The sequence below is a fragment of the Gymnoscopelus braueri genome (genome assembly GCF_963280865.1).
Source record: "Gymnoscopelus braueri genome assembly, chromosome: 23".
Taxonomy (NCBI): Eukaryota; Metazoa; Chordata; class Actinopteri; order Myctophiformes; family Myctophidae; genus Gymnoscopelus; species Gymnoscopelus braueri.
Genome location: NC_137625.1, coordinates 37,866,325 through 37,938,413, shown reverse-complemented (window position 1 = coordinate 37,938,413; position 72,089 = coordinate 37,866,325). Strand labels below are relative to the sequence as shown.

Here is a 72,089-nt window from a genome sequence, read left to right as displayed (position 1 = left end):
TATACTTAAGTAAAAGTAGCAATACTGCAATGTAGAAATACTCTGTTTCAAGTAAAGGTCTGGAATTCAAAATCTACTTGAGTAAAAGTACAAAAGTATTGGTATCAAAATGTACTTAAAGTGAAGAGAACTTTTCAAATGTATAAAAATCATTTGAAAATAGCAGATCTACAAGCTCACAATGCGCCGCATCGCGACGCATTGTGAGCTTGTAGATCTGCTATTTTCAAATGGCCGAAACGTATATAGGGCTGAAGTGGTTAATGTATGTTTTGTAATAATAATCAAAATCTACAAAGTAACTAGTAGCTACGTTTCAAATAAATGTAGAGTAAAAGTACAATATTTGGAGTCTCTCTCTCTCTCTCTCTCTCTCTCTCTCTCTCTCTCTCTCTCTCTCTCTCTCTCTCTCTCTCTCTCTCTCTCTCTCTCTCTCTCTCAGTAATCCAAATATTTCAAAAAATAGAATAGTGTGAGCCATGTTATGTAGCCTAACCACATGAACCCCAGGCTCCCACGCTTGTAGGCCGGCTATTTTCAGCGAAGAGATTTGATGTAGAGGGAAAAGTATAGCCTATAGACTCCTGGGGGAAACCCCAGTCAACGAAGTAGTAATATATCATTTAAGTGTTTAATACAATACTAGCAATATCTTTTATCACTGTGTCAGTGTCCAAGCAAGAAGCTGAGCTATGTTGTGCTAGCTAAGGTGTGTAGCATTTAAATGTTGGCCGTGCTCATAGAAAAAGTCAGGATTTATACTCCTCTCTCTTTTTATGTTACTACTGTTGCTTTAGGGAAAAGAAGGTGAAACAGTGTTCTGTGGAGAGAGAGAGAGAGAGAGAGAGAGAGAGAGAGAGAGAGAGAGAGAGAGAGAGAGAGAGAGAGAGAGAGAGAGAGAGAGAGAGAGAGAGAGAGAGAGAGAAGGTGGGGGGTTGGGGGGAGGGTGACATGGCAGTCAACATGGGTTAATTCATTGTAGCCTTTCCACTCCCTCTCTGCCAGCCGGCGGAGGAGCCACATCAGCAGTTTGCTATGAGTCCCTGGAAATGAGTTGCTTGCCTTACAGTAATAGGGGAGCCGTCACACACACACAGCTGAGAGAGACAACGGTCCAAACCTGTCCTCATTAAAGCGCAATGGACTCTGCTGTGTGCGAGTATATAGGCCCTGCAGCAGGTGCTTTGTGCAACCTGTTTACCACTGTCTCTCACAATTAAGCCTTTTTTTTCTAAACAAACCAACCAAAAAAAGACGTTTAAAAAAGGTTTACAAATAAAACACGGACTCATTGAACAGTGGTGTAGAGTAACTGAGTACATTTACTCAAGTACTGTACTTAAGTACAATTTTGAGGTATTTTTGAATTTTCTGGAGTATTTCCAATTTTGCGGTACTTTTACTTCTACTCCACTACATCTCAGAGGCAAATACTGTACTTTTACTCCACTACAATTATTTGAAACCTTAGTTACTAGTTACTTTGTAGATTTTGATTATTATTACAAAACATACATTAACCCTATTTGAACTTTGGCTATTTGAAAATAGCCGATCTACAAGCTCACAATGCGTCGCGATGCGACGCATTGTGAGCAAAAGATTTGTGAGCAAAAGATTTGTATACATTTGAAAACTTGAAATGGGACATTCTGCATAATTAGTACTTTTACTTTTGGTACTTTAAGTACATTTTGATGCCAATACTTTTGTACTTTTACTCAAGTAAATTTTGAATTCCGGACTTTTACTTGTAACAGAGTATTTCTATATTGCAGTATTGATACTTTTACTTGAGTAAAAAATTCAAGTACTTTTTCCACCACTGTCATTGACATTCTCCTTCTCTCTCTCTCCTGAAACATCCCTTCAGTCTCTGATTTGCAGGAAAGGTGACCTTTATAGCGCCGTGCTCCACTGTTCAGGGAACGTCTTAACGCTGCTGTTAATGTTGACACTGCCAGACCGACGCTGCCTGGCGTTTTGGGGGGGAAGGACTCGAATGTTGAAAGCACTTGCACCTCGCTTTGGAGGCGGAAGATGAGACATTAGATAGTCAGACAGATAGCAGAGAAACTACCCCCCCACCCCCACCCGCACGGCATTGTGGGTAGCCGTGAAGCGATGTCCTCCCGGAGGAAGAGCCGTCTCAGAGTTTCCTGCTATATGCTGCTCTTAATTAAACTTGTGCGCAAGCCTTCCAGTAGTGATTAAAAGGAGTCTGCAAACAAAATAAAGGGGAGGGGGGGGGGGTGGATTCAACGTAGCCTGAAGTGCACGAGGACAAAAGCAAGAGATTTATACTCCTTCGGGAATGAGCAAGGGATCGGCCACTACTCTCCAGTGATGTGTGGGTTGCCCTTTACTTGCCCCCTCGACACCCCCAAAGACGTAAAACACACACACACACACACACACACACACACACACACACACACACACACACACACACACACACACACACACACACACACACACACACACACACTCTCTTGCACATATATGATGACATATGACTCACTCTTTCTATTAACACTGTCTATCATTCATATGGCTGAAACTAAACCAGGATGTGCAGCAGAGCCATGATGCTTCAGTGCCTCTAAAACTGCCGCCTCCAACTTCAGGCCATACATGATCACCTGCTATCTTACAGTGGGGTTTACGTACATTATCACCTAGTAGTGGGGTCGAAGCAATTCCGCTAAAATTGCCATCTGATGATGATGACGTTTTTCAAACAAAACAACAACAAAAACATTATTGAATAGAAATGCATAAATGTATAGACTGTATAATGCACAAACAAAAAGACTTAAATCTCAAGGAGTCTCGAGGGAGCAGCCCAGCTAACAATTTTCTATGTAAAAAAAGAAAACAACAACGTGAGTTTAGTCCAACGGAAAATCCCTAAAGCTTCCCCACTGGTTTTAATCGGCCCTGCAGGAGCCCGTAATGAGCTGTCCTGGGATTAGCCTAGAGTTTGGTCAGGACTGCTGGGGAAAGTTGCCTCTGTTCGCCTGCACACAGCAGGCCTTTACTCCGTGACCCCTTCGTGCACTCGTCGTGCACGCGAGACAGTCGCGCCACCAGCTGCGAGGAGAGGGAAAAAGCTGGAGGTGTGTACCTGCCCTGCAAGCAACAATAGAGGGCCAAATTTGGCCACCCCCCTCACTGGATTCTTTAGCCATGGCACAGCAGGAAGAGGTCTATGAGGGAGAGAGAGAGAGAGAGAGAGGGGGATGGAGAGAGACAGAGAGAAGTATCACTGCTTCCCACTGGGGACAAAGCACAGCTTTACCAGCCCTCTCAAATGTCCAATTACTGAGCAGGCCTGATGTATGACACAATACAGTTTTAGCAGCGCGGCAGGCCAAAGGCTGACCCATGGTAACTAATGTATGCGCAAGGGGAATTGGTGTAGATCAGTGGACAGAAAATAAAATGCAATGCCATCTTCAGGCAGGCTTTTTCCCCCGACTTGCTCTAATATTGGAACTGCCTACATTTTCTTACGTAAGACGGAAGCGTGGATATTGTGGCACCTTTAATGCCATCTGTTGGATTTTGAAGTAAAAAATAAAGTACTTTGAGTTTCTCCGTTTATTTCTTCCCGAACCAACATTGCCTGGAGACTTCACAGCAACCAAAAAATACCAATTTTTTTTTTTGTTGCGATTGAGTATAAAGGCAACAAAACTCCTCATTAAAAAAACGTTTTCAAACATTTCTTCACTTATTAGCAGGTATTCTGACGGGAGGAGGGGGGATCTGCTTTATATGGGCACACCGATCTGCCCCCCCCTGCCAGGATAAACTCCTAACCCCCCTCACCACTGCCAGACTGACAAAAAAAACACACACACACACACACACACACACACACACAACATGCACATATGGACGTATATGCACACAACACAAACACACAGAGTAAGAGATCACGCGCCAGCAGCTGGAGTGGGACTGAAGCCGGGCCCTGGAGGATCTCAGAACATATTAGCCAACATACTGGCTCGGGGCCCTTCCTGTCCCCAAGCCCACCGTCTCAGCATCTGTAGGCCAGGAAAAGCCCCATCTGAAGCCCCACTGATACAACAGGAAACATCCACAGGGTCCAAAATCAGATGCTGTGACCTTGTTTTCCGGCAGCGGTCTTTTGCCCGACTGATAAAAAAAAAATAGGGAGTATATTTTATGTGCAACTTGAGGCCTTATCTTGTTTTCGTTTAGAGTCCTTAAGAATCACTGCTGTTTGCAGTTTTGGACATAATTGGAGTCTTCCTTGAGTGGCCACTGAGTAGCGGCCACTGTTTGTGCAGCTTGGTACTAAAGTACTTTGAAAAGGCAATGTTGCAATTATGTAAAAATTGAGAGGGGGGGGGGGGTGGTATGTCTGTTGACAAGTAAACTTGCTGTCACTCGGCATTTCACACACCGTAATGATTATTTTAATCATTCCTAAACGCATCAGTCACGTCCTTTTAAGCGTGGCAAAGAAACATGTCGTAGGGAACCAGTGTGCATAACCATGGCCGTCCTTATCAAAACGCAGCCACTTAGAAAATGTTTGCAAAATTACATATTAATGGCAAGGCCCGGTGGATTGGCTCTCGTTGTTGCAGGGCCCGCCTCTGCCTCCGCCCTCCTCCAATCACAGAGATTCTGGTGGCAACTGCCACAGGTATGAGTAACACCAATCGCGGCGCTGCATTGCTCAGGGCCAAAGCTCTTCTTTGCAAACAGATCTGAGCAAATAGCTGGTGACAAGGTGCTGAATTACTGTGGAGCTGCAGAACACATCTGCCTTCACATCCTCTCACAACACTTTTTGTTTTTTGTTTTATCATGGCATGAAACCTGCTGTCTCTTTAGCACACATGCACACACGCACGCACGCGCTCCACACACACACACACTCGCACGTGCACACATACACACACACTCGCACGTACGCACACACACGCAAACTATTCTTAAACAGCTCCTCTTCGATTATGTCTTCCATTGTGCACACATGCACATCCTTCCAGTAAACATTATTTATCTAAGTACCGCCCCCCCTCCTCTTGACACACACACACACACACACACACACACACACACACACACACACACACACACACACACACACACACACACACACACACACATGTCCATCTGTTTCTCTTTGTCCTTACTTTCTCCATGGCCCATACGATCCGCTACTACATAAATGAATAATAAAAACAATTGACTGGAAAGATCATTGCCGGCAGTAGTCAACAAGTACTTATTTATTTCTAACTGTCGTTGACTGGTTGCCATGCAATACAGCAGTCACGGTAGAAGCCATACCAGTGCACAGACACACACATATTGTCTCTGTCGGGTGGAAACCTTGTATGTCCAAAAACTATTACTTTTTACTTTCACGTAAAGCAAAATAGCCGATCTACAAGCTCACTTAACGTGTTGCGATGTGATGTGTTGTGAGCTTGTAGATCAGCTATGTATTTTGTGTGACACTGTAGTATGACGAACTAGCAGTGGTGGAAAAAGTACTCAGGTATTTTACTTAAGTAAAAGTAGCAATACCACAATATAAAAGTACTCTGTTACAAGTAAAAGGCCTGTGTTCAGAATGTTACTTGAGTAAAAGTACAAAAGTATTGGTATCAAAATATACTTAAAGTACCAAAAGTAAAAGTACTAAAATGTTTGAAAATAGCTGATCTACAAGCTCACAACGCGACGCGTTGTGAGCTTGTAGATCGTCTATTTTCAAATAGCCTAGGTATAAAATAGGGCTAAAGTGATTAATGTATGTTTTATAATATAATAATTTATATCTGTAAAGTAACTAGTAACTAAGGTTTTCAAGTAATTGTAGTGGAGTAAAAGTACAATAATTGCCTCTGAGATGTAGTGGAGTAGAAGTAAAAGTATTAAAAATTGGAAATACTCCAATAAAGTAAAAATACCTCCAAATTGTACTTAAAGTACAGCACTTGAGTAAATGTACTTAGTTACTTTACACCACTGCGAACGAGGGCGTTAATTTGTGGAAAAACATGAAAAGCTGAAACATAGAGATACAAGGTTTCTGTCCGACAGCGACGATATGAATAAGCGATACTAGCAGTAGTCCTACTGCAGATGTTCCGAGGAACTGGAGGAATGGACTTTAATGGTGAAGGAAGACGTTCGCACATAGAAAGTAAAAGAGCCCAAATAAGTATCCCTGGTTACAGAAAGCGACTTTGAAAAAGACCTGACTGCTGGAGTCAGGTAGGGCCATCCATTGTAAAGGACCAAGCAGCCTGCAGGATAAAGAACTGTGAGGTTCTGTGGTGATATTCGTTGAAAGGCCTCTGCATGCCAGACAACAAATGGAGCAGAACAGTGTTGAGCTTGGTGGTGGGGAGAAAAAAAAGAAAGAATAAGAAAAGAGATTTTCTTTTTTTAACCCATTAAGACCTGGAACGCATCTGTGCCATTTTTTGATTTGAGCTAAATAGCATTATTTTACACTTTGGCTATTCAAAAATAGCAGATCTACAAGCTCATAGCGCGGCAAAAATTGAGAAAATGTGTGCAAATCTTTGAATATATATAATGTTTAACTGAAATCTTTGCTTCTGGGGGTCCCTGGAACAAACTATTTTGAGATGGGGGTCGGCGGCCAAATACATATAATTCTGGGGGTCTTTGACATGAAAAAGTTTGAACACCACTGTTGTAGAAACATACGTTTTTCAGAATACTGTTGGGATTTAGGAGACATGTAGAATCGGCTTCAGGTCTTAATGGGTTAAAGCATTGAAATAGTGTTCTTTCCACCTGTCAGTTTAAAAAAAAAGAAAGATGGGTTCCATGATGCAACACGGAGCAAGTGAAGCAAAATGAAATGGAATCAGTGGATCTGTTTGTCTGGAATAACATCGTTTGATCTCGGTACACCTGATCTCTTTTGATCAAGAGCATAAACAAGTGCAGAAGGTCGACCCGGAAACATATAATGCTGTACATAACATAACAGAGTCACACTGACAGTGATAATAAACCAAGCAGGCCTCCATTTTGTGTTGAGTTATGTAGTCTGTCTGTGTGTGTGTGTGTGTGTGTGCGTGTGTGTGTGTGTGTGTGTGTGTGTGTGTGTGTGTGTGTGTGTGTGTGTGTGTGTGTGTGTGCGTGTGTGTGTGTGTGTGTGTGTGTGTGTGTGTGTGTGTGTGTGCGTGTGCGTGTGTGTGTGTGTGTGTGTGTGCGGCATGTGTATAAGTCTAAACATTCATCAATTTCATTTCAGTCAAATCCAGACAGTATCATCACAGAGCTAACCCCACCCCCCTCCCCATCTCTGTTAAACAACTACTGTACCCCTCCACTTTGTTTAGCTTTTCAAGACAGAGTCTAAAATACAGTGTATTTATGTATGTTTGTGTGTGTGTGTGATAATGTTCTCGCATTTGCTGCAGACAAACTAATGCAATGACTTGTGCTATACATGTTTAAGTAATGAAAGACTGATTCTGCTTTATATGTTAATGTATTCCTGTTCGTCCACACAGTGTAAAAACCCTGAGCCATTTCACAGTGCTGTGGTCACATAAACTCCAGAGTGCTTCAAACTGTGACCATGGAATGACCTTTTGTGCTCACTCAAACCAGCCGAACAGAACAAAAAAGAAACACAATGGCTGTTAATGACTACATCTTAATCAGTGCATTTGTTTCCAGTGCATAAAGTACTCACAGCTAAGTGCAACATTAAGTTCAGAGCAACAGCAAAGTTATCTTAGCATCACAGATACATGCTGATGATACAGGCTTTGTGCTCAGCCAAAACAGATTTTCTTGTATTTATTTTTTAAACAAAGATAATGCAAAGTCCAACAGTCCAACTTCAACCTATAGGTCTATGCTTTGGAGTGACAAAGTGCACTAACAATAACACAACAGAGTTAGAATAGGCGTGCTTCAGAAACTTGCATCATCCAGTTAATACTTGAGCAGCAGAGGTCACATTTTGCTCATAAAATAAAAGAGAATGTTTTTTTACACACAGTGATTAAACACCCCGGTGTGCAGTCAGTGCTGACTGGGGCATTCTCTCTCTCTCTCTCTCTCTCTCTCTCTCTCTCTCTCTCTCTCTCTCTCTCTCTCTCTCTCTCTCTCTCTTTTCTCCAGCACCCCTCCCCCTCCTCCACCAAAAACGGCATCAAAGCAATCAAAATGGTAATGTTAGGCATGAATGGGGCCCATCCCCCCAGCACAGAAACTCTGCAGACTTTTTCTCCATGTTGGGAAAGAAAACCACCCCTTTTCTCTCTCTCAAAATGGAAGCTTCCACTACCAAACTGAAAAAAGCGCTTTTGCACGAAAACACAACAACAAACAAACCGTTACAGCTGGGGGGGGGGGGGCATCTAAAACGAAACGAACTGTATTAAAAGGCTACTAAAAAACCCGTCGATATCGGCGTCTCTCTTGTGCATTTAGAGCAAGTTTCTATAATTGCGAGCTGCAACAAATCAAGGCGCTGTTCCAAGTGCTGAAAACTGCATTCCACAGGAAACACGGGATCGATTCAACTCAAGCGAATCACAAGAGCGATTGATAAAAAATAATCTAACAACTAAATGACAACATATCTACTTTGTGACACCACTCCCCCCCGGGGTTTTATGTGATTTTTTGGGGGGAGACAAGTTTGTTATTGTTAAAATATTGTATTTAAGTTCACAAATGCAGCGTTGTGACTTTAAAAGCCTCGCATGGCAGCTGTCCAGAGTACTGTGGTGCTGAAAGACAGCTCCTCTCTCTCTGCTCTATGGGCGTCTCAGCTCTTTAAAACTACCCGATGCCTTCCAAATGACAGTTTAAAAACCCACACATGCCGAGTTTAAAACACTTATTAAGTTAATATCGGTCGCCGTTATTGCTATAAGATTGTACCAAAAGGAGAAAAAAAAGAAAAGTGAAAGCATAATCGTGGGCGAATCAAATGCAATCCTCGCCGTCATGTGACCAGCGAGAAGAAATAATACCACAAGACTAAACTATAAAGTAACAAAAAACGGGATGTTTAAGGTTACAAACGACGTTTAACACTCGATTTCGCTGGCCATCGCGTTCTGTACTCGATCCAAACTTTAATGCCTCGTGTCTTCCAAAAAAAAAGTCAGGGACCGGATACTTCAAGCTTCTCCTTTATTATTAGCCCTACTCTCCAGAAACATGTCGACCTACTCAAAATGGACGCTAAAAAAATGTCCAACATTTTCACGTTGCACAACTTTAGTTCTCGAGACAATAATCACAGTCGAGCCCGGTGTGTTGTGTGTATGCTCTCACGTGAAAAGGCATTGTGTGGTGTTTAAATAGCCTACTTTTGAATCAATCGCATTGTTATAGAGACAGTCAAACGGTCTGTGTGGACAGTCTACAATAAGAAATATCAAATTAACACTTATAGCCTGTAAGAGACGAACAAGATGCAGGCAGGGGGGGATTGATCTTTACTTGTGTTTTGCTTATTCTCGATTGTCTTTCGTGTTGTTTCCTATATAAGCTCGCCGTCCTGCAATCGAACCAAACATTGTGCAGTGTGTGAATGGTAAATAAAGAGCACTAAGATCATATAACATGTCGTCAGACATATAAAACTTCAGGGGCGACCATGTCGGGGGGATCTTGTCGGTACAGTAAAAGTCACGACGAGGACAAAAAAGCTGGACAACACGCCGCTTTAAGAGTGACGTTTTAAGCCAAGAAGAGATTTATATACAGATAAAGTTTTGTCGTAGAGAGTCCCCCCCCCCTCCTATTAATGAACTGTCCCTATAATCGTGAGCATGTTTCCATGTTAATAGACAGTGTATTACCTGTGGGTCTTGCTTCATCGGTGCAACTAGTTTCTTAAAAACGAAGAAAAGGGACGAAATGGGGGGAATCGCTCAAAAGAAAAAGTGTCTCAAGTTTAGTATGTAAGGGAGGAACAAAGCAGCAAAAGCAACGAGTCAGTTTTCTTCTTAGCTCATAAATATTCAGGTCGCGTCCTGCTCGCCACACAGCAGCAGCACTGACTGCATTATCACTCCACAATTTCTAAAAGAGCCACCGACAATAGCCAAAAGTACTCCAAAAAGTGTCCCCGATCGCACTCCACAAAGTGGACGTTATGCAGTCACATTAAGCGAGACGTTGGCACGTCGCATACTTATTTATAAACATCATCGGCGTTTCGACCCCCGCCGTCAGATTTGTGTTTTCATAATTTCTCACTCCACTTGCCTCATACCAACAGCAATGATACAGGCTACGAAGAAATAAATAACACGATGTTTCGCTTTACCTGATGACATTGGATTTCTACTTTCAACGCCTCGTGCAGGCCCTGTAGTTCCATGTTCCGACTCCAAAAGCACTTTTCTCCCACTTTCGATGCGATCGAGGCGAAGTTTGAGTGAATTAAAGGTTTTTTTAAGAAGCGACAATAACAATTGTGAAAGAAAGAACTACTCGGGGCTGCAAAGCAAGTTCCTCGCTTCTTTTACTAGGGGTAGGACTCATCACCCACTTTACGCCAGTGGGGGGGGAAAAGTGCTCCAAACACGGCGGAAAGACCTCAGCGATCGGACATATCCGCTCCAAAAATATCCAAATATCGATAGATCCCGACCGGACCGCCGAACTCCGGGGCTTTCAGTAATTTTTAGTTGAATAAAAGGGGGGGACTATATTTTGTCCGAGTGCCGCGGCTTGATTTCACTTTGCCTGGAGGAAAAAGTTGCGCTTCGGCTGTCAATGCTTATTCTAAAGTTCCCGGATGGAGAGAGGAGTGAAAGAACACAGAAACTCTCCTCCATCCTCCCGTCGTCTGTCTCCCCCCCCTTCAGTCACCACCATACGGCTCAGTCATGCGCACTCCTGACAGAAAAGAAAACACATCCAGAGTGGCCCACCACCACAACATTGCATGAATAACTATTTTTATACCTCGAACGGTTATTAAAGCAGGGGTCTTCAACGTTTATCAGGGCCAAGAAGGACCCCACGGCTGAGAGAGAGAAACATAAAGCAGGGACCCCCATTATATATTGTATAAAATGTAAATATTTCCCCCCATAGATTTCATAGGCAGCTTCACAGACTTGTTTGACAGCACTGTCATCAGTATGTTGGATTCGTGTTAATGTGTGTTTTACAGACATATATAACCACTTAAACCGTCAATACTTAGTGAACCTGACCTTTCACTCTGTAGTTGGTCTGCTCCTTTTCCCCTCTACTGGCTCTACACCAAACCTCTTTGCCGAAAATAGCAGATCTACAAGCCCACAAGGCGTTGTGAGCTTGTAGATCTGCTATTTTTGGCTAAAGTTCTCCTCAGAATAAAGGGAAGGCTTGGTTGAAGTGGCTAATGTAAAAATCACACAAACATTTGGCGGACCCCCTGTAGTAACTCTGAGGACCCCCTAGGGCTCCCGGACCCACTGTTGAAGACCTCTGGTTAAAGTATCAAGACTCATTACACCGTTGGGGGCTTGGAATATGGGCCCATGTATGAAACAGAGAGAATACATTTAGGTTATTATGAAAATAAGTGTTTTATCGTTGCAATTATTCTGTGTTTATGGCTGAGGTTCCTTAATGATTAGGCCTATACTTAATTGATGTTTGATATCCAGGAAAGTTTAAATAAAGAGATACTAGGGCTACATGTGTACAAACTAAACCAGACAATACGTTCTGTATGGAACTAACGTGAATGATCCACTTTAAAATAAGTAGTAGCCTAATAGCCTAATAGTGTATAATAGAGAGATAATACACATTTGTTGGTCTATTACATGATCTGTGCTGGAGTTTGGGGTTGCAGTTTTTACTTTATACTATGCCAGGGGTCTTCAACAGGGGGTCTGGGACCCCTAGGGGGTCCTCAGAGTTACTCCAGGAGGTCCGCAAAATCTTTGTGATAGGATGTTTCATTGTTTACATTAACCACTTGAACCCTAGCATCACTATTCTGAGGATAAGTGAGGAACATTAGCTGAAAATAGCAGATCTACACAAGCTCACAAGCCTTGCAGCCATGGTGTTGTGAGCTTGTAGATCTGCTATTTTCGGCAAAGAGGTTTGGTGTATGGGGGGGGGAGCAAATCAACGGAGACTCTAAGGGCAAATGTGTCGATTTGCTCGCAAAAAACATAGCAGCCCATTTTCTTTTTTCTTTTCATCATTTCTATTCTGACACCCCCCCCCTCCCCTCCCCTCCTTCTCTCCTGCTCATGGATTCGTCTCCCTCCCCCTCCTCCTCCCAACGCCCTCCCTCCTTCAAGGCAACACAAGTCAGGCGGCGATTGGAGATCTCTGATGTGTTTGCGCAGAAGAGGCTGCGGGGGAGAGCCAATCGGGAGTTGTGAACGCTGCTTATGCCCACAGACCCCATGACGAGGGGACCAATCAGAAGAGGCCGAGGGGAGAGAACCAATCGGGAGTTGTGAACGCTGCTTATGCCTTACAGAACCCCATGATGACGGACCAATCAGCGCGTCGGACCGAGGGCTGGGCAACACTCGCAACATGATATGTGAGTTGAGAGTTGATGTGAAACAGACATGGCATAATATGTGTGTGTATGTACATACATATTTGTATTTATTTATTTCGACTCGGTGTAGAACCTTACTAAAGAGTTGAATAACTTATCTAACACGGCCCCTATATAAAAACAAAAGGCATTATAATATGGCATTGCATCGAGCATAACTTTAAAGGAACATCTACAGCTGAAAACATTATAAGCTCAATTCAAAGCCCATTGTGTTCGCACCATGGTGTCGCTTGCCGACAACGACGTGAACTTGTCTTCTTCTAGCTGACAACAACAGCACGCATTCCAAAGAATTGCAGCAGGGTGAAACCATGTTCATTTCGATGTGGGCAACTCGGCGTCGCTTGCCGAGCGAGACAAGAGCCGACCTGCAAAGCTTCAGTCACAGCGGAGTATAGCCTACTAGCCTAATGGTTCTCAACCTGTGGTCCGGGGACCACCAGTGGTCCTTGAGGGGGTTCCAGGTGGACCCTTACGGGTCCATTTGGTTTCATTTTATGCTCTCAGTCTCAAGAGTTAAATTATTGTTAAACATCTGCATTACTTAATTAAATAATTGTTATTTTGATCAACGTTTGCCTGTTATCTCTCCTATATGGTAGCTACCAACATCAATACAGCATGGAATTGTGGACAAAATATTCGTTTTGGGTCTGAGAGTCTAAATCCCATCAAACGGTGGTTCATGGCTCAAACGCCGAATAAATAATGGACCTTGCTGTGAAAAGGGTTGAAAACCCACTGTGTTAAAGCAGGCTTTAAAGCAGGCATTGGACCAGGCAAACAGTGGAGTTAGAGCAGATCATGATAAAGCAGTACCACGGACAGCGACACTCAGCTCAACTATTTGCCTCAGCCAGGGCTGTTTATAACGAGTCCACCGACTTAAATAGCAACTAAAAAGGAAGTTATTTATTCATGTATATGTAGGCGAGGTTCACTCGCCTTGAGCCATATTCTCCATTGGGCATATTAATGCAACATTGAAATCCCCAGGGATCCTTTGGCTCGACCACCATTTCAAGACGCTAAAACAAAAACAAAAAAAGACGATTCAGGAGCAAGAGTATTTATTTTTCTAATGCTTGGGTTTCATGTCTCGTAAAAACAGGCCTACGTCAAAAACTTTAAAGTTACGTAACTGCACCGCCAGCACAAAGAGAAATAAAAACAAGGAATGGGGTTTTGTTAGACCTAAATCCTAAAGCGGATTTGTGTTATGTTGTCCCAGCAGCAGCATCATAGATAGGGAGGACCCATCCCCCACACCCGGCACAGCAGAGCACAGCACAGCACAGCAGAGAACAGCACAGGTCGAAGCCTGTGTTGCTGCTTGCTACATCAGCTGCTACTTTTCATTTCACGGCTGAGCGGTGAAACTCGTGAACCCCTACTCTCCTACCGAAAACGACCAGCCGTCGCTTTCGATTGCAAGATGCTTTGGAGCTAAGCCTCGCCATAGGGTTAAGGCATCATACTCCCCCCCTCCCCCCCCAAGAAAAGAGCAGATATATACTAGTGCAAATAGTTGTGATTTTACTTTGCATCGTTTCCCTCATCATCATCATCATCATCACCATCACCACCACCCCCCCCCCACACACACACACACACACACACACACACACACACACACACACACACACACACACACACACACACACAGGTCTAAGATGAGGCTAAGAGGTGGCGTTTGTGAACAAAGAGGAATAATGTAATAACATCAGCTTTGCTTTTGGCTTGTCGTTATCGGCCACTCTATAATACTAGATACTACTAGTACAGCATGGGGTTAATTAATTGAACTCTGAGAGTATGCAAATGCAGTGGTGGAAAGTAACTGTGTACATTTACTCAAGTACTGTACGTAAGTACAAATTTGAGGTATTTGTACTTTACTGGAGTACTTCCAATTTCCAATACTTTTTACTTCTACTCCATTACATCTCAGATCCAAATATTGTACTTTTACTCCATTACATTTATTTGAAAGCTTTAGTTACAGTTACTTTGTAGATTTTGATTATTATTACAAAACATACATTACCCACTTACATTGCCCTATATACATTTCAGCCGTTTGAAAATAGCCGATCTACAAGCTCACAATGCCTATTGTGAGCTTGTAGATCTGCTATTTCAAAAGATTTTTTATTATTATTTTCATAATTTGTTACTATCCAAGACCTAGCTATCATTGGGCTAACTTTGAGCCAGTTTTCTTAATCACTGGCAGTGGTGGTAAAAGTACATTTTTTTTTTTTACTTAAATAAAAGTATCAATACTGCAATGTAGACATACAGAATTTACTTGAGTAAAAGTACAAAAGTATTGGCACCAAAATATACTTAAAGTACCAAAAGTAAAAGTACCCATTATGCAGAATGTCCCATTTCACAGGTTTCAAATGTATATAATCAACAACAAAAAATCTTTAGAAAATAGCAGATCTACAAGCTTGTGTTCTACAAGCTTGTTATGAGCTTGTAGATCGGCTATGTTCAAATGGCCGAAATGTATATAGGGCTAAAGTGGGTGATGTGAGTTATCACAGAATTGTCGTGGAGTAAAAGTACAATATTTGCCTCTGAGATTTAGTGGAGTAGAAGTAAAAGTACTGAGCATTGGAAATACTCCAGTAAAGTAAAAAAAAAAGAAAACTCAAAACTGTACTTAAGTACAGTACTTGAGTAAATGTACTTAGTTACTTTACACCACTGATGACTGGTTCCCATCCTTTACTGTATCAGGGCCCACTTGAAAATCTCAAAAGCAGTCACACTCACAGCTCGGCTCAGATGCTAGGATGCTTTTCAGAGCATGTTTATATTAATGATCAATGTGGCTAACATAGTTTACTTTAAGTTCCTATCTATATCGGTATTGCAATGAAAACAACATGTTAAATGTTTTTAATAAAAAAAAATACCACAACGTTTTTAATATTGTATATATATAAAACCGTATAGTGTTATGCCAAATATTTGGGGGCCCACATGCAATATCCCCACGGCCCATGAGTGAGCCCCCGGCCCGCAGGCTGGGAATCTCTGTTCTTAGTCATTTAAAAGCATGGACTGCTCCAGTACATTAGGTCAACGATGTGGATGTATGCTTAATAAGATAAGAAAATATGATTATTCAGAGGTTACTCCTCTGTCCCTCACATTCCAATTATTCTAATGGTATGCATTTTAGCACCATTGAAAATGTGTTTTTGAGCTTTGAATATGGTAGCCAATATTTACTTTTGTAAATTGAATCGTTTGACTGATTTGTGATCCTACGATTATGCATTCATTTTTGGTCTGCCACAAAGATGCTTTGAAAACCCTTCAACTCTGTCGAGCAGTCCTTGAAAGGGCTGTGTGATGAAGAATACATTATATTTATTATCGCTAAAAACACAGTCAAAAGACTGTGTTATTTGTGATAATAAATATATTTATCTCAACCAGTAGTGGGTCATGAGATGTTCTGACAGGCTTGTGGACAAGAAATACTTTTAGTATATTGACTTTATGGTCAACCAGCTTATAAATAATCAGTATCTTTGAATGATTGAGACTTTTGTAAGATATACAATCTGTCCAGGAAGAAAAAAGAAGATATATCACACATTGTTTTCTGCTGTGTTGCTTTTCAATGTGTAGCCTACACTGCACAATTTTATAGAAGCATCTAAAGAGCACACAATAAGTTTATGAACCTGCCAAAGTATCGCGAGACTGTCCGTCTGACAACCAAATATGGGGGGGAGGGAAAAAAATAGACCTCAGTAACAAATAATAACGGCATGCTTATTATTACAACACAATTGTCATTATTATCATCATCGTTATTATTATTTAATATGTCTGCAGGGGAGTTACTCAGAATATTGGAATATTGCAGTAGACCCCCCAATACCTAACCGCTTAAACCCTATATACTTAATTCAAAAATTCAAATCCGTGAACGATAACTATCTGCCATGTCTATGCCGAATATAGGGATGCTAGGGTTCAAGTGGTAAACAGTATAAATCTGTTTGTTTGAGGGTCTCTGTGAATCCAGAGCCCCTTGAATCCTCCACCGTCTCATCGCTATCGGCATCAAATGTCAAGTTGTTGTACCCTTCTTGAATCATTATGATGTTTGTTGTGTACACTTTAAAAGGCCAGTTGGTAATAGAGTTAAGCAAAGTCCTTGAACGCAGAGATCAAAAACACTCAACAATGTGTAAATGCTAACTTTGTGTAATACACTGTATTGGTCCATTTGGGGCCATTTTCACACTCTCAGACTTATATAGTAAATTAACACATGAGGATTTCACTGTGCAGCATGTGCTATATGTATTTGTAAATTAATATCATTGCTGTTTGGTGGAAACCTCATATGTCCAAAACTGTTACTTTTCAGAGCAAAAATACAAGCTCGTAGATCGGCTATTTTTGCTACTTTTGTGTGAGAGTGTAGTATGATGAGTAGGAGGGCATTACAAAAAATATACATATTTTTACATAAAATAAATACATTTGGAGATATGAGGTTTCTGCCTGACAGCAACGATATGGAGGTTCTACTCCACTTCGGTTCATCTGAAAACAAAGTGGTAAATACTCCTATACCTGCTCATACAAAAATGTCTGAAGTCAATAACTTAAAGCACTTTGAAACAGAATGATCCTACATTTAAAACGATATTCTGACCTGAGACCTGGACGTTTTTTTTTTTTTTTAAATCATTATCACTTTTCCGGGCATTGCCTTCAGTATTTAATATATGAATCTGAATGGATTGGGTTTGAACTGTATTTGCATATCCTGTTTCAAAGCGCCTCTTCCAATTGTTTAAGAATAGAACCCAAGTGCAGTTTTTAGGAAGATATGCTGGAAGACAAAAACAGATTTGATGTCAGCTGGACATTAGTAGTCTAGTTTTAGCTTTAGTCTACCCAAGGCCAGGCCTGGAATGGCCATCTGTCTGCTCTGGCAATTGCCAGAAATGTTTGGCCATTTATAGAGGCCAGTGTGGACCATCACACACCATCGTTTTTTTTTTAACTGACAAAATATTTGCAAAACAAAGTGAATGCCACAGGCAGTTCCACTGGCCAATGTAATGTGATTTCCTTGTCATAGCGAGACCCTTATTTGCAGGTAGTACGCAGTGGTGTGAAGTAACTAAGTACATTTACTCAAGTAATGTACTTTGGAGTATTTCCCCTTTTCAATGCTTTTATTGCTACTCCACTACATCTCAGAGACACATACTGTACTTTCACTCCACTACAGTTATTTGAAAACTTTAGTTACTAGTTACTTTGTAAAACATACGTTAACCACGATCTTTCAAGCTCACAACGCGTCGCGATGAGTTGTGAGCTTGTAGATCTGCTATTTTCAAACATTTTAGTACTTTTACTTTTGATACCTTAAGTATATTTTGATGCCAAATTGCCAATACTATTGTACTTTTACTCAAGTAACATTTTGAACACAGGCCTTTTACTTGTAACAGAGTATTTTTTACATTGTGGTATTGCTACTTTCACTTAAGTAAAGTATGTGAGTACTTCTTCCACCACTGTTGCTAGGGAAGGTGTGAACTTTGATTGGTTGATTGATTGAGTACTTTATTAGTACAAAACAAGGCCCAGTCGACCGTTAAATGGACTAGTCTACATTGCAGCATGTTGTGGTACAGAATGAGGCTGTTAGGCGAAGCTCATCTTTCCGGCCAGTGTTTCTTATTCAGATGGTCTGAACCAAGGGCCCAGCTTGAAAGTTTTACGTTGAGGCTAATACGGAAGATACAGTTCATATGAATGGCCTGTAGTTTCGCTGTTTTACCCCTGCTGGTGTCAGAGAGAATTTATCTTAACGCAAGCGGATGGGTTTTTGACAAACTTTAGACTAGATTTTCTTACCTTAATAAACATTGTCATAAATACTATATGCTTCCAGTCGCTAGTTTAAAGTCTCCTTTCAATCATCATGATATGCGTTTTGGTAAACTGTGGTAAAATTGACGATAAAGTAGGTTATGCTCTAGGAGGGGCGGGAAGATTTGATTGACAAGCTACGCAACCAATAGCATTCATTCCCCGCCCCCGCTCTTGATTGACAAGCTACCCAACCAATAATGGTCTGGTGGCATTCTGCAGGATATGACGCGATATTGAAAGATGGCGGATTTGAAATGGCTGAACAATGGGCTTCATTTACGGTCTGTAGAGTCTAGGGGTGTAATGCTGTCCATTCTTTTTTACACAGTCTATGGTCTGAACCCTAAAATTGGTCATGAAATGCATTGATGGTAGGCTGCAGACAAAGAGCAACTTCAACAGGGCAACCTGCAAACAAAAGGGCATTTTTTTAAACAAAAGTTAAGGAGGCTTTGCGGGGAGTGTTCGTGGTTAACTTTTAACCACTTAAACCCTACTGTATAGACTTGCCTTATTGTTTCCATCTCCAGTAAATCTCTTCACAACGTGTCTGTCAGCTTGTAGATCTGCTATTTTCGCCGAATGTTCTCAGAGTTTCGCCAAATGTTCGCCTATTATTACATACCCAAGCTGTTCCTGAAGGAGGCCAGATGGCTGAAACATCATCAGATCAGATCAGATCAGATCAAGCACATTTATTTATTTATTTACATTTTTAGCACAATTAACATTGGTTGACAGACTGTAAACAAAGGTCTTGGTTCACAATGGTGTAAGAACTGAACGAGCCGTAGCTTCATATAATTGGCATTTACTGATGCTCATTATAAGATGGCCAATGTCTGTCTGCTCACTCACAACAGCCTTTATCTTCCAGGAAAGTCAGCATGCTGAAATAGAAGCCATTATTTTTGCATTAATTAAAAAATAATTGAAATATTGTTTGAAACGGTCAAACCTGCCTGCCGAGGATATCACCGGTAGGCAGGGATCTGAACTATTCACAGAGACAGAGAGCGAGATGACGGAAATGGTGCCATCTTATTATGAGCATTAATAGATATGAAGATAGGTTGAAAATGGGTGAAATGGTCCTTTAACTTAACCACTTGAACTCTATATAGCCCACTTAGTTGACCGGAGTCCCACAGGGATCTATACTTGTCCCCCTCCTTTTCCCCCTCTACCTCATACATGGGCAACTGGCGGCCCGGGCCCGGGGGCCACATGTGGCCCCCACCTTCACTTAATGTGGCCCGCCGCAGGTTAATATCGGAATATTGATATATTATTGATTTCAGCTGTTACATGATTGATTGATTTTTTTCTTTATTAAAGTGTCATGCTTCCAAAGGAAGCCCAGCCCATATGGACTTACAGGACACTAGCATTTCATTTGACAAACGATGAACCGACATAATAATTCAAAAACAATAAACAAAGAAATAACAAACTAAAACACTCAAGCTTCATGCACATGGCAGATAACATGAATACAACTTAGAATACAACATTGGGCCTGTTACCTCACATCTTAACAGAGGACCGGACAAGAACCTATTTGAAGAGATGAGATTGTCAATTTGTGTTACAATTTCAAACATGCAAACATGACCCGCTTTAATTACTTCAGTCCAATTAGTAGCTTAATGACTAGTATTAAAATTCTTTAGCTTTTTTATGTCCAATCTATTTGTATTTAAGTTCATAAAGTTAACAAAAGTATAACTAAATGCATTCGAAATTGAATAAAAAATGATACTTTTCAGGATTCCAATTAAAAAATAGCACAAAATAAATCTGGATTCCAATAAAAAAATAGCAAAAATAGCAGATCTACAAGCTCAAAACGCGTCGCACTGCAACGCGTTTTGAGCTGGTAGATCGGCTATTTTTGCTACTTTTTTTGTGACAGAGAGATGGAGAGACAGCATATGCAAATGTGGCAATATAGTGGAGTGAGTGTGGAAATATAGTGGCCCTGTCCATCATCAAAGTTGCCAACCGCTTGCTCTACATCGAATATCTTCACAGAAAGTAGCCGCTCTATAAGCTCACAACAGGTCGTAACATGTCACATTGTGAGCTTGTAGATTGGCTATTTTTCTAAAGATGTTTGCCCCAGAATAGGGACACTGGGGTTTATGTTGTTAACTTAATGAATCTGAAATATAATAAAGCATACTAGTAGGCTACTGCTATAAATGCTTGAAATGGGATTTCTAAGCCGGAGGCGTTTGATGCAGTTATTAATTTACACAGTGCACCGCCTCACTACTGCGGTGACACTCTTTTAATCTTTAATCCAGAGTGAATGGATGAAATGTGTTGTTATCCCTGAGCGCTAACATATCTGTAACCCTTAACATTTCTATGCTACCGGCTCATCTGATTAAAGTTTGGTAAAGGTCACGCGATATTGATGTTTTATTAAAGAGAAATGATTAAATGCCAAGCAATCAAAAAAGAAAATTGGAAGAAACTGGTTGTTAAAAAAGAAGTTACATGGATGCGTAATGAAGAGGAAATGCTCTGAAATAATCTTTAAAATTGTCTTTACCTTTATGCATCTTTGAATGATAAAACGTCCAAAATAGCTACTTTACCTTTGTTCAGAAGTAATACTGTTTTTAGTGTTTTAGTACAGTAGCCTACTGAGCTATACGATGAAGTTAAGTCAGCCTTGCCGAGCCATGTGGCCCATAGGGCAGGAGCCTATATCTCCTGTTTCTGTAGCATGAAGTGGCTTTATATCCCCCAGCCATGATGTAGTAAGTACACCACCTGGACATGTTGTCATGACTGACCCTCAATCCAACCCTTGATGCTGAGTAACAAGCAGGGAGGCATTGGGTCCCATCTTTATAGTCTTTGGTATGACCCTGTCGGGGAATCAAACCCTGACCTCCCAAATCTCAGGGTGACCACAAGGCCACTAAGATGCAATACCAGTGGTGTAAAGTCACCAAGTGCATTTACTCAAGTACTGTACTTAAGTACAATTTTGAGGTATTTTTACTTTACTGGAGTACTTCCAATTTTCAGTACTTCTACACCACCAATACATCTTAGAGGCTAATTTTACTCCACTGCAAATATTTGGAAACTTTAGTTACTGGTTACTTTGTAGATTTTGATTATTATTACAAAACATACATTAACCACTTCAGCCCTATATATATATTTTGGCCATTTGAAAATAGCCGATCTACAAGCTGCCAGCTTGTAGATCTGCTATTTTCAAACGTTTTTTAAAAAGAACTTGTGAAATGGGACATTCTGCATAATGAGTACTTTTACTTTTGGTACTTTAAGTACATTTTTATGCCAATACTTTTGTACTTTTACTCAAGTAAATTTGTTTGTAATGGAGTATTTCTACATTGCAGTATTGATACTTTTACTTAAGTACAAAATGTTAGTACTTTTTCCACCACTGTTCGATACTACAGTATACTATACTATACTATACTATACTATACTATACTATACTATACTATACTATACTATACTATACTATAGTACTAGTTATACACACAATTTATACACAATCTCCTCTGGGATTAATAAAGTATTCTATCCTATAACTTGAAAATCAATATTTACTCATTCCATATTGATATTTCTATTTTTTGGCTGAATTGGATATGGACAGGAGGAGAGAGTGTGGAATACAGATGTAACAGCAGCAGTGCATGTGTCCACAAAATGATTGACGGGCCGGGTAACATAGTGCTCTCTGTGCTGTATCAGTGCATATCATCAATGGAGTGTGAACTGAAGAGCCCAGGGCAGTGCTGAGCGTACATCATGATCCACTCAATGTCCTGTCACCCTTAAGGCGTTTGTTGGGAGTAAAACATAAACCCAACCACGTCCACAAACTCCATTTCTCTCTCTCTTTTATTCCACGTTTTTCCGCACTCCGCTGGAGGGCTGCGACTGTCGATTCTATCGATTGCTTTGTCCGATTGATCGAATAATCAAGAAGCATGTTTCTTCTTTTTATATATGAATGAATCAAGACGTAGGCCTACTGATATTTGGGGGGGGGGGGTTCTGTTCTTGGGAACCGATCAAATTGCGGGTTGGCACTACACACCACCGGGTCGTTTGGGACACACACGCCATGTTTGAGGCCTTTCAGTCGGACGACACCCGAGTTATGCCCAGTGGTGTAAAGTAACTAAGTACATTTACTCAAGTACTGTAATTAAGTAAAATGTTTAGGTTTTTTTACTTCACTGGAGTATTTCCAATTTTCTGCACTTTTACTTCTACTCCACTACATCTCAGAGGCAACTATTGTACCTTTACTCCACTACAATTATTTGAAAACTTTAGTTACTAGTTACTTAGCAGATATAAATTATTATATTGTAAAACGTACATTAACCATTTCAGGCCTATTGTATACATAGGCTATTTGAAAATAGCCGATCTACAAGCTCGCGATGCGTCACATTCAGGATTTGATACCCAGCATTGGGCTGATGTCAGTCAGCTATAATGTCATTATTTTGGCATAAGGCATGTCCGTATTTGAGCATGATCAAGTGGCATCATTTGGTGTTTCCACCTCCTGTGTTGGTTTTCATCTTTCAAACGTATTGATGTCTTTAACCATCTTGACCTGATTGGTTTTGTGTTGAAGTGTTGCCGATGTCTGCAGTTGCAATGCATTCTCTGTGATCATGTTGATTGTAGCCTACTCTCTGTGTTTCACTTCAGCCTGATGAAGAGCGCAAACTCCAAACGTCACAGCAGCAGCACTTAAGTGCAATAGAGAAGTTTTTCAATTGGAGCGCCTGCCCCCCACTTGGGGTTTTGGATTTGGTGCATGTCCTTTGTCTTTTTCATATTTGAGTATAATCCAGGCACTCAGTATTGTGAGGTAACCGTTGCATAGTGATTGCTAGATTTAGATCGATTGATCGATCAATCTGATCCATTGAACAATTGATCGAGTATACACCTCCAGGAGTCTGGTCCTCTCCTTATATCCCTCTACACCAAATCTCTTCGACGTAAATAGCTGATCTACAAGCGAGAGAGAGAGAGAGAGACGCACGCACGCACGCACGCACGCACGCACGCACGCACGCACGCACACACACACACACACACACACACACACACACACACACACACACACACACACACACACACATACATACATACATACATACATACATACATACATACATACATACATACATACATACATACATACATACATACATACATACATACATACATACATACATACATACAGTCTTTACAGCTTAAACCAAGTTTCTCATTTATAATTATGCAAATGACTTGTATCATGCATACTGTGTTTTAGTGGACAAACTTGAGGAATTAGAGACAGTAACATTCTATTTTCCCATTGCTCTCTAGGGCTGGGGGAATTCTCCTAATGGATAAATATCACTTGACACAATAACAATCTTGCAAACTGCAGGATTTGGAGGTTATTCATTATTTCTGCTCAAGTATTTACTGCTCTGAACAGTAGCATAATTAAAAAGGATTAATGAGGCACATAACCTAAATTAAAGATGCATTATTTTTGAAACATTTTAGAAAATAAAGCCGGCATGGTCATTTATCAATTCAAGCATTAAGCTTCCAGTTATTAAACAATAATTCATCATTTACCATACAGTAGACATTTTAGTTGCAAACGGTGCATTTGTGTTTTGCTTGTACTCTTGAACGTGAACGTGTTTGGTATTTGAAAGTAGGGGTGTATCGATAATTGATTTTAATTTAAAAAATAATTGATTTAGTGGGGGGGGGGGGGGGGGAATGTCCAAAACATTAAAAAAGAGAAAATAGCTGATCTCCACGCTCACAATGTGCCGCATCGCTACAAGTTGTGAGCTTGTAGATTAGCTATTTTCTCTATTTTTTGCAACGCTGTTGTACAGCAAAGTATACAAAAGAATTTAGTTGATTATAAAAAATATATTAGAATTTTGTGGCGTCAATTTGCTGTAAAAAGAAAAATGAAACGAATGATAAAAAAAACGTGCTTCTCGATTATTCGATTAATCGAAAAAGTAATCGATAGAATAATCGCAAAGAAAATAAGAATCGACAGTTGCAGCCCCGTTTGAAGGCCAGAGTTTGGACTGACAGTTAAACGTGGCTTAATATCAAAAGAGACTCTACATCACTTTGGTGGTGAGGTGACATTTTTATTCTTTCTTCCAAATGGAGACTTGGCAGTCTGTCTATTGCACCACGCAGACAGGCACAGGAGCCAAGAACATAGCCCTCCCTCACTGCTGATCAAAAGATACACTGACATTTGTATGGACATGACTTTGGGCTTACAAGAGGTTGACATGAATGTCAGCCAAATGTATTTTTGCGGAGCCCGAGTGACTTTTGCGTTCTTCTACACATCAAAACGCCCCCAAAAAATGTCTGTTCCTTTTGATGGTGATTCATGTTTTTGATGTAGTTTGTTTGACTAATGTGATTATCCAGTATTCATCTTCACATGCTATACAGTTTACAGTTTACAGTTTAGCCATTTAGCAGACGCTCTTAATCCAGAGCGACTTACAGTAAGCAAGTAACCCTTGCTGTACTGCAAGGGTTCCCAAATTCTTGAGGCCACGACCCCCCAAAATAATCATATTTGAACATGGGGACCTCTCACCCTGACAAGCACTCGGAATTGTTGGCATTACATTTAGTTTGACTCGGTTCCAAAGCCGAACTATAAGCTCAGAACGCCTCGCACTGCAAGGCGAGATCGGCTATTTTCACAATGTTTGCCTCTTTCTTAGGTATTATTTGATGATTTGGTATTAAAATGTCGTTCAATTGTAACTTTAGAAATGTGCGATACCCTGTATAAGCTTATACTGTATGTTGGTTTGTTTACTGTTGAGTGAGAAAACGTCTCGACCCCCAGTTTGGGTACCAGTGCTGAACTGTATACATTCAGAGAGAGAGAGAGAGAGAGAAAGAGAGAGAGGGGCATAGTGAGATGAATACACAACAGTGATCAACAGTGTACAAAAACCACTGAATTTTCAGGATTCAAATTCAAAAGTAGCAGATCTACAAGCCTGTATATCTGCAACTTGTGATGCTTTTGTGTGACGCTGTATTATGATCAAGTAGGGCATTAATTTATGAAAAAACACCAAAAGTTAAAATGTGGAGATAAGAGATTTCTGCCCGGCAGCAACAATATATATTAAAAAAAGAGCAAAAAGTAAAACCCTGCTTCTCGATCATTTGATTAATCGAAAAATATCTATAGAATAATCTAAATATCTATAAATATAAAAAAAATAATAGACAACAATGGTCGAGACACTGTGTATCTGCCATTGCTGTGCTGTTAATCCACTGAACAGGTCCTATTTTTCTGCATCAGTCTGGAAACACACTTAATGAGAGAACAGGCAGAGACAGGAAACTAACAACAACTGACAGATTTTGTTTTGGTACAGCTACTGTAGCTGTTGGTGTACTGTGACAGACTGAGTGTTTGGTTATTCACCATTGTTAACGTTAATGATTTCAAACACATCTCCAGTGTTTAAGAGCACTGTCACCTTTCCACAGCCCTGAACAGTCTCGACTCCTCCATAAAGTTCCTACTCAGACTGCAACTGCCTTATAGGAGTTTCTGAAGTATAACAAATGTTTGTATGGGTCAACATTAAGGACCCTCAGTATTTGAAAAACAGCAATGAGATAATACTGCTTTTGTTTGGCTGCATTGTATGTTCAAACATAATGGCTGAATTGTTAATTAATTTGCACAAAAAAAAATACTTTTAATATCGTGCGCTTCTCACATTTGTCATTATTCTGCATTTTTTGCACAACAGTGAAAATACACACTCATGATGAAGAGAGTGACCTAATGACTTACTAATTACTAAAAACTGAAGAGCTTTCTCATTTTTCCAGTGGAACTCCATTAAATCACGTTTTGCTCTATCAAGGGTGGGACCTGATCCCTTCAGCATAAAAACAAAGTTTCTCCCACATTTTGAGTCTTTGTGCAAGTTTGGCTATTATCCAAGTCTGTGAAAGAAAATGCATGGCGGAATGCAAGGGCACGGCTACGGCTACAGCATAACGTTTTCTGTTTGAACAAAGGATCGGTTGAGTCCCATTTTACTATTGTACAATTTTGCATTGTTCAGCTGGAAAACGGGCGTGTGGAGATAATAACGCTGACTTATATGCTGACTCCCCAATGCGCTTTTGTGTGTCAAAAACAGCTTGGGAGGTAGAGGAGAGTGCATACCGAAGGATATCTATGTAAGCCGTGTGTGCCAAATTGTCAGATCCTGTTTTAATTATGTTTCTTTTGCCTGGGAAGAATTCCAAAACCTTCGGGATGTGTGCTAAATCAAAGGCCTTTCATAAAAGGCAATGCATTAGAAACGTATGTGATTCCAGCAAACCAAAGTGCTAAGAATAAACAAACTGTGGTCGTGACAGGGTGTCACCTTGAGACCTTTGATGACATGAAAGAACGTTATTTGAATTATATCTAGATCAAATCAATTCATTTGTTCAAGAATTATCTTTAGTATTAGACAAGGATCTACGGCTTAGTTATCCACTTATTCCCTATAGTTGAACGGGGTCCCCCAGGGCTCTGTATTTGGTCCCCTCCTTTTTTCTCTCTCTACACCAGGGGTCTTCAACGTTATTCGGCCCAAGGACCCCCTAGCTGAGAGACAGATGAAGCAGGGACCCCCCACTGCATATTGTACCAAAACTGTGTTGCATATTAAACTTCTTCATAGATTTCATAGATCATTGGATTCATGTTAACGTGTATTTTCAGATAGTTAGCCTTTTAAACCCTCAATATTTAGTCAACTTGACCGTTGGCTCTGTACTTGGTCTGCTCTTTTTTTCCCACTACACCAACTCTCCGAAAATAGCAGATCTTACAAGCTCACAACGCCTCGCGGAGGCGTTGTGAGCTTGTGAGATACTATTTTCGGCTAATGTTCCCCATCACACAAGGATTTGGTGGACCCCCTGCAGTAACTCTGAGGACCCCCTAGGGGTCCCGGACCCCTGTTGAAGACCCCTGCTCTACGCCAAATCTCTTCACCGAGAATAGCCGATCTATACAAGGTCACAACGTGATCCTTTTGACCTTTTTCGGTCTGCTATTTTTGCCGACTTGTCTCCCAAGTATAGGGACACTAGGGTTCATGTACTTAAATAATGTTATGCCAAAAAGCTAGGACTCGTACATGCCAGCATTACATCGTTGCAAATGAAGCCGGCGGCGTGACTCACTTTCAACTCTGATGTCAGTGTGGTTCACACTGGTGCAATGAACCGAGGAAATGTTTTGGGTCATAATGCAGAAGCACAAAGATTGGCAAAGAGCAGTGTAGTCCAGTGGCTCCAAAAGTGTGGCCCGGTGCCAGGTTCCATATCATCACCTTCTTAAACTAATGGCCTAAAAAAAAATTAACTGATCCAAAACAAAACTATATGATATTTCTTAATCATTTCACCCAAAACGTTTATAACAAATGATGGCTATTAACATAAAAATAACACTGTCTGTCAGTGATGTAACATAAGAGATTTAAATAGGTTTTAATAGGATTAAATCTGACTTAGGCCAAATGATTTACTGATTTGCTCTAGACGTGGGCAATTTTTTGGGCCTAAGTCACAAAAACATGTGACATGTGACAAAGAAATGGCCTATTTTGGCTCAAGTCACACTAGGGAGATAGGCCATTATACTAAAAGGGGAGGGAACAGCGTGATCCTTTTCAATTAGGAGATAGGCGATTTTATCAGAGGTGGCCAGTGTCACAAGGAGCTGACTTAGGCAAAAATATAAATTTCCTAAAAAAAATTACTTAGGCCATTAGTTTAATTAGATATTTTTTTTACTGCATTTTCATTTATTTTTGTTTTTGAATAATTTTGAAAATCTTAAACAGCACAAATCTTCTCTTATGCACAAAATCTTTTCAAATGGGGGTGTGGGGGGAGGGGGGGGGGTGCGGCACATGAAAATGTTTGAGAACCACTGCCCTAGACAGATTCGACAAAGAAGCCTTGCCAACCCCAGAGGAATAATTGGCAGATATTTAAACTCACTCGCTCACTGTTGTAGACAATACCAACAGTGTGCAGCAAGACAGTCTAATGGGAGAGGCTGTGCATTGTCAGGTACTGGGGTAAACTAAACCGTCTGTAACCAGTGGTGTAAAGTAACTAAGTACATTTACTCAAGTACTGTACTTAAGTACAGTTTTGAGGTATTTTTACGTTATTGGTATTTCCAATTGTCAGTACTTTTACTTCTACTCCACTGCACCTCAGAGGCAAATATTATACTTTTACTCCACTACAATTATTTGAAAACTTGAGTTACTGGTTACTTTGTATATTTTGATTATTTTTACAAAACATACACTTACCAATTCAGCCCTATAGATCTACAAGCTCATGTATAGATCTACAAGCTTTTGAATTATTTTGAATTCCAGACTCTGTAACAGAGTATTTCTACATTGCAGTATTGATATTTTTACTTAAGTAAAACATGTGAGTACTTTTTCCACCACTGATCATAACAATGTCTCAAGGCAGTCTGTGAAAATAGCAGACTGTGGCAGCACAATACCTAACATTGTTGCTGTCGGGCGTAAAACTTGTATGTCCAAAACATTTGTATGTTATATATAAATGTAAAAACAAATGTGAAAATTGCCAATCTGCAAGCTCACAACAGCTTGTGAGCTTTTTGATTGCCTATTTTCATTACTTTTGAGTGACACTCTTGTATGATGAAGGAGGGGCATACATTTCCGGGAGGAAAAAACGTTGACATTTGGAGATACGAGGTAAGGCTGAGGCCCAGAGCCAGAGGCACGAGGAGAATTCTGTCACTGTCGCGTAGATGTATGTCCAAAACTGTTACTTTTTCAGGCAATTGAGAAAAAAAATTTCCTGCGTTCCAATGGATCCAGTGTAGTTGTTATTTAGACACAAGCTGTTGTTAATACTTTTCATTTGTTAAATATTTATAGAACATGAAGAGGATGTGCATATTATTGAATGACCAGTGATGGAGGAAGTAGCCTGCACAGATATATATAAGTCAGTAATACCACAATATATAAATACTCTTTTACAAAGAAAAATCGAAAATAGCCTCACCTACAAGCTCTCTACGCATTGTGATGAGTTGTGAGCTTGTAGTTCAGCTATTTTTGAATTGCCGAAGTTTGAAATAGGGCTTAAGTAGGCTAGTTAATTTATGTTTTGTAATAATCCTACATTAAAATTGCGTAGAGGGTGGGTCGACTGCATACCGCGGTCACAAACACTGTTCAGCGGTCTGTCATGCGAATAGTCACACCACGGGCCACGTGTGGCCCCCAGTGGCAATGTTAGGGGCCCCCAGTGGCCATGTTAGGGGCCCCCAGGGGCATTGTATTGGAGTAAAATGTGCAATATTTGGCTCTCAGATCTAGTGGAGTTGAGGTATAAAACATTAGTTCTCAAAGTGGGATCAATATATATAATTTGTTAATATAGCGTCACAATCATTTTAACCACTTTAACCATATTTTATACTTTGGATATTCAAAAATAGCAGATCTACAAGCTCATAGCACTATGAGCTTGTAAAAAAAATCTAATTAAACTAACAGCCTATGTCATTTTTTTTTTAATCGTGATTTTTTTTTCCTAATCTTTGAATATATATATTTTTAAAGCAAACATTTGTAACTCAAATCTTTGCTTCTGGGGGGGTCCCTGGAACAAAACATTTTGAGATGGGGGTCCGCGGCCAAATACATATCATTTCTGGGGTCCTTGACATGAAAACGTTTGAGAACCACCGGTATAAAGTATCAAAAGATGGAATTACTCAAGTAAAGTAAAAGTACCTCAAAATTGTACTTAAGTAATGTACTTACGGTAGTATACTTTCTACTTAAAGGGCCCAGAGGCATGAGAAGAATAAGCATTGAGACGTAGACATTATGAAAACAGTGAGGTTCACATGAAGCGGTTTACACACAATATAGAATGACTTTACAGCCTAACCCATGCAGTCTAATAAACAAGAGAGATATCTGTGGTGGTATTTATATTTCATTTCACTGTCTGCTCTTTCAACTCCTTCAAGTCATGTACACAATTTAATATTGTTGCTGTCGGGCAGAAACCTTGTAGCTCCATATTTCAACCTCAATTTTATGTTTTTCATAGATTAATGCCGACTTCATCATACTACAGTGTTACTCGAAAGTAGCAAAAATAGCAAATCTACAAGCCCACAATGTGTTATGATGCGACACGTTTTGAGCTTGTAGATCTGCTATATGAAAAGCATTGACAAGAGCTTGTGACTAAATAATAACTACATTGGATTCACTGGAACACAGGTTATTATTTTTTTCATTTTCTGAAAGGTATTAAGGATTTGGACATACAAGGTTTTTCCACCCAACAGCGGCAATATGTGGATGATATGCCAGCGCAGATGCATGATATCACAGTTCAATATCTGAGGCTAAATTTAATTACCTCAGCAGTATTAATGTTTCGCACTGCTTTTACTTGTTACCGGCAGTATTATGATAATTATATTGACAAGTTCAGACATTTCTCTCAAAGTCACCTGCAGTGGTAGAAAGTAACTGAGTACATGTATGTATTTACTTGATTAATGTTTTCTTTCTTTACTGGAGTATTTCCAGTTTTCAACACTTTCACTTCTAGTTACTTTGTAGGTTTTTATTATTATTACAAACCATTGCATTACTGTTTGAATAGATTTGAACATGTTTGACAATGTTTGACAATCGTCACCTATACTGTATAATGACATGCCCAAAACAGGGACACCAACCAGTCTGAAAGGGGTTGAACAGCAGAGCAAAGGAGCATATCACAGTTCATCAGTTGAAGAAAACAAACCGCTATATGAAGTGTGCTTTTGGCATTGTTAGATACAATATTAATAGTATGGTGCTCTTTGTCTGGGAGTTCCATGCTCTCTGGTGCGCCGGATCGCATCTAATAACTGCATCAGACGTTGATCCCTCCATCCACCTTGGGAAATATCTATCTGATAAATGAATTTGCCCGTCAGACTGCTTAAAGTCGGTTGATTGCAAGCTGTCGGTTTCGGTTTAATATGAAGTGACTTGGCAACACTGCGGGGAGGTTAGAACAATCATATTGAGATGATTGAATTATAGCGATTAATTATTCATTCATATTAAATTCTGAAACTCAGAAGCCCGGTAGCTCCTTCCAAAGAGCTGTGACACTGTTACCGTGGATGCAAACAAGGTCTTCAGATAATGCAGGTGATATTCTGGCTTGTCGATCTGCTATTACCAAGTAGCAAATATACTGTAGTCATTATACAGTATAGGTAACGATTGTCAAACATTGTCAAAAATGTTAAAATCTATTCAAAAAGTTTCAGAAAATAGAGGAGTGGGCGCTGGGGGGCGTGTTCTCTCCTCCGTGTCATCAGTGCCCATACCCTAGGTGGGGTTGGCGAAAGGGCCCTTCTGTGTGGAGTTTGCATGTTCTCCCCGTGTCCCCTAGGGTAGGTACCCTCACAAAAAACATGCAGTAATCCTGGTCTCTATACTGCCTCCCCCTGGTCAACCGGGGCGCCTGATGGAGGGGAAAGGAACTGGTTGGAATAACGCGTTCCTTCCACGCGCTACGTCCTACCGGGGAAACTCCCCCCTGTCGGGTGATAAGAAGCGGCCTGCTCACTCCTCATGCGTTGAGGGAAGCATGAGCTCAGTTCGGGGCCCTCCCCAGGCTGGCAGAGGGAGAGTAGCGCCCAGGATTACATGCTTAGGCATTGGCACTGGGTGAAAAAATAGGGTTACAAAATCGTGGATAAAAATGTAGAAAGAAAAAAAAGGAGAACCATTGCACTACTGCACCACTCTGCAGCTACAATAAAATCTAGAGCCTGTAGCTGTAAGAGAGGAAGGCAGGGGCGTAGCACCAAATTCTGGGCCCTGGGGACAAAGATTCACTGTGGGCCCCCCTAGGACTTTTTTTCTTTAAAAAAGATCAAAACAATACTTTTTGGAAGGGGGGGGGGGGGGGCCTAGTAACTCAGTCCCACTTACACCCCCCCTGTGACGCCCCTGGAGGAAGGTATCAGTCCAATGAGATGAGATGAGATAAGTCTTTATTGATCACCATGGGTAAATGCAGGTGTCTTAACAGCAACAGCAGTAAGTAAGGTTGGCAGGCGGGGAGAATGGAGGCTCATGTTTGCTGTGGCTGTGAAATGCTGAAGTTGTGTACTAGTGACTCAGATGTGAGATTAGTCATTATTCTCCTACAGCGGTATAAAGTAACTACGTCCATTTACTCAAGTACTCGACTTAAGCCCAGTGTGTCAAGGTATAAGTGCTTTACTTGAGTATTTCCATTTCTTTATACTTGATGCTTCTATACACCACTACATCTCAGAGGCAAAGCAGCTTTTAGTTACTTTGCACATTTGGATAATTCATGATTAATGCAATTATTAATCAAAGATCTTCTACATTTTTAAATATCCAAAGTATGAAATATGGCTTAAGTTATTAAATATAATCCAATAACATGATATAATACAGTATGGTTCTGAAATAGACCTTCTGCATCGTGAGTACTTTAACTTGTGCTACTTTAGGTATATGCTAATACTGTTGTACTTTGACTAGTACGATTTTGAATACAGGACGTTTACTTGTAACAAAGTATTTTTTACACTGTGGTATTGCTACTTTTACTCGAGTCCAAAATGTGAGTATTTGTACCAACACTGTTCTCCTAGTACCATTCTCAGCCACTAGAAGGCATTAGGTTGTTTTTTAGTGCAGCTCTTTCACTCATTCTGATCCTCTATACAGTTTTCTTTTGGTGATTTACAGCTCATTCTTGCATAACAACGAGGAAAAACTATTCAAATCTTTATTCTGCTAGTCTGCTTTGAAATACAGATTTCAGTTTTTAACCTACCTTGTGTATCAAGGTGTGTGTGTGTGTGTGTGTGTGTGTGTGTGTGTGTGTGTGTGTGTGTGTGTGTGTGTGTGTGTGTGTGTGTGTGTGTGTGTGTGTGTGTGTGTGTGTGTTTTACATGCAACATTCCCATTTAATTTCACACCATTAAGAACACTGGCGACGTTTGCTTTTAATTTTCCACCTGACTAATTACTGTGCATAGCTGGACAGTTAACTAATTGAACATAATTACGGCTCCATTCGTACACGCCTGATTGACGGGAGATGTGCCTTGGTGAATTGGTAATTAGGAAAGGGATGGGTGAAAAAAGAAATGATTGTCAGGTCCTTGAGATTTAATCAGGTAAATATCAATTAATAATAGCATGTCAAAGACATAAAGGCAAAGACTGTAACTACTATGAGAACATGAAAGTAAAGGCAAGCAGTGGTACCAAAACTTTCCCAGAAGAGAAATTAGATATTTACCCGGGACCCAAACGGGGAAAATAGCAGATCTAAAAGCTTACAACATCAGCTTGTAGACCTGCTATTTTCACAACTTATTCAACTTTTTTTCTTTTTTCATTCATGAAAATTATCAGATTGTTTCATTTTATTTCAGAAATACTTTTGAAAAGTGTTGTGATACATTTTTAATTGATGAAAGTTGTGACCTTCTTTGTTTAAACTTTTTTTTAAATCTTTTAAACAATATTTATTTTATTTTGTGAACATAGGAAACGGGGAAAAAAGGACACATGCTCTCATACGCGCTCATAAAAATTGGTCCGCGCGACCCAAAGATGGGTCCCAACCCACTGTTTGGGAAACAGTGGAGTAAGGCCGTGGTTCTCAACCAGTGGTCCGGGGACCACCAGTGGTCCTTGCGGGGGGTTCCTGGGGGTCCCCTGCAAAAGGCGTTAATACATTTTCAGACCTTTATCCATATTGTATACGTTGGCTATTCAAAAATAGCAGATATACAAGCTTGTATGTAGATCTGCTATTTTTGAACATTTACGAAAAATCTTTGACGAATTTTGTAGAATTTTGAATTTTTTAACACAAATCTTCTCTTCTGGGGGTCCCTGGCACAAAACGTTTTCAGATGGGGGTCCGCGGCCAAATGTATATCAATTTAGGGGTCCTTGGCATGAAAAAAGGTTGAAAACCACTGGAGTAAAGGATCAGTGTTCTTTCCACTGCACATCCCTCTGGTCTTTGGTTGGCTTTGAGGCAGTGCAGCCACATGCTATCTCATTTGCCATGATCACCAATGTTCCACAACCCCTTCATCGTGGGGTGAATGGGTGATCAATAGAGATCTATGCTCACAGGGAATACACAGGCTTTGATACTTTCCCACAACTCCAAAGCATGATTTTCTATACACATCCTGCAGAGCTCTGAGGCCCATTGTATGGGCTTCCACATCACCCATTGGCTGTTAAGAAGTATTCTCTATAGAGTGCGGTGGGGACCCCTACATATTATCAGCCTGCTGTAATTTGCTCAACCCAGCAGGGAGACTTGGGGCCCTCTTTTGTTGGCTCACGCCCCTCCTCGATGGTGGTATCACACTCCAGACCTATGAGTTTGACTGAACCCCAGTTTTATATGTTATTGTTGTTGTTGTTGTTGTTGTTGTTTTCAAAAACGACTTTGTTTAATAAGAAATATAGCAAAACCTGATTATATTCAGTAATGACCCAAATGTCTGTACTCTACAAATAACAAACAAATACAAACAAACAAATAACAAAATAAAAAGAAATTAATCAAAAATAAAAATAAAACGATTCACAGGAGGCAGGCAGTGATGCCTTAAATGTTTTCATGTCAAGGTGAGAACCAGTAGTCATAAATATAGTGTTTGTATTCTATCGAAGCGGTTTTTAACCTCTGCTCTGTTCCTCTGCTTCATTCAGCCTTCCATTTTGTCTCAAATCCTTGATGCCCTCTCCCTACCACATGAGCCAAATGACTGCATACTCCATCGCACAACAGTGACACTCGCTGAAAATAACACATTTTCAAGCTTGGAAAAAGGTTGCTCTCCAAAAAAGGATGCTGGTGAGGCTGATCGAAATAAACTGAAGTAACTAACTACCTAAAGCATTGGTTCTCAAAGTGGGGTCCAGGGACCCCCAGGGGTCCTTGGGGGGGTTCCAGGGGGTCCCCAGCAAAATGTGTTAATATAGCATCACAATAATTTTAACCGCTTTAACCTTTTATACTTTGGCTATTCAAAAATAGCAGATATACAAGATCATAGTAGAGCTAGTAGATCTGCTATTTTTGAAAAATAGTGAAAATGTGTGCAAATCTTTCAATATATATAGCGAACATTTGTAACATTTGAAGCTTTGCTTCTGGGGTCCCTGGAACAAAATATTTTGAGATGGGCGTCCGCGGTCAAATACATACATCATTTTGGGGGTCTTTGACATGAAAAAGTTTGAGAACCACTGACCTAAAGAACTGATTTTTTTTTTTTTTGTTGAAAATCAGTGCTTGTCAGCAAGCAACACATCGTCATACTACGGGGTACATAATTTGGGGCGTTATACAAATTTCCCTTTTTTGTGGTGCCAATCCTTTTTCCATTTTCTCCTCGCCAGCTGGTCAAGGGTCTCCTGCTGCCATCCAGGGCCCCTAGCTCACTTCCTACTTTCTCCAGCACCTGTTCCTATTTGGCACGACTAGTCTAGGATCCTGAGAGTTTGGAGACGAGCCATCTGCTCCCCAACTCTGCACCATTTTACCCCTCCATCCCTAGAGCCTCTCTCTCTCTGTGTGCATCCCGATTTATTGCCGCCCCTGAAACGCACAGCGGCAGCACTAGAGCTCTAGCATGAGCTGTAATGGATTGGCTGGCAAATCCCACAATCACTCTCCAGCTGAAAGGAGAAATTGGTCGTGCTGCCACTCCTGTGTGCCCATTTTGGACCCATTTAAATGACGGTATGAAGAGTAATGGAGGCTATTTTGTCCTACATGGTTATAAGCTGGTCTGGTAACAGTGATCCCAGCTATTCTCAACCTTTTTTAATTTCAAGGACAGGACTCCCAGAGTGATATGCATTAGGCCATGGACCCCCATTTGAAATTATTTTGATCTCTGGGACTCCAATCTACACTGTAAAATCCTCGGCGTTAGTTTGACTCTTGAGTTACAGACACTCCTTGAGTTACAAACACTCCTTGAGTTACAGACCCATAAGGGTCCATTTGCCTCCTAACTATAAATAAAGTTAGCTGGGGACACCCTGTATGCAATATTCCAGTCTTCAGTTCTACATAAAAGATTGTTTATAATTGCGTTAATCCTTTTAATTTGAGTTAATCAATTTTTTAGTTCACAAAGTCATTGATTCTTTTGTCGATTAGATAATATGCTGCATGGCCTTCTATCAATAAGAAACAAAATACCTTATCTCTTATCTTATATGGTAAAAAAGGTAAAATGCTAATAACAATATAAATGAATGGGAATATAAATATTGTTATAAGTTGATAAACCAATTACTTTTGAAGCTCCACATCTACATGTACAGTATGTCATGCTCCTAAGTGATTGACTATTTTAGACAGTATTCATTTCAAAATAATTAGCCCAAATGGCATTTGTCAAACACTGTAAGGTCAATCTTTTCCAAGGTTAAGCCCAGGCAGAAAGAAGGGACATAATTTATGTTCAAATTCCTGTAGAAGCTTGAGTAGCTGCTATAGGAATTATTTTGTTGAAGAGGGAAAGGTCACATTTTTTTCATAATTCAGAGTAGCCAATTTTTTTTGTACCCCTTCTTCTCCCCAATTTAGTCGTTATGCCAGTTGATTCCTCCCCACACACATTCTGTGTTTTCACTGCTGTCGTATACCGACTCACCTGCCAGTGAGGAGCCCCCACCAGGAGGACGTAGAGCCTTTGCGGTACTCCTCCCGCCCAACACTCCCCGCTGACAGGTGCCACCTCAGCCCGTAGGAGTATGTGCAATGACCAGTATCACCCTCCCCCGAACACGGGCCAATTGTGTTCATGGAGTAACTCTATGGTAGAGACTGTAGAAGCTCGACAAAGCCGGAGGCGTGCATACGAACCAACAACCTCTGTGGTGGTGGGCAGGGACTTTACCACTGCGCCACCCGAGCGGTTAATTTAAATTAGTATAGCTTTTCATAACTTTTGTAAAAGTTATGAACACAATAGGAAAGCATTTTTAAGAAAGCATAAAAGCATAAAAAAAGCATTAAAGCATTAAAAAAAAGCATTTAAAAAACATTTATCATAGCAAACGATTTTTTTACTAAACATCCGTACAGAAAACCTTTTATTTTTTAGATTTGTTTAGTAGCTTTCTTTATCATTTATCATTATCCATTATTAGCCTAATAATGTTTGCCCTTAAACTACAATTCAAAATGCAGAATGTAGTAAAAATGGACTACAACTCCCATGCTCAGGAAGCACAACATTGACGGTGCGCACGCGCAAGAAGGCGGGGTCACGTTGCGTGAATCGCGGAAACCTTCTGTGTCAGTGTAAAATGGCGGCGTGAGAGAGCCTTATTCAAATTAGCAACAGAGCAGCACACTTGACATCAACCAAGTAGCTGTTTTTATCCCCTCAAACATCCCTGGAATAAAGTGTCACCGCGTCCGGAATTAAATCCCATTCAGAAAGACACGGAGCGGACCTTTTCATTTAAAAGGAAGAACAACAACGGTACGTTTCCTCTAAAACTAGGCAACGGAAACAAAACAAACCCCGTGCTGCCTAAAGTTAGCATGTTAGCATGCTAACGCCTGGAAACTAGCGTGTAACGCTGGTTTCCAGGCGGTAGCATGCTAACATTAGCATGTTACTAGCTCACGCGCTAGTTTCCATACGTTAGCATGCTAACATGCTAATGTTAGCATGCTAACCCGCTAGCTCGTTCTACTCATTTTGCGTTGTATAAATGTCTTGTTCCGTGTTCAGAGTGGGAGTTGACGGTGTTGTGTTATGCTACGTGTTTTTTGTTTTTGTTTTACTGTGTCATGTCGTGTGTTTAAATGTGTTCAAATACATGAATGCTGTCCTATTGTGTGTTAGCCTAGCCTAGCTAGCTCAGGTTTCTTGGCAGTGTTGCCATGTCCGCTTATTATAAGCGACGTTGGGCTTGTTTCTCTGTGAAGTTGATTGATTTGAATACTTTATTAGAAGTTTGCAGATGAAAGTACAGTTCAATACAAGGTCAGCTAATATGAATTAAAAAACCCAAGAAAGCTATTGGCTTGTTTCCATTGGGGTCCTTTGTACTCAATTCATAGTGAAAGTTGCTTGTAAATATTGCTGGTTGTGTAGTTATGGTTATTTTGAGCTTAGTCAATGTCGTTTAAACCAGTGGTTCTCAAACAATTTCATGGCAAGGACCCCCATATATGTATTTGTCTGCAGACCCCGTAATCTGAAAATATTTTTTTAGCCAGGGTCCCCCTGCCATGCAAGATTTGTTAGACTGTTTGACTGGGGGGGGTGCATAGCAGAGTGTGAGCTTGTAGATCGAGCTATTTTCAACAAAGCCTTGTTGCTGCTTTTGGGCTTGTTTTCATAGACTGGTTCTGGATGCTTTTTTCTCTCGCAAAATCTGGCAACACTGATTTCTTCTGGGCTTTAGCAATAGCTAGCTGCGCAAGGAAGTTGATGATGATGCTAGCTGACTGTAGCTGGGGTTTCTTCTTTCCCTGTTGGTTAAGCAACCTTTAGGAAATAGCAGATCTACAAGCTCACCACGCGACGCCTCCGCCACGCGCGATGTATGTATAGATTGGCTATTTTTGGGCGCGTGACACTGTCGTACGACGAAGCATAATTTATGCAGTAAAAGAGCAAGACATGTGGGTTGAACTTGAGACACCAGTGGTGTAAACTAACTGAGTACATTTACTCAAGTACTGTACTTAAAGTACCATTTTGAAGTACTTTTACTTTACTGGAGTATTTCCAATTTTCAATGCTTTTACTTCTACTCCTCTACATCTCAGAGGCAAATATTGTCCTTTTACTCCACTACAATTATTTGTAAACTTTAGTTACTAGTTACTTTCTAGGTTTTGATTGTTATTACAAAGCATACAATACCCACTTCAGCCCTATATACATTTTGGCCATTTGAAAATAGCAGATCTACAAGCTCACGCAACGCATTGTGAGCTTGTAGGTCTGCTATTTTCAAAAGATTGGTAGACATTTAATACATTTGAAAATTTGAGTACATTTTGATACAAATGCTTTTGTACTTTTACTCAAGTAAATTTTGAATTCTGGACTTTTACTAGTAACATCACTAAACTGGATGAGATCTTACCTGGAGGGAAGAGAACAAGTGGTTGACATCAACGGAACCATGTCCTCATCCCTCCCAGTGAGCTGTGGGGTTCCTCAGGGTAGCATTCTAGGGGCGTTACTGTTTCTTCTATACATTAACGACATGAATGCTGCCTGTAACTGCAAATTGTTCCTGTTCGCTGATGACTCGGCACTCCTGATCTCGGGAGAGGACAAGTTGCAAGTTGAGGAGGCGCTCAGCTCCGAACTCTCAAAAATCCGTACTTGGCTTACCGATAACAAACTGTCACTACACCTTGGAAAAACTGAATCCATTCTCTTTGGGACCAAACATTCCCTCAGACAGATGGATGTAAATGATTTCAAGGTCAAAGTCGATGGCACAATTATCTCTAGCAAAGAAGAGATGACCTATTTGGGTTGTATTCTTGACAAATACCTGACAGGTGAAAGCATGGCTACAAAGGTGGTCAAAAGAGTTAACCAGAGAACCAAATTTATGGGCAGAGTTTCCTCTTTTGTCAACCCTCAGGCCCTCAGGACCCTCTCTGGGGCCCTGATTCAACCACTTTTTGACTATGCTTGCACCTCCTGGTACTCCCAACACCTCAGTGTCACTGAAGACTAAGCTTCAAACCTCCCAAAACAAACTGATTGGGCTACTCCTCGGATTGGGGCCCATGACCCACCTTTCTCCCACCCATTTTGCTAGCCTAGGCTGGCTCAGGGTGGAAGACAGGGTTAAACAACTAAAAATGGGACTGGCCTTCAAAATTGTAAATGCAAATGTACCCGATATGCCCCCTATTCCCGCATATCTGAGTAAATACCTCCAAAAGGTTAGCGACACCCACAGTCACAATACCAGAGGGAGCGTTAACAACAATTTGGTACCACCCACCCATAAATCAAACATGGGAAAATTCTCCTTCTACAGCACTGCCACCCAGGATTGGAATAGTCTAACTCCATCCCTCAAAAAATGCAGTTCGCTGGGCTCATTTAAAAGAGCCTTAAAAAAATCACCTTTCAGGTGGCCAAAGGAGGAGGTAGTACCATTTTCCCGTAAGACAGCAGACCCCCCCCCCCTGTTCTTGTACATATCTTTTTCCCCCTCTTTTTATTTTTTTGTTGTACATAGTGATATTTTTTTTGCAATGATATTCGAACTGTGGTGCCACTATATATGTATATGAATTGAATACCAAGGCCCTCATTGGAAACAAGTCCGCAAGGACTTTTATGAACGGACCTGTTAGACAAAGTATTTTAAATGTAACTGTGCTGTTTTACATTTTTTGCCTAATAACATATTCAATCAATTCAATAAAAAAACCAGAGTACTTTTACATTGCAGTATTGATACTTTTACATTGCAGTATTGATACTTTAAAACAAATGTGAGTACTTTTTCCATCACTGCTTGTTGAGAGATGTTGTTTATTCTATCTGTAGGTGTTGGACATAGACTCAGATCTTGATAATTTGGGCTTTGTTTGGTTCTCAAACTTTTGTGAGCCAAGGACCCCCAAATTGATCTGTATTTGGCCGCAGACCCCCATCTGAAAATGTTTTGTGCCAGGGACCCCAGAAAAGATTTGTTAAAAGATGATCAAAATTATTCAACATTTTTCAGACATTTTCTGAAAACATTGAAATAGATAGATAGATAGATAGATATAGTACCGGAGGTCACCTGCAAAATTAGTTAATATATAGCGTCACAATCATTTTATCCATATTTTATACTTTTCAAACAAGCTTGTAGACCAGGTATTTTTGAAAAATCGTGGAAGCTTTGCTTCTGGGGGGTCCCTGGAACCAATATTTTGAGATGGGGGTTCGCGGCCAAATACATATAATTTTGGGGGTCCTTGACATGAAAAAGTTTGAGAACCACTGGCTTATATCACAATGTACTAAAGGTAAGCCTTATGCAGCCTGCCATGTTTCTTTGTACCCTGTTGTATTATTTAACCTGATCTGGGAAGCACTACAAAACCATCCTAGGGTTTCATCATGCCCATTTTATGTGGTTAACACATTGAGTGCCAAGAACGCATAGATGCGTTCTATTTAAACTCCCATCCACTTCCTTGTTAACTTAAAACTTAAACATTCTGTATCTCGGCTCCTGAGTACTTTTTTTTTTCTCAATGAAAAATCTCTGGCATAAAACAGCTAAAAAATCTGAAATAACTCTGGCATTCAATGTGTTAAGACATACAGTAAGGTGCCGACTACGCTTTCCTGCCCAAACCAGTGAGTGGATCTTACCTATTATTGTATCTTTACAGGGCAGAGTTGTGATGGCGAAGAGGATCGCTGACAAGGAGCTGACTGACAGGAACTGGGACCAGGAGGATGAGGGCGAGGAGGTGGGTGAACTATTAGTACCATCAACGCTAGAGTACGACTGTAGCTTGTTTTACTGCCTGTCGTCGCTTCGCTTTGATCCTTGTCTATCTGAAAAAATAACCCAGCTCACATCACACAATTAGGTTGGTCGTGTATGTATACAGAAATGTGCAAGTTTGGCTGGAGTAAAGTAGTCACTGACTGTGCACATCCCTTGTTAACCCATTAAAACCGTACTGTATGTGTGTGCGTAAGTTGAACTGATTTGGTACTTATGTAAAGAACTGAGTTAGATGTGTTTCTTGTAGTAGATTGGTTTCATCTTTTAATTGATAGAACTTTGTTGCTTTGATGGAGGTCATCTTGCCCTGTAGGTGTCATTATACTTCTTCGATAGTCCACAGGCACCAGTGCACCCCTGCACTGTGCCATCGTAACTCTGGATTCTTATAACTGCTTGTAAAAGGAATAGGTCTATAGTAGAAGCTATAGAGTAGAAACACAAAACACAATGTAATCTAACATTAAGCAATGATATAATTTACCTCAAGTAATGTCCATCGCATCAAATCACATCTGTTGGATCTCACTATATTTGAAAGGGCAAAAACATCAATTAATTAATCTGTCAGACCTATGGAGTACCGTCATATATTTTTTACCAGAATTCACATCTTTCACATTGTACCTACTACTTAATTCAGTTTTCGGTTTAATTTTTATTTTGTCTGTTATACAATATTTTATTGATTGTCAAGTGAAAGACTGTATGCCTTGCAGCAAGTGAATGCAATGCAGATGTACAAGTTGGAGAAGTCCATTGATTCATTGACCCCTGTGCGTGTCTATTCGCCCTCCAGGCAGGGACCTTTTCCATTGCCAGCGAGGATGTGTTGAAAAGTCGTCCGATTAAGAAAGCCAAACGTCGAGGCGCTGCAGGAGAGGTCAGTAAAAATGAAACTTTACCGCTTGCTTTAACATTTTGTATGCAGAAGAAAACTCACATTTCTGATCGTAGGTTTTGGAAAAACAAGGAGAAACTGCACACTAACTCTAGATACAAGTACATTTTATGTTCTATATTTATAGAGTCTAACCCCAGTCTTTGTCTGGGTCAGTCTACTTTTACTTTTACTCCACTACATCTCAGAGGCAAATATTGTTCTTTTACTCCACTACAATTATTTGAAAACTTTAGTTACTAGTTAACTTTGCAGATATACATTATTATATTATAAAACATACATTAACCACTCCAGCCCTATTTTATACCTAGGCTATTTGAAAATAGCCGATCTACAAGCTCACAACACGTCGCATCGCGACGCGTTGTGAGCTTGTAGATCTGCTATTTTAAAAACATTTTAGTACTTTTACTTTTGGTACTCTAAGTATATATTTGATGCCAATACTTTTGTACTTTTACTCAAGTAACATTTTGAACACAGGCCTTTTACTTTTAACAGAGTATTTTTATATTATGGTATTGCTACTCTTTTATACCAAATCTACTTCAACGTGTCAATGAGCCAGTGATCCCACATACACATGTTCCCAATCAGGCAGCTGTTAAATATTTACAGCTTGACTTGTGTCTCATATCCAAATAAATTCTCAGATCTTTAAAGATGAATATGGTCATCATTATTAGGCTTAGATGTTGGGAACACAACAGACGGCATCGTTCTGCTGCCTTTTATGTTTGATTCTTGCCCGTTCAGCTGAATGTGCGTGTCTTAACGCAATTTCATATAATGCAATTTCACATGAGCTTTGCTGCAAGGGAGGAGACAGAATAGTAATTGACTTTTTGTTTGTATTGCAAATGTAAGAATGCGGTTTATGAAGGGTACTAAGTTTATGCAGGAGCCAGTTCAAACAAGGCATCATAATACACGCCTCCAAAATCGTTGCCCTAATACAAAATATCCCATCCGTGTTGATCCAATGAGTTTTTAACCCATTAAGACCGGGAACGCATCTGTGTAATGTTTTAGATTTCTACGCATAAAAAAATAGCAGATCTACAAGAGTGCCGCGCTATGAGCTTGTAGATCGTGAAAATGTGTGCAAATCTTTGAATATATATATATATATTTTTTAAGCGAACATTTTAACTCAAATCTTTTCTTCTGGGGGTTTCTACAAATGTCTTCTAAATCCTAACAGTTTTCTGAAAAAAAATATGTTCCTATAATATCAGTCGAGTAGATCTCAAACTTTATTCATGTCAAGGACCCCCAAAATGATATGTATTTGGCTGCGGACCCCCATCTCAAAATATGTTGTTCCAGGGACCCCCCAGAAGCAAAGATTTGAGTTAAAAATGTTCGCTTTAAAAAAATATTATATATATACATATATATTCAAAGATTTGCACACATTTTCACGATTTTTCAAAACTAGCAGATCTACAAGCTCATAGCGTGGCACTCGGTGCCGCGCTATGTATATCTGCTATTTTTGAATAGCCAAAGAAATCTAAAGATGACGCACGGATGCGTTCCCGGTCTTAATGGGTTAATTAGGTGTGTGTGAGGTGTATCTGCTGCCAGCCCTGTTGCTCCTATTAGTGTGATTTATTCAGCCACAACACCAGTTTACCGTCATTCAGCCAATCAAAACGGATATCTCTTCTGCATGCTTCGTCGCACCCCTCTGCGGTCCAACTCCAGTAGGTCTAGGTTGCCATGGTTACCAGAAGTTGGCCACGGTGGAAATGTTTATTTTTTTTGTGACCTTGTTCGCCTCCCAATAGACCACTTAAGGGGTGGCCATGGTACTATAGCAGTGGTTTTAGACCCTTTTCACATATCAATGTCCGTTATTTATTCTGCATTTTAGCCACGGAACCAGTCCACCATGTAATGAGATTTAGACTCTCGGACCCAAAACGTGGAATATTTTGTTATTGTTGGATAAGATTTTGTCCACAACGCCATGCTGTATTGATGTTGGTACCATAGGAGAGATGACTTAATTATTTAATTAAGTAATGCAGATGTTTAACAATAATTTAACTCTTGAGAGTTAAAGATCTATAAGGGTCCATTTGGTTACCAACTCTCCATCATTTAGCTGGGGACCACCTGAAACCCACCTGGAACCCCCTCAAGGACCACTGGTGGTCCCTGGACCACTGTACTATAGAATGAATCTGATGTTGGCAACTGTTGAGAAGATATGTGCGAACTAGGGCGTATATCAAGTTCTCTTAATGTCAAAATGGCGCAAGGAAGTGGATTACATCATAGTTAAGCCCTGCAGTGAGCAGAAATGGACGAATATTCATTGTGACTCATGTTCAAAATAATAATAATAGTCATGTTTATTGTCCCCAAGGGGAAAATTGTCTTCACAAGGTCTGTTCGTTACAACAAAAACAACAAAACAACATAACAACAAAAACAACATATCACAAAGACATGAGGTCCCCACTGTACACAGAAAACCCTCCTATGGACGGGGCAGTTGGTTTAATGCTGCGATGGCTGAGGGGACAAAACTCCAAAATGAAAATGGCTTTGATCTTTAAAATTCTCATCCGAGTCTGACTGGAGGCAAATCAAACTTAAGTTTGGATACTTTGGCAATGCAGATCTGATTTTCCAGGTACACCCTTTTCTCTTTTTTGGGTAGCTAACATTACAACAAACTATAGTAATGTTAATTGAAGCTAACGGCAGACGGGTTAAATTGCAGTAACGTTTAGATGCGGTCTGATCAAAAGAGCTTGAATGGAATTAATAGTGTCTTTGTTCTCACCAAAGCTAGACTCAGGTACAGGGGGCCTGGGTGAAAGAAATCCAATACAGCTTCTCACTGTCACATTGTGTAAAAAAATAAAAACGGTGTGTTATGCAGGAAGAAGCCCTTGTACCAGAGAAATAAGTGATGGCTGCCAGACATAGATGAACATGCTCTACAAAAAAAGTGTGCAGTGTCATGACTCGACTGCAATGAGTGTTCTACCAGTCCCGGCCCAGATTGCAGTTACTGTATCCCACGGTCTGTGAAGGTATATAGGCGAGAGTTTGACAGCCTGTGCCTACATTTCAGAATGCAGTTGGCAAAACAGAGGAGCGTGTGTATATATTAAATGGTTTTCACTGTCAGTGAATTATAGCTGTTTTTCTCTGATTGCCTACTATAGAGTTGCCAGGGTAGATTTTAGGGCTGTCCTCTGGTAGAACCCTCCCACTGTAATACCCTGAGTGTTCATTTAATCCATTAAGACCGGGAACGCATCCGTGTCATTTTAAGATTTCTTTGGCTACTAAAAAATAGCAGATATACAAGCTCGGTGCCTGAGCTTGTATATCTGCTACTTTTTGCAATTTGGCCAATTCTACAAATGTGTAAATCCTAAAGGCTTTAGGACACACCGGCGAATATACGCAAAATTCGGACTAATTAAAAGACGCTTTTTTCGCTCCGCGAAACTGGTGTGGAAGCTTGCATTGACTTTATAAGGTTTTAAAAAAAAACGTAATATTCGCATGAAAAAAATCGCCCCGGTGTGTAAGGACCTTAACAGTTTAAAAGAAAAACGTATGTTGCTATAATATCAGTGGTTCTCGAACCCCCAAAATGTTATGTATTTGGCCGCGGACCCCATCTCAAAATGTTTTGTTCCAGGAACCCCCCCAGAAGCAAAGATTTGAGTTACAAAGATTTACAAAGATTTGCAAAAATTGACAAGATTTCTCAAAAATGGCAGATCTATAAGCTCATAGTGCGGCACTCGGTGCCGCCCTATGAGCTTGTATATCTGCTATTTTTGAATAGCCAAAGAAATCTAAAGTGACACAGATGCGGTTCCCGGTCTTCAAAGGGTTAACTCAGAGTGTACAAATTTGTACACGGTCTGAGTTGCAAATGGATAAATTTAGAACTCAGGATTTTACTGTGCATTCGACTGATGCTCTCTGTTGAATCATCAGATGGTCTCTCCCCCCCACCCCCTCTCCCCCAGCAGGAAGCAGCCAAGCAGTTAACGTTGGCCTGCAATGATTTACAAATATAAAATTTGCCCAGAAACGTGTGTGCGCCTCTTCTGTCTCAAAACCAGTAGCTATAATTTGCCTCTTTTGTCACATTCATAACATTTATTAATGCATCGTTTCCCGTCCTCTTATTTCAGGGCGAGAGTGCCGGAGCCTTCAAAGGGTTTAAAGGATTCGCCGCCATGTCAGCGAACGCTACCGGCGGTGCAGCGGCGACGCCGTTCTCTGGTTTTGGCAATGGCAACACCACCGCCTTTAAGGGCTTCACTAGCCTGACCAACGGAAACAGCACCGCTCCGCTATTTGGCAGTTTCTCTACCCCTGTGGCTAGCGTTACCCCTGGTAAGACGAGTTCTCAGGTTGAGTCTGTATTAGTCCATTTTAGACCTATACGTTGTTATACCTTTAACCCATTAACACATTGACTGCCAGAGTTTATTCATAATGTACTCACCCCTGTGCCAGCAATTTGCGTGTTTTTAATTTTTTTTTTTTTTGTAATTTTTCATTCAAATACATTCTCTGATTGTGTTGTCAAGCACCTACGATTGTTCCACCAGTAGAGAGTAACGAAAAACATCACATGGATGCACCTGGGACGTATCATCAGTGTTGTAGCCTGGGGTCATAGGATGTTTCGGGTCTCGCAACATACACCCTCCCCCAGGTGACCCAGCCAAGGTTGATCAAGCCTCGACTTACGTCCCAGTAGCTACCCACGGTCAGTCCTATAGGGCAAGACAGGGCCACTCAGTCCGCTTCTCCGGAAATACTCTGCCGGGACTCGGGGAGGCTCTGGCACGTGGAGGGACTAGGCTCTGTGGGTTGACTCCTGGCCGGGCTCCTCCTTCGTCTCACCAGGTCCAGGACCTGAGCGTTGCACCAGACTCCCCTGCTCCAAACATTTCATTCTGGTGTGATGGTGTCTTGGCCCGTGATGGTACTGCAATGACCACCATGACCCGTGGTGGTACTGCAGGCTCCCTTGCGTCTTACTTGAATGGTCCTCCCAAAGGCCTCACCGTGGATTTGTTGGGCTTCTTCCTCACGGAAGACACAGACTGGGGCGCCAACCCAAACTGCTCCCGGATGCCGTCTAGATTCCGGCTGTCACCCGACTCTCCGGTGGTCACCAGTCTATTCCTGGTTGTCACGTAGTCTATAAATTCCTATGAGCCACTATAAATAGAATAACTATAACGAAAAACATCACATGGATGCACCTGGGACGTATCATCAGTGTTGTAGCCTGGGGTCATAGGATGTTTCGGGTCTCGCAACATACACCCTCCCCCAGGTGACCCAGCCAAGGTTGATCAAGCCTCGACTTACGTCCCAGTAGCTACCCAGAGAGCAGCACATCCAAACATTGATCACCTCGCTCGCCCCCGCCCAAACAGGCCCACGTCATATCCGGTCATTCAAAGGATGTGACGTTTCCGACAATTCTGGCCCGCTGATCGGCCTGAAAACGATGTCATACACTACGACGATGACTGTTAGTCACCCGGACCAAAGAAAATAGAAGTTGAGCTGTCCGTTTGTTTGTTATACCGTGTGAAAAACACTATTCTGGCCGAAAATCCCCGGAGAAAAACAACGTGACCCGGATTTTTTTTTTTTTTTTACATCCGGCTCCGGGTGAGTGACATAAGTGGAAAACGAAAGTGTTGATGAGAAATAAACACAGCCGTGCGATCACAGATTAAACAATGAAAATTCAAAAGAACGCATCAATGCGTTCTTTGGAATCCTGGCACTCAAGCGATGGATTTGAAAGAACGCATCGATGCGTTCTTGGCACTGTATGTGTTAAGACCGGGAACGCATCTGTGTCATTTTTAGATTTGAGCAAAAAAAGCATTATTTTACACTTTGGCTATTCAAAATTAGCAGATATACAAGCTCATTCATATAATTATTTTTTTAAAGCGAACATTGTTAACTCAAATCTTTGCTTCTGGGTCCCTGGAACCAAATATTTTGAGTTTTGGGGGGGGGATAAAAAAACATACGTTTTTCTTTAGAACACTGTTGGGATTTAGAAGACATTTTGTAGAATCTGCTTCAGGTCTTAATGGGTTAAATCCGGGAACGCCTCTGTGTGATTTTAGTTGTTGCTTATGTATATGTAGCAATATGTGTGTATATATAGCAGCTTTATTTTGTTTTATTTTATTGAATAAAACATAAGTTATTCAGAAAACTTCTCTGAAAAGTGTTTTTCCCATCGGCCTCAGGTCTAAATTGGTCAGAGCTGCAATCCATAACTTAACCTACCTGGGATTCGAACCTGATTCTCCCACATTAGAGACCACATTTTCCACGGCACATTCAAGAAGAGACATTGCACTTATGATCTTCAGACAGTACTACTTGTCAACCAGTAGGTGTCCCTACCTGACACCAGGACTGAAAACCACTGGGTAGTTGTCCAACTTGGCCAAATTGACTTAACCCATTAAGATGGGGAACGCATCTGTGTCATTTTCAGATATCTATTCAAAAAATAGCAGATATACAAGCTCATAGCTTTTAGATCTGCAAAAAAAATTTTTTGAAAATGTGTGCAAATCTTTGAATATATATATTTTTAAAGCGAACATTTGTAATTCAAATATTTGCTTCTGGGGGTCCCTGGAACAACATATTTTGACATGGGCTCGGCGGACAAATGCATATCATTCTGGGTGGTCCTCCACATGAAAAAGTTTGAGAACCACTGATATAGAAACACACGTTTTTTTCAGAAACCTGTTAGGATTATAAGACATTTGTAGAATCCCCCAGAAGCAAAGATTTTAGTTACAAATGTTTGCTTTAAAAAATATAGGCCCCAGTGCGGTATGTACTTAATAAAATATACTCTTTCAGCAAATCTCTTACACCAACGTTGTTTGTGTGATGCAGTTTACATGTATACATTCAAGGAATCTCTTACATACAGTACTTATATACTGTATGAGGTCCCAAGGGAGTGCAGTGTGAAGTCGGATCGGATGAGCGGTTTTTGACACCGCTGCCAGCAGCACTTCCAGGGTCCAAATAGAGTGCATGAACTACGATAGCTCTTATATGTGGATTGCTGGTAGCAGGTTGCCCTGAGCGCCGTCTATTAGAACGGTACCTCTCCTGGGTGCCCTAGTGACTATGCCCGAAGATGGATCAGATGTGGCAGAGTGAATGGTGTGTAAGTCCCTCACTCTTGGACGTTAGTTAAACTTATTAGTTAGTTATAAGGTTATACTTATATACTTATAGTTACTGAACTGAAATATCTCTGATCTGGATCTATCGGGCGTAGCTCAGCCATATATAGCCTACGTAAAACATCATACGTACGTTCGCCATATAAGGACGACCCTAGAGCATAGCCGTTTCATATAGGAGATGCCCATATAGGGGGCGTCTCCGTAACATCGCCGTCCTCAAATTTAGTGTGTAAATTTGCTCCTATTGGACCTGATTTTATCAAAGTCCTCCTCTATATCTGATGATAACTGGGGCATCGGGATGAGTTTAGCCACTGGTCGTGTGTAGGTCTTCTCCTTCACTCGTACTGAGGCACTTCTCACCCGGTTATCTCTCCCTCGTATTACGTCCTTTACGATCCCTAGGGGCCATGATGCCCTAGGGAGCTGCTGGTCGACGATCATGACTCTATCTCCGACCTTGATATTCTCCTTCTCCACTTGCCACTTGTTCCGGGTTTGTTGGTTTAACAGGTAGTTTGGTACGTACCTCTTCCAGAACTCGTCGGCCACGATCTGGGAGTACCTCCATCTCTGATTCGTGATTAGTTCAGATTTCGGGTAGATCGCTTGTGGTATTGAGGGGTCCCGCCTTCCCGCTATCAGTAGGAATGGTGTGATCGGGTCTGCATCTGCAATGTCCGAAGATACGTAGCCTAGAGGCTTCGAGTTGATCATACCTTCCACTTCGGCTAGGATCGTCCCCAACACCTCGTGCGTTACTATCTGGTCTTTTATGACGGTCCTGAGGGCTGACTTCACTGTCCTCACTTCTCTTTCCCAGGAGCCTCCCATGTGGGGCGCTCCTGCGGGGTTGAAGTGGAATTGAACCTGTTCCTTACCTAATTGATCTTGTACTTCAGGCTTTAGGGCGTGGAAGGCTCTTTTTAGTTCCTTATCTCCTGCTATGAAGTTGGTACCTCGATCTGAGTACATCTCGAAGGGTGTTCCTCTCGTGTTACAGAAGCGTCGGTAGGCCATTAGGAAGGACTCTGCGTCCATCTTATCTAAGAGCTCGAGGTCTATCGCGCGTGTGGTAAGGCATTTGAAGATTATTCCCCACCTCTTCTCCGTCCTCCGACCTATCTTGACCAGTATTGGTCCGAAGCAGTCGACTCCCGTGGAGTAGAATGGGGGTTTGTAAACTCTCAAACTGGAGGCTGAGAGGTCGGCCATCCGCGGTATCTGTGGTTGTCCTCTCCACCTCCTGCAGTCCTCGCAGTCACGTTGATATTTCTTCACTGCCTCCCTACCTCTTAGTATCCAGTACTTCCTGCGCAGTTCTGCAAAGACCCGTTCCGGGCCAGAATGCATCATCTGTTTATCGTATCGCTGGATGAGTAGCTTAGTGATTATGTGTGAGGGATCCAGGAGGATTGGATGTTTCTCACCATGACTTAGTTCGTCGCATCGGCGGAGACGACCGCCTACTCTTATTAGTTGACTATCTTTGTCGTACTCTGGGCAGAGGGTATTTAGTCTCCCTTTCCCTGCGTTGTACGCCGTTATATCCTTCCCCGCCATGAGGGTTGCTATTTCCTCTGGGAAACTGTCTAGTTGGGCTTGCTGTAGGAGTGTTAGCTCTGCTCTCCGGTATGTATCAGCGTCTATGGCCGCCCTGTGTTCTGGCTGGTTCCTGGCCGTCCCGTGTCCTGACTGACTCGTGGCCGCCTCGTGACCTAGCTGATCTGCGGTTGCCGTGTGTTCTAGCTTCGCTGTAGCCTCTAGCAGGTCTTCATATGTGGTGAATTTACTCAGGTCTGGTAGTCTGGGTTGGTGTTCTTCAATTCTTCCGCAGAAGGGGAATGTCTTCAGCAGTTCATCCTCTTCTCGCGGTAGGCCTATAAGGGGTTGTTTAGGCCACTGAGATGTCGATCCTTTTAGGAAGGGCGGTCCCTGACTCCAACGATTCACTCCAGCGAGCTGTAGTAGGTTCCTTCCCTTGGTTATGTCGTCCGCAGGGTTATCAGCGGAGCTAACGTGGCACCATGCGTTGCGGTCCGTTATCGCTTGTATCTCTGCGATCCTGAGTCCCACGAATACCTTATATCGGATGGATGGTGATTTTAGCCAGTACAGTACGGTGGTCGAGTCCGTCCAATAGTATACGTCCTTCTTGCCTACTGTTATGGTGAGCTCCCTTCTTAGAGTAGCGGCCAACCGTGCTCCTGATAGAGCGCCGCAGAGCTCTAGTCTTGGTATCGATAGTTTCTTCTTCGGTGCTACCTTCGATCTCGCAGCTAGGAAGGTCGTATAGATCTGTCCTCTTACGTCCTCAGCGTGCAGGTATGCTACTGACCCGTACGGTCGCTCGGATGCATCGCAGAACACGTGGATGCTGTACTTACTAGATTCTCCTGAGCCTAGATAGCATCTTGGTAGAACTATCTGCTCCAGGTTGGGAAGTTCCTCTTCCCAAGATTTCCAGGCTCGTATCAGTTCGTCTGGGAGATTCGATTCGTCCCAGTCTCTGTGTTTGTCCCACAGACCCTGTACTATAAGTTTTGCTCGTGTCGTGTATGGGATGAGGTAAGAGGGGGTCGTATTGTCGTGCAAGCTGTCGGTAGATGTTCCTCATAGTGGGAATCACGCTCTCCCGTGGGCGGTGCTTATATCGCAACGTATCAGACTTACAATGCCATACGAGTCCGAGAGTGAGTTCTTGAGGATCTGCTATGTCTTCTTTAAACCACAGTTCACTACTCTTAGATAGAGACTCCTCCTCGAAGTGTCTTATGGTCTGTGGTTTATTACTGGCCCATTGTCGGAGTTCGAATCCTCCCTCAAGAAGCAGACCGTGTAGTCGAATAATTGTCTTCTTAGCCTGTTCTATGGTTGGGAAGCTTTGTAGCCAGTTGTCTACGTAAAAGCATTGTTCTACGGATTTCCTAACATCATCCTCTGCGTCTACGACATGTCTCTTGACGTGTTCCTGTACCGCATAGATAGCACAGCAAGGACTCGAGGTTGTACCGAACGGTAGTACCTCCCATTGGTATACTGTTGGGTTCTCGTCTAGTTTCATATCGCGCCACAGGAATCGGAAGAATGGTTTGTCTTCCTGTACCAGTCTTACCTGATGGAACATACCTTTGATGTCGCTACTTGTGGCTATGGGGTACTCTCTGAATCGGAGTAGGACTCCCAGCAAGCTAGCTCCTAAAGCGGGTCCTGGAAGGAGGTGTTCATTCAGGTTCTGGTTATCGTGAGTAAAGGAGCAGTTGAAGACTATCCTAGGTTTCGAATTGTGGACTGTCAGGTGATGGGGTATGTACCAAGAGTGGGTACTCTTATTCGCTTCTTCGGTCGTCATGGCGGTGATATAGCCTGCTCCTAGTAGTCTCTTTATCTCCTTTCGGTAGGTTTCGGCGTGCTCTGGTTCTTTAGTCAGTCGTCTTTCGGTACTGCGGAGTAGGCCCATCACTACGTTCGTAGGGGCGCGGAGTCGGGGGAGGTCTTCCCTCCATGGTAGTGGGGTGGCATACCGGTTGACCCCGTCTACCATCACCCTAGTTGTTCCCTCATCGAGTATGCGGATTGCTTCACCATCTTCTGTTGATCTTATAGCGAGCTTCTCGCTTCGGAATGGTAGGGCTTCTAACTCCCATATCTTCGTTGCGAGGCGATATAGTTCTACCGGATCATATGTACTGCTCTCGTTGGGTGTAGTTAGGGATACGGTTAGACATTGTGGTGGTTGACGACAGCTTTCCTTTAGGGGGCTGAATTGGGACCCTTGTAGGACCCAGCCAAGCCTCGTATGTACGGCTGTCGGTCCTCCTCTACAGCTTTCTCGCATTTCCTTACCCTCGGGTACTAGCAGTTGGTGGTAGTCCGATCCTATAAGTAATTCGGGCTCTACATCCCTTATCATTGATAGTGGTAGGTCCCTCAGGTACTCATATTTCCTCTGTATTGTTTCGATTGGGTAGGTGCGACTGTTAAGTCTGAATGCCTTTGACGTGAAGACGTTTTCTATATCGAATGCCTTGTAGGGTTTCATGACCGAGGCTACGGAGAAGGATACAATATGTCCCTGGAAGATTTGATCGTTGCTGACGGTTCCGAGGGGTCGACTAGAGGTTATTCCTCGTAGGCCTAGTTGCTGGGCTGCGCTGTGCAGTAGGAGGGTACGTTCGGACCCATCGTCTAGGATTGCGTATGTCCTATGGGTCTTATCCCCGTTCCTCAGAATAACTTCAGCGAGCTTAACCAGTACTTGGTTACTTTGTGGGTAGTCTATGTAGTACACTACCTCAGCTTGATGATTAGTTACATCGGGGGTGGTTACCGCTGCTGGGGGAGCGTTGAGGTCGTGGAGGTTATCGAAGTGTTGTCCTTGACATAGTTGACATTTGGTTGTCAGTGTACAGTCTGACCCTTGGTGGATGCGGGTACACTTGAAGCATCTGTCTGCATACGATAGCCATTTCTTCTTCTCCTCTGTCGGGAGGGACTCGAGTTTCCTGCAGTAGTTGATAGGGTGGTCTTGGTTACATAAGAGACATCCTTCCTTGGATTCTCCTATCGGGGACTCGATTTGGGACCCTTTGGTGTTAGGGTTTGTTTGGGCGTTATACAGTATTTGACTCGCCCTCGGCTTATAGCTGGGGCGGTCTCTGGATTGCTTGTACCTGGGTTCGTATGGTCTGCTACCGTTGTATTTATTCCGGTTATCGACTGAATTTCCTCCTTGCCTAGTACTTCCATCACTAGGCATATAGTTATAGGTGCTCCTCATTTCCACCGTGTCCCTTACGAAGTCTGCGAGCTGGTCGAGTTCCGCGTCTGCGCCGTGTTTCTGTTTGTAACGGAACGCCTCCCTTCTCCATTCGCTGAGTATAGACTCTGGTAGTCTTATGGCGAATAGTCCTAGGGTGTCGTACATGTCTATGCTTTGGTACGCTGCGTCGGCCTTCAGGTTACTGCGGCACTGGTTTATGAAGGATGAGAAGTCACGTAGAGCCTTGTGATCTCCTTCCTTCACGTAGGGCTGTTTCCTAGCTGCGTCTTTTACCGCTTTAGACATCACATTCGCAGAACCGAATTCCTTTTTTAAGCCGCTCATAGCGGTCCTATACCCTATGTCAGTGTCAGTGTTGTTCCTAGAGGCTACCACGATATCGTGTGCTCTTCCGGAGGTGAACTTTGCAGATAGGTTAGCTTCATGTCGTTGTTATCGGTTACGTCTGCAATAGTCCTGGCGAAGTCTCTTAGCCAGCCCGCGAACCTCAGGGGGTCACCATGGAAGATATCCATAGTTCTCTGGGGGAGTGAGGCTTGCACCTGGGTCTTAACCAGTTGCTGGCTAGTCGTGGCTAGTTGTTGCAGTATCCCGTCTATGCATCCGGGGTTTGGATGTTGAGTGTAGTTTGGTGGACCGTGGTTTGGCGGACCGTGGTATTCCGGTTCCTGCCTCTGGTAGTCGCTGTCTTCGTTCCGAGGGCAAGTTCCATACGTCTTCTTCCTCGGGGTTGAAGCGTACTGTGCCTGATAGGAATCATCAAGGTTATTCCAGGTCGTGGCCTGGTCTGCCTCCTGAGAGTTCATCTCGCGGAGGATGGGGATGACGGGGGAGATAGCGTGAATCAGGGCGTCTAGCTTTCGTTCTAGGGCATCTGATCTCTGGTTACCGGAATGGTAACCGGTATCTAGCTTCCGTTCTAGCCTATCTAGGCGGTCCTGGATCATGGCTAGCATGTCGTCCTCAAGACTCAGGTGGTCAGCATGACCGTTGGTTCCCGTTTGGGATGTCTGGTGCGACATAATATCTTCTGGGGAGGGTAATGAGCTAGAGGGTTCTGCTCCAATCCGGTTCGAAGGACCAAGTGTAACAGAGAACTACGATAGCTCTTATATGTGGATTGCTGGTAGCAGGTTGCCCTGAGCGCCGTCTATTAGAACGGTACCTCTCCTGGGTGCCCTAGTGACTATGCCCGAAGATGGATCAGATGTGGCAGAGTGAATGGTGTGTAAGGCCCTCACTCTTGGACGTTAGTTAAACTTATTAGTTAGTTATAAGGTTATACTTATATACTTATAGTTACTGAACTGAAATATCTCTGATCTGGATCTATCGGGCGTAGCTCAGCCATATATAGCCTACGTAAAACATCATACGTACGTTCGCCATATAAGGACGACCCTAGAGCATAGCCGTTTCATATAGGAGATGCCCATATAGGGGGCGTCTCCGTAACACATATTATTACTATATTATATAACTTGCCATACAGTGAAATGACAGCGGTATGATGAGCACATGGAGTGACACTAGGCCAAGTATGCCTACAGAGTAATAATCGTTATTATCGTGATAAAAAAAACGCTCACAATAATCGTATCGCAGAGATTTTAAGTTATCGTGAAATTGTACATACACAGGGATGAATTCGCTTTTTTTTTTAATAGCAGATCTACAAGCTCACAACTCACAAAGCGATGCAAAGCGTTGTGAGCTTGTAGATCGGCTATTTTTTCGAAGTTGCACTGAATTTGACCCCAGAATAAGGGATACTGGGGGTTCAACTGGTAACACATTGAGTGCCATAAACGGTTTTATATATTTTTCCCACGTGGGGCGCTCTAACAAAACTTTGGGATCATCCAAGGAGTCTCTGAGAAGGAGAGGCCGGATGTCGATCCATGTAAAAAATGCTTCCGGTCGGCTGCTCCAATGTTAACTCCTTGACTAAAAGCTTAATATCTCCATTTCTTTTTAACGTGGTGGAAGTGAGCCGTTTTCGATCGGCGATCACTCTGCAATGGAGGATCGCGTTAGAAATATAATTGTTCCAGGCGTTAGTCGGGAGTTGGGACCCTCCGCCGTCTCGCACGCACGCTTTGTTTACATGCACTTCCGCGGCGGGGCTTCTACAGTAGGGATGGGCAATATTATCGATATCACGATATATCGCGATATTTTATTTCGCGATACTGTATTGATACTCCAGTATCGATATCGCAATAATTATATTTTTTTGCTTTTTCAGATACAGGCTGTATGAAAAACATTCAAAGGAACCTATCACAGATCTGCAGCTACTCAATATGTAGTGTATATATAAACAATATGTGCCGGTAGTTGTGATATATGTATATCGCAATATATCGCAATATATCCCAATATCGTGATACGACCCAAGTATCGTGATGCGTATCGCAATATAATCGTATCGTGATACGTATCGTGAGATTGTTGCCAATACCCATCCCTATTCTACAGCACGAAACATATCAACGTAAGTGGATGGAAGATATGCTGGCACTGAACGTGCCCTATTTTAATAAACCTCTGGCACACAATGTGTTAACAAAAGTGGCATTTTAAGTTTTAAGCCTATTTTGATGATCATCGTCGATCGCAATTATTTTTGCCACAATTATCGTGACATGTAATTTTCATATCGTCCCATCCCTAGCCTACAGCACAGTCCAGCTTTGCTGTGCAAAATGTTCTTTTTTTTTTGTTGTCTTGTTTCAATCTTTCTGTCTATTTGACGGTCTACATTTCCACAATGGATGTTAGGGATTGAACCAATTGAGAAAAAAATAAACATCACATTTTACCGTGACACAATTTGTTCCCTTTATCGTTGTTTAGATGCAGGGTCAATGCACCCTTTGAAATAGACATCAGTAGGATATCGGTTGATGGTGGCCCCTCCGCTGATATGTAATCGAGTTGAAAATCTCTTCCATTGTTAAGGGCTGGGGGTTTGGCATTGGAGACTAATGGAGCTGAATCGGCAGGATGCCGTTTCATATGGGCTCTGCGTGTGTGTGTGTGTGTGGCTGCTCTTTCCTTTCACGGTGCGTTGCTCGAGGGCAGGATGACAGGGCTGCACTGCAGCTGAGATGAGCAGTGTTGTCTGCCTGTGTGGGGGGAGGGGTTACACCAGCAGACGCAGTCATAGCCAGACACCCCCGCCACCCCCACCCCCCCCGCTACATTGCCCTACCCTACCCTCCCCCCTACTCTGTTCTTCCCAGTAGAAAACAGGGCAGAGTCTTACCTCCCTGGGCATCTCAAGCTGTACATGGCTGTCAAAATAACCGGAATACCACTCTCTCCCCTCCCTCCCTCCCTCCCTCCCTCCCTCTTCATCTCAGGTTTAACATTCAATGGCCCCGCCTCCTCCTCCTCCAAGCCCACAGCTGACATCACTTCCAAGCAGACCAATGGTTCCACCCTGAGCCTGACTCAAAGCTCGGGCAGCAGCAGCAGCAGCAGTATCAGCGGCAATAAGGAGTACAGCCGGCAGCTCACCGCACTCAACTGCTCGGTGCGGGACTGGATCACCAAGCACGTCAACGACAACCCTCTGTGTGACCTCAACCCCATCTTCAGGGATTACGATCAGCACCTGGCCAGCATCGAGAAGAAGTACGGTGCGGCGGCTGGATCATCTGCCACGGCGGCTGACGGAGGCGCAGAGAGCAGCAGCAAAGCGTCTGGGGAGAAGCAGGGGGGGAGCCTGCCAACAACCGGTGCCGCCGCGGCGCTTTCCTTCTCCAGCGGCAGTAGCAGCAGCAGCGGCAATAAGGAGTACGGCCGACAGCTCACCGCACTCAACTGCTCGGTGCGGGACTGGATCACCAAGCACGTCAAAGACAACCCTCTGTGTGACCTCAGCCCCATCTTCAGGGATTACGAGCAGCACCTGGCCAGCATCGAGAAGAAGTATGGGGGGGCAGCGGTGGCGGCAGCCGGGGCTGCTGGATCTGCCACGGCGCTCGACGGAGGCACAGAGAGCAGCAAGGAGTCGGGGGAGAAGCAGGGGGAGATCCTGCCAACAACCGGTGCCGCCACGGCGCTCTCCAGCGCTCCTCCTCCGTTCTCCTTTGGCAAGGATAAGTCGGACTGCTCGGCCCCGGAGAAAAGCGGCGCCGCCGCTCCTCCGATCCCCGCCGGCGTGACGTTTAACTTCGGGCTCAAGCCGGACACCTCGGTGCTGGCCAGCCTGGGCTCTGGCGGCGCGCTGGCCGGCTTCTCCTTCATCAAGCCCTCTGGCCAAGCCTCCTCCCTGTTTGGAGGTTCCTCTGCGCCGTCTGCAGCACCCTTCTCCTTCAGCGGGGCAAAGGCTGAGGCTGTCCAGCCTACAGGTAACTAGGGCTGCAACTATCAATTATCATCTTAAAGGTTATTCTATCATCGATGGACATTTTTTGATAAAGAAATTATAATTGAGAAGCGTGTTTAAAATATATATATAAATCAATTAATTGATTAACCACTTACATTTTATACTTTGTAAAGTGTAAAATATACAAAAATTGTGAAAATAGAAGATCTAAAAACTCACTACACGTCGCATCGCATTTTGTTTTAAAAACCTTTCACCTATGAGGACATAAATAATTTAATAGTGATCGATTCATAATTATTTTATTTAAAAAAATAATCGAAATATAATTGATGTTATCAATTAGTTCGATTAACTATTGCGCTCCTACAGCTAACCCTTTCAACCAAAATGAATATGGATGATTAGAGAATGCTTTGGCCTAGGGGCAGGGCAATATTTCTATATTATATCGTCATATGCGACTATCGTCTGGGTTTTTTCATCACTTAAGCCCCATTTTATACTTTGACCAATATTAAAAGAATTAGGAGATCTACAAGCTTTACAACATATCGTGATGACGTGTGTTTTTTATTTTATTTTTGCATTTAAAGAGCGGGGAAAAAAAGATATCGTCACAATGCGATATACCGGGAAAGCATCTGTCATTTTAAATTTGAACCACTTTAACCATTATCTTATACTTTGGCTATTCAAAAATAGCAGATATACAAGCTCATAGCGCGGCACCGAGTGCCGCTCTATGAGCTTGTAGATCTGCTATTTTTTGTAAAATCCTGAAAATGTGTGCACATCTTTGAAAACATATTTTTATATATCAACATCAAAAAATGTTACTCCAATCTTTGCTTCTGGGGATTCTACAAATGTGCAGCAAAAAAATCTATATGATATGTAATTGGTCATGGACCCTTATCTCAATGTTGTTCCAGGGACCCCCAGAAGCAAAGATTTGAGTTAAAATTTTTCGCTTTAAAACATAAATTCAAAGATTCGCACACATCTTCACAATTTTTCAAAAATAGCCAAAGTATAAAAGGCTAATGTTTCTCTTTCCTCAGATAATAGGCTTTAATTCCGCAGCCAATGCACAATACAGCAGATGTTGTATGTAATTATAGAAAAGGGAGGTGTGAGTTATACTCACATTTATCCCTGAATTTTGCCAGCAATTATCTGCCATGACATCTAAAATGTAAACCATTTAAGGTGCAAACAAAGTGTCATAGGTGATGTGAAAATGTTATGTGCTCCAGTGATGGTAATTATGTATTTTTAAGGAGAAAAACGCCTTGCTAATAACTGCTTATTATGATGTGACATTTCTTTTGTAATCATTAAGCTTTAGACGAGGGCTTGAATAGTGGTGGATGTCATCTCTTATTAGTGATATGAAAATACCAAGTAAGAAATAACACGACAAATTATTAGATTGAACTCATTTGCAGTTCTTCGTGTTTCTGTCAGTAACTACGACCATGTTATGTGTATGTACTCTTTTTACATATCATGCAAAATGATCATGATGTTAGATAGTGGTAATAATAATTGGTGAATGTTGTTGGTGTAATGACCCTATTTGTCTCTCTAGATGAGAACGGCGAGGAGTCAGACGAGCCCCCCAAAGTTGAAGTCCGAGAGATCAAGGAGAAAGATGCCTTTTACTCAAAAAAGTAAGACTGGTTTATATTTGTGGTGTTGTCACACATTTGGGTGACAGAGAGAAGGGGGAGGAGAATACCCAGGAGAAGGAAGGAAAGGGAAAACTTTTAAATAATTAGATCGCCATTAATTCCAATAGTTTGTGATGGTAAATAAGGGTATTCCACTTGACTTCCTGTAATATAGTAATACTCTGTTACAAGTAAAAGTCCTGAATTCAAAATGTACTTGTGTATAAGTACAAAGGTATTGGTATCAAAATGTGCTTAAAGTACAAAAAGTACGTATTATGCAGAATGTCCCATTTCAAACCTTTTCAAATGTATGAAATGTGTACAAATCTTGTGAAAATAGCAGATCTACAAGCTCACAATGCATCACATTGTGAGCTTGTAGACCGGCTATTTTCAAATAGCTGAAATGTATATAGTAGGGCTGAAGTGGTTAATGTATGTTTTGTAATAATAATCTAAATCAACAAAGTAACTAAAGTTTTCAAATAATTGCAGTGGAGTAAAAGTAAGATATTTTCCTCTGAGATGTAGTGGAGTAGAAGTAAAAGTAATGAAAATGGGAAATACTCCAGTAAAGTAAAAAAATACCTAAAAATTGTACTTAAGTACAGTACTTGAGTTCAAGCGCTTAGTTACTTTACACCACTGACTTAGCATGACATGATTAAAATATATAAATCCTTCCAACTTGGTTTTCCATGTCCACATAAACCCTATTTTGTCGGAGCTTCTGGACCTGGTGTGACATAGACTGAATTGACAATAGTGTGAATATGAGAAGAGATATTTACCTCTTACAAACTTGTCTGGATGAAGGGTGGACAACCTTTTCAGGCTCATGATCAGTTAGCTGGCTGACCCAGTGGCAGGCAGTGAAAACCACCGTTTTGTCTGTCCAAAACCATTCATTTTTTCCCCGTTTGTTTTAAAGACATTTACAAATAGCTGTGCGGTGTGAAATGAATCAAGATTGAGCAAATATAGCCTATTTCTTACCTAAAATGGAAAAGGCTTTTTCAAACATGCTGCCAGAGCCGAGCATCAAGTGTCCTTTTCCTCCCTATCTTTCCGCTATGCTGCCTGGCGCATGTATTGTATATTATGTTTTTTGTGAATGTTCCACACTACAGACATCTTGCTCGCGAGTTCTGCAGTCGAACAAGTCTCGTTTAAAGACTGATGCAGTGTGCTTCCAATGGATGGGGTTTCCCCATCCCATTACTATGATGCAAGAACAAAATGGCCACCATGTGAATGTGGTCGATGGATCGTGAAACATGTTCTAGTGCTCTGAATCTCACTAGCAATAAAAAATGTTGACTGTTAAATTGATTAGATCCACTTAACTGATTGTACCTAAATGTAATGATGTGAACATATGTGGCAGAAAAAAACAAGAGATGGTATTGTGGAAGTTTTTTCATGCTCATCAATTCAATGCCACAAAAGGGTGGAAGGTTCAGGTTGTGGAGAAATGTGTGTAGAGGGGCGGGGGGGGGAGTTGTAAATGAGTCTAATGTGACGCACTGTGGTGTTTCCTCCCAGGTGTAAGCTGTTTTACAAGAAGGAGACAGAGTTCAAGGAGAAAGGAGTTGGAACGCTGCACATGAAGCAGACCCCCGAGGGAAAGACCCAGATCATAGTCCGTGCCGACACCAATCTGGGTGAGCTAACATCTATCAAATTAGTGGTGGACCTTTTTTTTTTTTTTTGCTTCCTTGATCAACACTGTGCACATGGGGTGATCACTGCCTGCCTCCTGTGAATCTTTTTATTTTTATGAACATGGCATCCATCATATTTCAAATATTATGTATGACAGCCATGCACAGTGGTGGAAAAAGTACTCACATTTTCTACTTAACGTATCAGTACTGCAATGTAGAAATACTCAGTTTCAAATAATTGTAGTGGAGTAAAATTACAATATTTGCCTCTGAGATGTAGTGGAGTAGAAGTACTGAAAACTGAAAATAATCCAGTACTTGAGTAAATGTACTTAGTTACTTTACACCATGCAGTGTACAATAGTGGTTGTATACAATTATGTCCCTTAGAGGTCTAAGTGCACTCATGTTTTTTTTCCCCATTCCATTCCAACTGCACACCAGTACACCTTCACCCAGAGAGGGTGGAATTAATTAGTGTAATTGCCTGGTGTGTGTGGGTTGGCACACAATTGCATGCCACACAATCTATCCCCCATTACGCTTCATGTTATTATCCGTGTGCTTGCGTGAACATTTGTTGCCAGACCTCTTTGTGGTCTTCAAGTGAAAGTCAGGTGTTTGCATGTTGTGCTGTAGCAATGGGCTCTGTGCATACATGGTTTCCAGAAGGTGGCGTACCACTTTTGCTGTTCGGTTCAGTGTCCCATAGCTTCGTTTTGAGTGGCTCGGCCGTACATTTGTTATTGGACACACAAACGACAACATGCTTTGCATTCAAATCTGCTGCTGATCCAATCAAATGAAAATGAACAGGACAACTGGTATTTTGATTGAATACTTTATTAATACATTCACTGCTAGGTATTAACTCATTCCCTGCCTAGAACGACTAAAACGACTTTTGTCCTTTAAGCCCCCTCTGCCAAGAACGACTAAAACGACTTTTAATTTTTTCAACTTTTTTTTTTTTTCTTATTTATTTATTTATTTTTTAACCCAAAGACCAAGGAGATATGATTTGTTGAAGATCTAGACTCCCATCCACTTCCTTGTTAACTTAAAACTTAAACATTTTGTATCTCGGCTCCTGAGTACTTTTTTTTTTTAATTAAAAATCTCTGGCAGTGGGCAAACGCAAAAAAATAAAGTTCTGGCAGTGAATGAGTTAATTAATTCATCCGCTGGTGTCAAGCGTTTTTTACGCCATTGATCACCATTGATGATCTTTGGATCGCAGATGTAAGATGTAAACAATCGCAGATGTAAACAAAGAGTGTCTGGGGGGGTAGGGAAGGGTCTCCTCTATCCACCGGAACAAACATTTTGTAACCGCAATCGGCCATTTTGTAGCTATGGCCTGTTGAATATGGCTCATTTTCACACAAAAAAAGAAGAAATCCGACTAATGTGGTTTTCCACAAATCACAACATAGGAGTGGACGGAAGTGACCATCCGTCCATTCCTTCTATCAGAGTCAAGGGATCAAGGTAAAAAACGCTGGCACCACCGGATGAAGTGGATGCATAACCCCTGGCAGTGAATGTGTTAAAAAATAAAATGATTTTAACATGGTACAAAGGAACCAAATGACCACATAATATATATGCAGTGCTGTTTCATAGGTTGAGTGCAGACCAAGGAGAAATGTATCGTCCTTAGGACTCCCCCAGGACCCTTTAAAGGACTGGATAGCTTTTAAATGTAATATTAGTAATGCCTTATGACTTATATAAGTAATAGGTGATGTGTGTGTGAGCCTTTGCCCCTACGGCTCCTTCAACAAGCCATAGCAACTAGTATTGACTGCAGTCGAGATCCAAAGAACTGCCGTTCAGGTGTTTGATGTTTTATTCGTTTTTATTTTTTTGCCAAGCCAAAATGGCGAATGAGTAAGTCTTCAAACTGTGTTTCATCTCAACTCGGCAAGGTCACGCAGGTCTTCTCAATAAAGCTCAATGTGTTTTCAGGGGAATATCTTTTTAACCCATTCAAACCGGGAACGCATCTATTGGGCTATTCAGAAATAGCAAATCTACAAGCTCATAGCGTGGCACCGAGTATCTACAAGTCCTATGAGCTTGTAGATCTGCTATTTGTTTCATGAAAATGTGTGCAAATCTTTGAATATATATTTCAAAGTGAATATTTGTAACTCAAATCTTTGCTTCTGGGGATTCTGCAAATTGTCTTCTAAATCCTAACAGTTTTTTGAAAAAACTTGTTGCTATAATCAGTGGTTCTCAAACTGTTTCATATCAAGGACCCCCAAAATTATATGTATTTGGCCACGGACCCCCATCTCAAAATATGTTGTTCCAGGACCCCCAGAAGCAAAGATTTTAGTAAAAAAATCGCTTAAATATCTGCTATTTTTGAATAGCCCAAAGTATAAAATAATGGTTAAAGTGGTTGCACAGATGCGTTCCCTGTCTTAATGGGTTTGAGATTGAGTGTGTTGGCTAAGATGCTCTGACACATTGCTTTCCAGATGGTTTCTAATCATTATTACCAGGGTTGTCCTTGACCTGCTGTGTTTACGTGAGGGCATTACAAAAAACCTGTCCCCCTTGTGGCTGTTTGGTGGAACTGCTTCCAGATCTGCAGTCTCATTGTGTCTGCCTCCTGCAGCAGCAGCAGCAGCTGTGCTGTAGTTCAGCTTATTATGGGATATTATAAAAGTCAGATGTATTCAAGACGGACGAGGCAGAAATTCCCACAGAATACCTCTGTAACCAGATGGAAATTAAGTATGTTTACTCGTTTGGTTTAACACGTTCAGGTACAACTGTTGGCACGGAACTCATTTCAACTTTTTTATTTTCATGCCCCAAATTAGGCTCGCCAGGGTTTGTGTTTAAGCCACAAAGCAGATCTACAAGCTCACAAAGTGTTGCATTGTGGCACTTTGTGAACCTGTAGATCGTGCTATTTTTTTATAATTTCATTTCTTCTGCATAAAAAAAAAAAAAGAAAACGAATCTCGCCTTTATGCCCAAAATGGGAACACCAGGGTGAAAGTGGTTAAATAAAAGGTTAAAGATGGAATGGATGGAAATGGATAAAAAAAATTCCCTGGTTCTTCTTCCCCCCACACAGGAAACATCTTGCTCAACATCATCCTGCAGGCCTCCATGCCGTGCTCCCGGATGGGGAAGAACAACGTGATGGTGGTGTGCGTGCCCAACCCGCCCGTGGACGACAAGAACCCCGGCAGCCCCGTGCCCATGCTCATCAGAGTCAAAACCACCGAAGATGCCGACGAACTTCACAAACTGCTCGAGGAGAAGAAACTGTGAAGCCCGATTCACCGCACCTCGTCGCTCCGCAGTGTCGTGCGTCGAAAACGGCAGACGTACAAGCTCACAACGCACCGCGGACGCGGCGCGTTGTGAGCTTGTACGTCTGCCGTTTTCGACGCGCGACATTGCCGTGCGAGCGTCATTATTTGGCTTATAAGGCCCACTTAACCCACAGACTCCACCAAACCCCACGACACAACCCAACCCAGCCCCCCCCGCCCCAATCTCGGACATAGCCTTGCGTGGTACCATACTGACCTCATTGAGATTATTTTCAACCCCACACACATTTTGTGGAAAGCACTCACACAGTCCTGTGGAAATCGGACCATTTAAAAAAAGAAGAAAAGAAATGTGAATCACGTCTTACACGACACTCTTAACCCCCCCAGCAGATTGGTTTAATATAAATACTATCTAATGTCTAAAGAGACCTCAGCCATCTTTTCTCCACAGCAAGAATGGTGAAAATCTTAAAATGTATCTTGGACATAAGGATTATTCAGTTTGCTCACACAGACGCAAATAAAAAAAAAGGTCACTCTTCTGGACTCAACATTCCGTCGGGTTTGAATACTGCTGCTATTTTATTTAAAATATACGATAAAACAAGACAATATTTTGTTTTTAGATGTTTGATTCTGCTGTTTATTGTTTTTATTTTGTTTTTGGATTGATTTGGTCCTGATTGACTGGGGTAAGCCGATTGCAAGTATGATTTTTGGTGTGTGTTGGCTTGAATGGTTTTATACTTACATGACTAGAAAATGTGAGGATTAAGCTCAATTATGCACCTGACAGTGATTCTCAAAGTGTGGTCCGCGGACCCTCAGGGATTCTTGAGGGGGTTCCAGGGGTCCCTAGCTAAATAATTTGGAACCAAATGGACACTTATTGTTCTTTAACTCCAAGAGTGTACAAATGGGTCCATTTGGTTCCATTTGTACACACAGAGTAATGGGCGTCTGTGGCCCTAATGCTTATCAACAGCGGGGGTCCTTGAAATTAAAAGGTTTGAGAACCACTGACCTATGACACCCATCAAAGTGACTGAATTTTCTTTGGGGGGGGGGGGGGGGGGTGGAAGGAAACTGTAACCGCAGTAACAAAGGTTAGTTAATTTACGTTTGGTTCAAACTGTAGATTTTGTAAAAAAAAAAATATTCACAGTATAGCGGGCAGCATACTTCAGAAGAAGTCAACATTTTGGTTCAGCTTGCTGAATTTTTTCTGCAGAGTGCAGGCAGTATAATATGAATTATACTTGATGCGGTTTTGTTTTGAGCGCTGTTAGGTAAGACTCCAAAATAAAGCACGCCCACATTGAATTCCTGACTCTCCAGTGTGTATTTTCTGGTGCGTTTCAACGTTTCAACACAAGATTTGGATGAATCTTTCACACTGGTCACAGCAGTAATTCCTCTCTATTGATGCGCTGATGAACCTTAACTATTTAAGCTCTGTCTTATTTTGTCGTATGACGGTGTCTTGTGGTGAAAATGGCCACTATTTTAAAAAGGAATTTGCTTTTTTTTTACGTTTGCCTACATAATGACATGGCCAAAATGTCAGGTTGAAAGTATTTAATGAACCTGATTCACTAAAACTCTTTGTTCACAGCAATAAGACTGGCACATGACGTTCACATTGGTGTCATCTGCAGTGATTTTGACTAGTTCGAAAATCGTCGAGGTATACAGTCGCGTCATTTAGTTCCTTCCCACAACCTTGCCTAACTTTGCTTCCGCAAGAAGTATGCTGCCCACTTTAACAGTTAATTTCACTGAGGCATAGATGACTAGAGGTTACTTATGTTCTACCTCTATGCCCGGACTTGATATTGAGTGTACGTCTGTGCTGAATGTCGAGGCGTTTGCTCTGGAACTATTTATTGTAGAGGCAAAATTGTAATAAACGTTATGAGTCAAACCCAACCCATCTATCGTCATGGAATGGTGTAAATGTTTTCCCCAGTTCTTTAAAAAAAACGTGTATGAGGAGGGGGGGGAAGTATGTAATAAACCTGTATTTTTCCACATGGCTATCTCTGTAAATGTGAGTGTCATTAACTTTGTTCACTCCAAGTGTCCTTTGTATGGCCTTAGGTGATTGCCTTAGATCAGGCATGTTGTCATCGGTATCTGAAACATTTGCATAGTCGTTTATTGAAAAATAAAACTTGGGGGGGGAAAAAAAGTTTGTTTTGTTCTTTAATTTATGGTTTATGTTATGGTCCGGGGAAAGTCCTAATGGAAGGGATGTGGATAAGGAAAAGGGTTGTCATTGGTGTGAGATGTACGTATAATTTCTTAATAAAAAACAATACACCATTCGTATTTGTATATGGGCTACACTTGCCTGAATATACTGTACACCTCATACATTAATACATGTAATATAGAAAACGTCCAATAGGTGTCTCCATCTCAACACAAGGAGGGTTGTCTGCCCTTAGCGCTTCCTGTTGGTTTGTAAGTTATTCAATGCCCGTGCTTGGAAAATATTTAGTCTGCATCCAAATCTTATTTGATTAACCATTTTGTTGTCACCAGCATCTTCCAAGTGGCTGTAGCACAGGCTGTAGCACAGGCCACGTGTCTGTGTCTGAGGTTAGTTTGATACCAGTGGTTTGAAAATGATCACTCTTCAAGGTTAAGAATCTTGTTCACATTTTCATCTTCCATATTTCTGTGGCACAAGACTTAATTTCTGGTTTAAACTGGAAAAATAAACTGGTACAAATGGGACTCGAAGGCCTCAATGCAAAACTAAAACAGCCATATCAAACTAGTTAAAGGACGACTTCACCGCTTTTCAACCTATCTTCATATAATTGGTCCTCACTAATACTCACGATAAAATTGTACCATTTTGTTCTACTCGGTCTGTGTCTCAGAGGAGGGCTGTGGACAGTTCAGAGTCCCGTCTACCAGTGACATCATCAATGGGGAATCCAAGCTAATAGAAACTGCAGGCTTTCTATTCCTGGAAAGTTGCAATGCAATAAAATAAGCCATTGTTCTCGTGTTAATAAAAATCTAAATAAATAATGTGAAATCTTGTTGGAAAAAAAAATCATGCCTAACGATGATGTCACTGTTAGACGGTTTCTGGACTGTCCACAGTCCTCCTATGAGACACAGGCCGAGTAGAAAAAAATGGTACAATTTTTTCATGAGTATTAGTGAGGACCAATTATATGAAGATAGGTTGAAAGGCGGTGAAGTCGTCCTTTAAGTAAAACATTTATTTAAAAATCATATGTCTTTGTAAAAAGGCATGGCAAGAATCAAACCCCCCACCTTCAGATTGTAAAGCCTCACCTTAACTCTTGTACCACCAGGCTTTTCACACTAATGAGATGTTTTAGGTCATATAAAAGATTAAAATCCACAGCAAACACCCTGACAGAATGACTGAATCTACTACATACATCTACTATTTATCTCAATCCTATGCGCTTGTCACCCGTAGCATCCAAGCCTCTGTAGCACACAACATTTGTCTTTGAATTCTTAGTTTTAAACCAGTGCTTGGAACAGTTTTATTCTGCAACTAAATCCTATCAGCTTAAAGGAGTAGTTCACCCAAAAAATTACTTATTTTCTATCAATTGCACACCCCATGAAGCCTTGAATCCATGGATTTATTTTTGTTTTTGTGGCATTCCTAAGCCAATAATTTGATTCCCGTCTCCTACCGGCTAATGTATCCGGTAGGAGACACAAAGTAGATTATTTGTGTCTCCTACCGGATACACACCCGGTCATCAAATTATTGGCTTAGGAATGCAACAAAAACAAAAATAAATCCCATCTCTGCTGATAAACTTTAAGTAACAAGTGCAATACATGTGGGTAAACATGTAGACTGTTTTAAATGAGTGCTTAGCTTATTGTATTATGCTGTACAGTATTGAGCTTAAAACTTGATATATAAAAAATATATATATACCACATGAACCACATTACTATCAAACATGAATATATCAACACAGATTGAATGTAATAACAGAAAGGTATTTATTCCACACCTGTAACACACTATAAGGCCCCGTTTAGACTGCAGTCAAATCAATTTATTTCTCAAATCCAATCTTTTGGCACGACTGTTCACACTGCATTTGCAAGTGACCAGATCGGATCTGTCACAGACAAGATCTGTGTGTCGAATGTAAACAAATCGCTAGTGCAGTCTGGATCTGTCATGACTGTCATGGATGAACTTCAACCTGGTGTTTGCACTTTGTCCATTTTTGACCCCTTCATCTACATAAACGTTCTGATTTCAAATATATTCCTCATTTTGCTGGTTTCCCTTGAAACCCCTTTACTGTTACAAAGTAGAACTGCCTTAGAATCTCTGCTGATGATGTGGCCATAGCTGAATGGTTAGAGAGCCTGCCTAGCAAGCCATAACACAACTGTGTCTGTGTGTGTGTCTGACTGTCTGAAGCAAAGATGGTTAATTTATGAACATACACCATCCCAATTGTAGCCACTAGAGGGCGAACTTTTTACCTCGCTGTTCCTTAATACTTTAACCCATAAACTTGATTCACAATTTAAAAAATCCACCTTACTGTGGACATTCCTCCTTGAGATGTTTTACTTTGAAATGATTTGTAGCTTTTGAAATATTTAACTTTAAGCACCCAATGCATTGTCAATGGCAATTGACATTTAAACTGGGGAAAAAGTACAAACTTTGGCAGGCTACTAGTCCTACATACGGACACCTACAACCCCCATTCAAACTTTAAAATGTTCATCTTAATGTGGACATGTTTGCCTGAAAAGGAATCTTTGAAATGGTTCATAGTTTTAGAATTGTACTCCTTTAAAAGTTCAGAGATTTATAATGGAGGCCGATGGAAGATTTCGGGACCTCAAAAAAACACTTTCACCTAGAAACTCCATTCACAGTTCAAAAATTCCACCTTACTGTGGACATGCATCCTTGAGATGTTTTTTCTTTGAAATCATTTGTACTTTTGGAAATATTTAACTTTAAGCGCCCAATGCATTGTCAATGCGGCAATGGACATGGGGGGACGTGGGAATGACCCATCACGTTCATGTAATGTCAATGTACAAAGCTTAGTGTGCTTGTCTACTGTCATTACCATTAGTTGCGGTATATATATATACATTTACAGTTATCGTTCTTGGTGTGGAGGGACAGCCCTCTACACTTATTTACATTACATTTGTCATTGTGTAAAATGATCTAAAACACAGCATGGGATGGATGGATGGATGTACTTTATTTAGTAAGACATGAGAACATCAGTAGCCTACATGGAAGTAGGCTACAAATTCACAATACAAGGTCTACTAAACTGGAAGACTCATTAAGCACTGAGCTTGTTTAAGATGAGATCCCCATGCACACAAATCATGATGACATATAAGAGAGACAGGTATACACACTACTATACAGAATGTCATACAATCAACTTACAGGTTACTGGTATGAAGAGTAAAAAAATCACACCCTGTGTGAAGTGGGCGGTGTCTTGCTAGCTAATCACAATACTGAATGGAGTCGATCAATCATGTACAAAGGATAAATACATTTATTGAAACACTCTTTATGATGGACAAAACCATAACTTGAAAAAAACAAATATTTGGTTTTTTTCAAGTTATGGTTGCTTATATAGGGCTATGCACATGTGTCATGTGACACTGGCCAATCACAGTCCTGAATAGGCTGTGATTGGCCAATCACAGCGCAGGATAATTCTACTAATTTCCTGGGCCCAGATCACAGCGCAGGAAAATGTACATTTTTCCAAATCTCACTTATAGGGGCGGTTTCACCGCCCAAAAAAAGTACAAGAGAAGAAA

At 41.5% G+C, this 72,089-nt stretch overlaps 1 protein-coding gene across 1 annotated transcript; it reads left to right on the top strand.

Annotated features, from left to right (window-relative positions):
- Positions 1-38,103: 38,103 nt before the first annotated feature.
- On the top strand, positions 38,104-68,432 carry nup50 (nucleoporin 50). Its single transcript, XM_080421504.1, has 9 exons — positions 38,104-38,282; positions 42,185-42,265; positions 43,106-43,189; positions 47,389-47,593; positions 58,615-59,607; positions 61,183-61,264; positions 62,813-62,931; positions 66,035-66,267; positions 66,332-68,432. The coding sequence occupies exons 2-8, from the start codon at positions 42,197-42,199 to the stop codon at positions 66,232-66,234; spliced, it is 1,752 nt and encodes a 583-aa protein (XP_080277630.1). The 5' UTR covers positions 38,104-38,282; positions 42,185-42,196; the 3' UTR covers positions 66,235-66,267; positions 66,332-68,432.
- The last annotated feature ends 3,657 nt before the right edge of the window (positions 68,433-72,089 follow it).

Bases quoted from the DNA above. Each gene is read 5' to 3' on its own strand.
- nup50 (XM_080421504.1), top strand. From the start codon at position 42,197: ATGGCGAAGAGGATCGCTGACAAGGAGCTGACTGACAGGAACTGGGAC. The intron at 59,608-61,182 runs GTAACTAGGGCT...TTGTCTCTCTAG, and splicing joins TGAGGCTGTCCAGCCTACAG to ATGAGAACGGCGAGGAGTCA. The intron at 61,265-62,812 runs GTAAGACTGGTT...GTTTCCTCCCAG, and splicing joins GATGCCTTTTACTCAAAAAA to GTGTAAGCTGTTTTACAAGA.